The sequence below is a fragment of the Papaver somniferum genome, chromosome 4 (assembly GCF_003573695.1).
Source record: "Papaver somniferum cultivar HN1 chromosome 4, ASM357369v1, whole genome shotgun sequence".
Lineage (NCBI taxonomy): Eukaryota > Viridiplantae > Streptophyta > Magnoliopsida > Ranunculales > Papaveraceae > Papaver > Papaver somniferum.
In genome coordinates, this window is record NC_039361.1 from 37,481,866 (window position 1) to 37,553,954 (window position 72,089).

Consider the following 72,089-nt stretch of genomic DNA (forward strand, 5'->3'; position numbering starts at 1 on the left):
ACCGCCAATACTATATCAGCAACATCTCATCCCCATCTCCATCTCCATCAATTCCATTGACTGCACCCACTCCACCAACCAACAGTTCTTATCATAGCGCAATGAGTTAAACTCCACTGCACAATTCATAACTTCATAACAGACACAAGAAGGTTACCACAACAGCATCAGTACCAGCCGTGACTCAATTCCAATTCCATTACTTCAAATCTCCCATTCATCCAAACTAAGCTTAAGCTTAACCTCATCACCATTTCTACAATGACTAGCATCATCATCTCAGTTCACAACCAATTCTATTCACAACACCTCAACCATTTAGTTTCCACTAACAACTTCAGATGTATTCAAGACAACACACACCCTCAACTGATCTCAACAACCACTGCCTCCAACATCCTCTCCCTGCAATTAGCATACCCTAACATAGTTCCATATTAACACCACCAACAAGACACATTCATCCCTGCCATTCCAGATATACCTAAACATACAACTACATCTCCAGCCCATATCATTTTCAATCTCAATTCAATATTACCACAGAACATACATTTTCAGACCTCCCCCAATTATCCATGACTCCTGTAATTAAGATTACTTAAACACCAATTCAAAACTCCATTCCTGCATCACTTGATTATTTATACCAGTTCCCTGTAACTTAGCATATATCAAGACCACAACCAAAACTCCATTCCATACTCATCTTGCAAACACAATTCGATTGACAATCACATATACATAACCAATGGAAATCAAAGACTTTACTAAATCAGTTTAGGGAAAATAATTACCTCAAAATAGGTTTGCTTGGCTATTCAAACTCCAGTTCTCCCTTACTTTGTCTCAATTCAGAAACATCAACCCCACAAACCATTTTTCTCTTTGTACTCAAACCCTATTTGATTTCTCTGTTATAATCTCTCAACAACACGTATAACAATTCTGTCACTTTCTCACTAACACAACTAAATCCTAGGTTCATTAACAGTTGAAGATCAGCGATCCCAACTTCAAAAATCACTTCAATCTATCAATTCCCGAGCCTTAAAACTAATTCATAACAAACCCATCTCTAATCTGCCACTAAACCTTCAATTTCATCTTCTAATTCTTTATCTGAATTTCAAACCCAAAACCAGAAACCCTAATTCTTCTTTCCAATCCTCAATTCTTAGATTCATACTCAATACTTCCGACTAAATCTTTAAATCAAATAAAACCCAACTCTAATTCTCAATTCCTAACTCAAACAACGATTCACAGAGGAACCCTAATTTTAATTCTAACAGCACCAATACCTTCTTCACTCGAGCTAAATCAACCACAGCATCTCACCTTATTCTTCAGATTAACAACTAAAATTTTTCTATGGGCTAATCTCGAAAGACTCGAGTTCAATTCACTGAAAAAGAAAAACCGACAGAAAGAAGGAGAAGAAGAACGGAGAAGAAGGAGAAGAAGGAGAAGAAGAAAGAAAACAAGATTCATCTTCTCGATCGGTTTTGGGGATAAGGGCGACGAGAATTTCTAAAGACACCCGAGAAACGATAAGGGAAAGCCACAACGTGTCCTTGTTGCACTAAAAGCATTTTCCCGAAAATAACGATTTTACTCTTCACATTGTCTTGATGTTTTCTTCTTCATCTGATATTTGATTCACACGTTCGAGTAGTCCATTTCGCATAACTTTTCGAGCTCTATTTGATGGTACTAGTTTCGTATCCGAATCGTTGTTAGATTAATTTATAATAATTAACGTTCGAGTTACACTAATCGAATAATTAGCGGTTAAAACGTCTCTTGACTAGTCTAATAGCGTTGACGAGCTCGAGGGTCTTTACAATGTCCCCTTATATAGTCTTCCAAATCAGGGTTTCTCCTTGCTCACAAAGCAAACACTATCCACCGTTACATGAAACCTGATTTAGATTCAAGCTAATATATCTCAACCGTTAGATCAAAATCTTAACTTGTTATATACAAATGAAATGCACGCTTCTAGGTTTGTTAACCGCACCCAAACGTGTACATTGTTGGTTCAACAATAGTCAACCAAAAGGTTATCCATTTGAGCATTTCATACCAACCATTTTCTTCTTCACCATAACTAGTTCAAATAACTCATATGAACTAGTTAGAGAGTTGTTCAATTGCAAGGACATCTTGTGTACTACCCAAGACACAATTGAAGCAAAGATGATTTGATTCACATGAATCGATTCATGAAATTTATAGCCACGATTTGCAAAAGCATTCCTTGGTCTTTATATGTTTAAGTTCAGAAATCATCTTCAGATATATAACCTTCACAAGTTCGCAGACTAGGTTCGCGGACTTGAGGTACCGTACAGAGTTTATAAACCCCATCAGAAATTCTCGGGAAGAGAACTTCTCCGGTTCGCGAACAGGGTTCGCGGACTTGGCTCACGCAAGCAGTTTGTTAACTCCAACAGAAATTCTCGGGTTTGAGAACTTCGGCAGTTCGCGGACTGAGTTCGCGGACTTGGATACTAGCCATTCTTCCAGTATAGGACTTATGCACATATGTGTTTCCACAACATACTTATTTCCATCATTGGTTATGTAATCTAAACTCTCATTCCAATCATTGAAACATTCTTAGAGGACGTTATATAGTTGTTACACTATTTCTCGTCAGAGCAATTTTCAAAGTGATTGAAACATATCATGACTTGCGTCACTAGGTAAAGAAAAACATGGTCGAAGCGAAACGCTTACCAACACATATTTCGAGATATAAATAGGCGAGGTATACTCGGCTTGAAATACCAAATGTGTATAGTATAAGTCTATATATATAGCATACGACTTTTGTCACAAGAAGTAGGAGATAGAATAGATAGACTTTTGAGTGACAGATAAGTTCAAGTCTTCGCATACCTTTTTGTCGAGAAGTTCCATCGGTTCCTTGAGTAGTTCTTCCACTTATATGATGAATCGCCATGAAGTCCTTGAGCTCAACTACACTTACTATCCTAGTCCGAGACTTAGCTATAATAGACTAGAAATCAAGACTTATAGTTTTGATCACTAAAATTGACAAACATGCTTGATATAGCAACGCATGCGAGTTCGACCGAGCAGTGCTCTAACAATCTCCCCCTTTGTCAATTTTAGTGACAAAACTATCAATACATATGGAATACAAAAAAGATAATGAAACTTTAGTAGCTCCTATTCCACATGTCTAATCTTCAACATTCCTTGAAATCTTCGTCCTTCCAAGTACTCCAATGATCCCAAAGGTTGTAAGTTTAGTATCACCGTTGTTGAAGATCCGTAGCTATAACAATGAGAAAGCATTGGTCTCGATCATTGTTATAGAGTGTCATAGTATTAATACACAGTGTCAAAGTCCAATTGTATCACAACTTCAACAATAATATTATGGTGATATGTATCACTCCATCTTATTCAATACTCCATCTCGATCATGGAAACCACTCCCCCTTACACAATGATCCGAAAACCATATGTATTTGTAGTGTGAACTACATATTAATTCTCCCCCTTTTTGTCAATAAAATTGACAAAGGTACAAGAACGGGATCATAATAAAATTTCCATAAGAGACATTTCATGACTAAAAGAAGGAAACACACATCATCTTATTTAGATGCAATCATATAGCCGAAGCTAATAGAATTCATCAAGGAGTTTAAAGATACAAGATAACCCCTCTAAAATTCCACATCCGCACACCCCTCAAGATATGACCTTTAAGCACAAATTCAAAAGAACTCTCCCCTATTAGATGTCATTCCCAAGGGAACAACAAGAGCGACCTTAATTTCGAGAGAAAAGAAGGATTTTTATTGGACACCAAAACCATAAGAATGATTTTTATATCCAAAAACTCAATCAAATTGATTACAAGTAATCCCATGATTAATTTAATCGGAATACGCAATCAAATTAAACACACAAGGTGGTCAACTTAATTGATTATGCTCAACATAAGTAAACTTACGGAACGTAAGACTAACATAACCATTAGAAAACGATTAGGATAGCCGTGCATATACTCAACACAAGAAAAAATTATGAAATATATGAATACTCAACTAGACTAATTACAAGAGATCCCATAGTTAATCTAATTGGAATACACAATCAAACTAATCACAAAAGTAATCAATTTAATTGTCATTTATTTTGCTCGACAAGAGAACTTACGGAGCAATAACTAAATAACCAAACAAGATGATTAATCTAGTTCATAATGCTTAACATAAAGTATCTTACGGAACAACCAACCAAGCTAATCAAAAATTAATCAACTTAGTCGTATCGTGCTCAACATAAGACACATTACGGAGCCTCACAGTAATACATAAAATATGGATCAATGAAGATCAACACTTTGGAATACACAAGGATTCATTCTATCATCCATCATTATATGCATATCAATATTTAATAGACATAATCCTTAAACACAAAAGATTTTAACCTATCTTCCATCAAAGAATTGACAATATAGGCTTAACTTTTGTATTTTTCAAAAGTCTATTCATCCTTAAATCAATACATGAATACCGATCATTAACGACTTTACTTTTGACAAGATATGGGACAACATAGTTCATGGACGTAAAAACCAACATCCCATAACAAATTGCAATATAAGAAATCATAAGATTAAATACTACAAAACCATCATCCTCCAAATATTTTTATAATTTAAAACCAATAAACCTAATAAAAATAATACAAGAAGATGAAAATAATAGATATGTGTAGTCACAATCATCGCTATTCAAAGCACTAGTTATTCTTCCAACTAAACCAAAAAGAAGACATACTAGGCGACAATAAGAACAAGAATTACTCATCTTCTTCCTTATCAGAGATGTTCCAAGATGCTTTAATTGTGTTCAAATCTTCCTTAAGCTCGGGAAACTTTGTTGCAACCAAGGATAATTGTTCTTGAACACACTTTACTCTTAAATCAACCTTACATACACCTTCATGAATTTTTTGAAGAAAGCTTATTGTAGTAGGGTCACTAAAGTCAAGAGAAGCAATTCTTTGCCGCTTTCAAGCATTTTCCTCTATGCGCCTAAAGGTACACTGATGAACCGGTATGGGGACCCCAAGAGAGTTGCCAATAGACTCACACCCACGATCTTGTCAAATTCGACTAATCAAGCAAGGGTAGCCCAACATTTTGTCGGGTGAAGTCATCGAAATCATTTGAAATATAATGAAGCCACAAATATCAAGACTAGAAATACCCGAATAAAGGAAATAGACCAATTCCGCAAACTCGTGGCTCCACCAAGAATTTTCAATTGTGGAGGGACAAATATTGGGAATACCAAGTTTTCCAAAAGCCATCAAGGTAATACTAAGATCATTAGTGGGGAACTTTTCTTGACTCCAAACAACCTTCTTACTACAAAGCCCAGTTGAGATATCATCACATGATGGACGTTCATCACATGGTCTAGGAAGCCGTACGTTCCCTAACGAGATTTTGGTAATCCTTGAAATTAATTCTCTATCAACAAGAAAACTTTTTATACCAATCATGGATTTGAATTCCATCTTGTTTTAATCAACATCATGAATATTGGCATAGAAAATCCTTGTAAGAGAATCAAATCCTTGACCAAGACTATCAAAGATATTCCAAGCTTGAATTTTGTAAAGCATACCAAATCCTCTTCATGACCACTAGAGAAATCCAACCTCTTTTCTAAAATGAAACCTTTTGAAGCAATCTTATCAAACATTCTTTCACAAGAATCATCCACAAACCTAGTTCTAAAAGATTTTTGGTCATAAGATGGATTCAAGCTAGAGGATTTAGACCTTTTAGAACTCCTTTTTGTGCCCTTATAATTCATCATAGATCTAAGAAATTTAAAGGAGCAAGAGGATTTTACTTACTTGGAGGGAGATTTGATTCATTTGAACACCCTTTCTTTCAATTTCTTCAAGGAAGCTTTAATGGAGGAAAAAACACAAAACCCTAGGTTCACGTACGCGGACGGGTAGACAAGAAGACTAGGGTGCGCGAACTTCTTCTTTATAAAGACCACACATGGGTTTGGACCCGTTTATGAACCGCGACCCACAAGAAGGATATGGTTTTCTTATCCATTTGCACGTTAAAGGTTATGCAATCCGTGACAACACACATGTGCAAAATAACGGATGCAGTAGAAAGCTAAAATTGATACTCAAACAATGAATAACAAAACTGTACACAACTCAAACCATTTCTTGCCCCATTCCAAGATATGTAAAAATGGGGAAATGCCAGCCTTGTTACCAAGAGGCAAAATGTGCAGAGGAATTCTCATGCGATATTTCTGGTTGATAGGTGTGAACAGTCCCTGTCGTATAATCAAAATAATGATGATAGTCAGGCAGTTAGATCTTTCCATCCTTTGTTTGTTCTGGCTAGTAGAAGGATACCTCTGTTTTCTGGGTTGCACAACATTAACAGATTTAACACATACAGAACCCTTTTCGGAATGATTCTTAGACTTAACCGATTTAAGTTTTTCTAAGAATTTAAAAACGCCTTCGAACGCTTGGAATAAATCCTTATCAATTGATCCGTTGTGATAGTATTCCTCAAAGAGATCAAGAGTTAATCTAGTGAGGTTTCATATCCTTGAGCGTATTGAGCGTTTTGTCAAGTTTTCCTTCCTTTTATTTTTTCCTTCTGATTGATCCATAACATCTAAATCTCCCCTTTTAGATGAAGTAAGATTGTCATGAGAAACCAGAGGTTTTATCCATAATAATCTTTGAACAATCTTTAAGGAATTCTGGCGTGCGTTACAGATGTCAAGAGCAAGTTTTCCAAAGAAATTTCCCATAGGAAAATTTATGAGGAACGATCAAACACAAACTTTTTAGGTTTACGGTGTTTGTCTGCTCTGATACCAGTTGAAAAAGCGGGGGTCTAACAACACCACCCAATATTTCGCTTAGCAATCTGTATGGACAAACTCCAATATACTTTTTATGAGAATCAACTAGACAGTTAGACTCAATCAATAGAAAAGTATATCAAAGAATTTATATCTCAATCTCTCGATTTGATCTTTACTCAAGCAAATAGAAATCTGTGAGTCTTTATCAAAGAGAGATAAACTTGGATGGTACCAAAGACCAATATCCAAGGATCAATCAACAACCGTTAAGTCGGACTCTCCAATTGATTGATCTAACGCACAACCTGTATTATTTCTATTATATAAAAAATATAATGCGGAAAAGAAATAACACAGACACTAGAAGTTTTTTTAACGAGGAATCCGCAAATACAGAAATACCCCGGGACCTAGTCCATATTGAATACACACTGTATTAATCCGCTACAGACACTAGCCTACTCCAAGCTAACTTCGGACTGGACAGTAGTTGAACCCCAATCAGTCTCCCACTGATCCAAGGTACAGTTGCACCCCTACGCCTCTGATCCCAGCAGGATACTACGCACTTGATTCCCTTATCTGATCTCACCCGCAACTAAGAGTTTCTACGACCCAAAATCGCAGGCTTTGACAATAAACAAATCTGTCTCACACAGACAAGTCTATCAAAGGATCAATATGTCTCCCACAGAAAAACCCTAAAGTTTTTGTTTCGTCTTTTGATATAAAATCAAGGTGAACAGAAACCAATTGATAATCCGGTATTATATTCCCGAAGAACAGCCTAGATTAATCAATCACCTCACAACAATCTTAATCGTATGGTAGCGAAACAAGATGTCGTGGAATCACAAGCGATGAGACAAAGATGTTTGTGATTAATTTTTATATCTTGCCTATCGGAGAGGTTAATCTCAAGCCAATCAATCTGATTGTACTCGTACGATAGAAGATGCAAGATCAGAACACACGACTATGATAAAAGTAGTATCGGTCTGGCTTCACAATCCCAATGAAGTCTTTAAGTCGTTAACCTGGTTTTAGATGAAGAAAACGAAAGGTTAAAGGGGAACCGAATCTAGCACGCAAACTAGTATCACACATAAGGTGTGGGGATTAGTTTGTAGAGTTGCTATATGTCCCCTTATATAGTCTTTCAAATCAGGTTTTCGCCTTGATCACAAAGCAAATACTATCCACCGTTGAGATAAAAACCTGATTTAGATTCAAGCTAATATATCTCAACCGTTAGATCGAAATCTTAGCTTGTTATACACAAATGAAATGCACGCTTCTAGGTTTGTTAACCGCACCCAAACGTGTACATTGTTGGTTCAACAATAGTCAACCAAAAAAGTTAGCTATTTGAGCATTTCATACCAACCATTTTCTTCTTCACCATAACTAGTTTAAATGACTCATATGAACTAGTTATAGAGTTGTTCACTTGCAAGGAAATCTTATGTACTACACAAGACACAATTGAAGCAAAGATGATTTGATTAACATGAATCGGTTTTTATAGCCACGGTTTGTAAAAGCATTCCTTAGTCTTTATAAGTTTAAGTTCAGAAATCATCTTCAGATATATAACCTTCACAAGTTCACAGACTACGTTCGCGGGCTTGAGGTACTGGACAGAGTTTACAAACTCCAGCAGAAATTCTCGGGATGAGAACTTCGTCGGTTCGCGGATTGGATTCGCGGACTTGGCTCACGCAAGCAGTTTGTTAACTCCAGCAAAAATTCTCGATTTTGAGAACTTCGACAGTTCGCGGACTTGGTTGCTATCCATTCTTCCAGTATAGGACTTATGCACATATGTGTTTCCACAACATACTTATGTCCATTATTGGTTATGTAATCTAAACTCTCATTCCAATCACTGAAACATTCTTAGAGGACATTATACAGTTGTTACACTATTTCTTGTCAAAGAAATTTTCAAAGTGATTGATACATATCATGATTTGCGTCACTAGGTAAAGAAAAACATGGTTGAAGCGAAACGCTTACCAACACATATTTCGAGATATAAATAGGTGAGGTATACTCGGCTTGAAATACTAAATGTGTATAATATAAGTCTATATATATATAGCATACGACTTTTTTCTCAAGAATAGGAGATAGGATAGATATACTTTTGAGTGACAGATAAGTTTAAGTCTTCAAATACCTTTTTTTCTAGAAGTTCCACCGGTTCCTTGAGTAGTTCTTCCACTTGTATGATGAATCGCCATGAAGTCCTTGAGCTCAACTACACTTACTATCCTAGTCCGAGACTTAACTATAATGGACTAGAAATCAAGACTTATAGTTATGATCACTAACATTGACAAACATGCTTGATATAGCAATGCATGCGAGTTCGACCAAGTAATGCTCTAAAAATATCCCCCTTGTGTCAATTTTAGTGACAAAACTATCAACACATATGGAATACAAAAAAGATAATGAAACTTTAGTAGCTCCTATTCCACATGTCTAATCTTCAACATTCCTTGAAATCTTCGTCCTTCCAAGTACTCCAATGATCCCAAAGGTTGTAAGTTTAGTATCACCGTTGTTGAAGATCCGTAGCTATAACAATGAGAAAGCATTGGTCTCGATCATTGTTATACAATGTCATAGTATTATTACATAGTGTCAAAGTCCAATTATATCACAACTTCTACAATAATACTATGGTGATATGTATCACTCCCCCTTAGTCAATACTCCATCTCGATCATGGAAACCACTCCTCCTTACACAATGATCTGAATACCATATGTATTTGTAATGTGAAATACATATTAATTCTCCCCCTTTTTGTCAATAAAATTGACAAAGGTACAAGAACGGGATCATAATGAAATTTCCATAAGAGACATTTCATGACTAAAAGAAGGAAACACACATCATCTTATTTAGATGCAATCATATAACCGAAGCTAATAGCATTCATCAAGGAGTTTAAATATACAAGATAACCCCTCTAAAATTCCACAGCCGCACACCCCTCAAGATATGACCATTAAGCACAAGTTCAAAAGAACTCTCCCCCATTAGATGTCATTCCCAAGGGAACAACAAGAGCGACCTTAATTTCGAGAGAAAAGAAGGATTTTTATTGGACACCAAAACCATAAGAATGATTTTTATATCCAAAAACTCAATCAAATTAATTACAAGTAATCCCATGATTAATTTGATCGGAATACGCAATCAAATTAAACACACAAGGTGGTCAAATTAATTGATTATGCTCAACATAAGTAAACTTACGGAACGTATGACTAACATAACCATTAGAAAACGATTAGGATAGCTGTGCATATACTCAACACAAAAAAAACTTATGGAATATATGAATACTCAACTAGACTAATTACAAGAGATCCCATAGTTAATCTAATTGGAATACACAATCAAAATAATCACAAAAGTAATCAATTTAATTGTCATTTGTTTTGCTCGACAAGAGAACTTACGGAGCAATAACTAAATAACCAAACAAGATGATTAATTTAGTTCATAATGCTTAACATAAAGTATATTACGGAACAACCAACCAAGCTAATCAAAAATTAACCAACTTAGTCGTATCGTGCTCAACATAAGACACATTACGGAGCCTCACAGTAATACATAAAATATGGATCAATGAAGATCAATACTTTGTAATACACAAGGATTCATTCTATTTTCCATCATTATATGCATAACAATATTTAATAGACATAATCCTTAAACACAAAAGATTTTAACCTATCTTCCATCAAAGAATTGACAATATAGGCTTAACTTTTGTATTTTTCAAAAGTTTATTCATCCTTAAATCAATACATGAATACCGATCATGAACGACTTTACTTTAGACAAAATATGGGACAACATAGTTCACGGACGTAAACACCAACATCCCATAACAAATTGCAGTATAACAAATCATAAGATTAAATACTTCAAACCATCATCCTCCAAATATTTTTAGAATTTAAAACCAATAAACCTAAAAAAAAAAATACAAGAAGATGAAAATAATAGATATGTGTAGTCACAATCATCGTTATTCAAAGCACTAGTTATTCTTCCAACTAAACCAAAAAGAAGACATATAGGCGAGAATAAGAACAAGAATTACTCATCTTCTTCCTTACCAGAGATGTTCCAAGATGCTTGAATTTGTTCAAATATTCCTTAAGCTCAGGAAACTTTGTTGCAACCAAGGATAATTGTTCTTGAACACACTTTACTCTTAAATCAACCTTACATACACCTTCATGAATTTTTTGAAGAAATCTTATTGTAGTAGGGTCACTAAAGTCAAGAGAAGCAATGCTTTGTCGCTTGCAAGCATTTTCCCTTACACGCATAAAGGTATACGGATGAATCGGTTTGGGGACCCCAAGAGAGTTGCCAATAGACTCACACCCACGATCTTGGCAAATTCGACTAATCAAGCAAGGGTAGCCCAACATTTTGAAGGTGAAGTCATCGAAATAATTTGAAAGATAATAAAACAACAAATATCAAGACTAGAAATACCCGAATCAAGGAAATATACCAATTCCGCAAACTCGTGACTCCACCAAGAATTTTCAATTGTGGAGGGACAAAGATTGGGAATACCAAGTTTTCCAAAAGCCATCAAGGAAATACTAAGATCATTAGTGGGGAACTTTCCTTAACTCCAAACAACCTTCTCACCACAAAGCCCAATTGAGATATCATCACATGATGGACGTTCATCACATGGTGTAGGAAGCCATACGTTCCCCAACGGGATTTTGATAATCCTTGAAATTAATTCTCTATCAACAAGGAACCTTTTTTTACCAATCATGGATTTGAATTCCATCTTGTTGTAATCAACATCATGAATATTGGAATAGAAAATCCTTGTAAGAGAATCAAATTCTTGACCAAGACCATCAAAGATATTTCCTAGCTTGAATTTTGTAAAGCATACCAAATCCTCTTCATGCCCACTAGAGAAATCCAACCTCTTTTCTAGAATGAAACCTTTTGAAGCAATCTTATCAAAAATTCTTTCACAAGAATCATCCACAACCCTAATTCTAAGAGATTTTTAGTCACAAGATGGATTCAAGCTAGAGGATTTAGACCTTTTAGAACTCCTTTTTGTGCCTTTAGAATTCATCATAGATCTAAGAAATTGAAAGGAGCAAGAGGATTTTACTTACTTTGAGAGAAATTTGAACACCCTTTCTTTCAATTTCTTCAAGGAACCTTTAATGGAGGAAAAAACACAAAACCCTAGGTTTACATACGCGGACGGGTAGATAAGAGGTCTAGGGTGCGCGAACTTCTTCTTTATAAAGACCACACATGGGTTTGCACCCGTTTATGAACCGCGACCCACAAGAAGGATAGGGTTTTCTTAGCCATTTGCACATTAAATGTTATGCAATCCGTGACAACACACATGTGCAAAATAACGGATGCAATAGAAAGCTAAAATTGATACTCAAATAATGAATAACAAAACTATACACAACTGAAACCATTTTTTGCCCCATTCCAAGATATGTACAAATGGGGAAATGCCAGCCTTGTTACCAAGAGGCAAAATGTGTATAGGAATTCTCAAAATAATGATGATAGTCAGAGCAGTTAGAGCTTTCTATCCTTTATTTGTTCTGGGTAGCAGAAGGATACCTCCGTTTTCTGGGTGCAGCATTAACAGATTTAACACATATAGAAATCTTTTCGGAATGATTCTTAGACTTCACCGATTTAAGTTTTTATAAGAATTTAAAAACGCCTTCGAACGCTTGGAACAAATCTTTATCAATTGATCCGTTGCGATAGTATTCCTCAAAGAGATCAAGAGTTAATCTAGTGAGGTTCCATATCCTTGAGCGTATTGAGCGTTTTCTCAATCTTTCCTTCTTTTTATTTTTTCCTTCTGATTGATCCTTAACATATAAGTCTCCCCTTTTAGATGAAGTAAGATTATCATGAGAAACCAGAGGTTTTAGCCATAATAATCTTTGAACAATCTTTAAAGAATTCTGGCGCGCTTTACAGATGCCAAGAGCAATTTTTCCAAAGAAATTTCTCATAGGACAATTTATGAGGAACGAATAAGCACAAACTTATTAGGTTTACGGTGTTTGTCTGCTCTGATACCAATTGAAAAAGCGGGGGTCTAACAACACCACCCAATATTTCGCTTAGCAATCTATATGGACAAACTCCAATATACTTTTTATGAGAATCAACTAGACAGTCAGACTCATTCAATAAAAAAGTATATCAAAGAGTTTATATCTCAATCTCTCGGTTTGATCTTTACTCAAGCAAACAGAAATCTACGAGTCTTTATCAAAGAGATATAAACTTGGACGGTACCAAAGACCAATATCCAAGGATCAATGAATATCAATCAACAACCGTTAAGTCGGACTCTCCAATTGATTGATCTAACGCACAACCTGTATTGTTTCTATTATATAACAAATATAATGCGGAAAAGAAATAACACATACACTAGAAGTTTTGTTAACGAGGAAACCGCAAATGCAGAAAAGAAATACCCCGGGACCTAGTCCAGATTGAATACACATTATATTAAGCCGCTACAGACACTAGCCTACTCCAAGCTAACTTCAGACTGGACTGTAGTTGAACCCCAATCAGTCTCCCACTGATCCAAGGTACAGTTGCACCCCTACGCCTCTGATCCCAGCAGGATACTACGCACTTGATTCCTTTAGATGATCTCACCCACAACTAAGAGTTGCTACGACCCAAAATCGCAGGCCTTGACAATAAAAAAATCTGTCTCACACAGACAAGTCTATCAAAGGAACAATCTGTCTCCCACAAAAAAACCCTAAAGTTTTTGTTTCGTCTTTTGATATAAAATCAAGGTGAACAAAAACCAATTGATAATCCGGTCTTATATTCCCGAAGAACAGCCTAGATTAATCAATCACCTCACAACAATCTTAATCGTATGGTGTCGAAACAAGATGTCGTGGAATCACAAACGTTGAGACAAAGATGTTTGTGATTACTTTTTATATCTTGCCTATCGAAGAGGTTAATCTCGAGCCAATCAATCTTATTGTACTCGTACGATAGAATATGCAAGATCATAACACACAACTATGATAAAAGTAGTATCGTTCTGGCTTCACAATCCCAATGAAGTCTTTAAGTCATTAACCTGGTTTTAGATGAAGAAAACCAAAGGTTAAAGGAGAACTGACTCTAGCACGCAAACTAGTATCACACGTAAGGTGTGGGGATTAGTTTGTAGAGTTTCTAGATGTCCCCTTATATAGTCTTTCAAATCAGGGTTTCGTTTTGATCACAAAGCAAACACTATCCACCGTTAAATGAAAACCTGATTTAGATTCAAGCTAATATATCTCAACTGTTAGACCGAAATATTAGCTTTTTATACACAAATTATATGCATGCTTCTAGATTTGTTAACCGCACCCAAACGTGTACATTGTTGGTTCAACAATAGTCAACCAAAAGGTTAGCCATTTGAGCATTTCATACCAACCATTTTCTTCTTCACATAACTAGTTCAAGCGACTCATATGAACTAGTTAGAGAGTTGTTCAATTGCAAGGAAATCTTATGTACTACACAAGAAACAATTGAAGCAAAGATGATTTGATTCACATGAATCGGTTCATGAACTTTATAGCCATGGTTTGCAAAAGCATTCCTTAGTCTTTATAAGTTTAAGTTCAGAAATCATCTTCAGATATATAACCTTCACAAGTTCGCAGACTTGAGGTACTGGACAGAGTTTACAAACTCCAGAAGAAATTCTCGGGATGAGAACTTCGCCGGTTCGCGGACTGGGTTCGCGGACTGGCTCACGCAAGCAGTTTGTTAACTCCAGCAGAAATTCTCGGGTTTGAGAACTTCGGCAGTTCGCGGACTGAGTTCACGGACTTGGCTACTAGCCATTCTTCCAGTATAGGACTTATTCACATATGTGTTTCCACAACATACTTATGCCCATTATTGGTTATGTAATCTAAACTCTCATTCCAATCATTGAAACATTCTTAGAGGACGTTATATAGTTGTTACACTATTTCTCGTCAAAGCAATTTTCAAAGTGATTGAAACATATCATGACTTGCTCACTAGGTAAATAAAAACATGGTCGAAGCGAAACGCTTACCAACATATATTTCGAGATATAAATAGGCGAGGTATACTCGTCTCGAAATACCAAATGTGTATATTCTAAATCTATATATATAGCATACGACTTTTGTCACAAGAAGTAGGAGATAGAATAGATAGACTTTTGAGTGACAGATAAGTTCAAGTATTCACATACCTTTTTGTCGAGAAGTTCCACCGGTTCCTTGAGTAGTTCTTCCACTTGTATGATGAATCGAAATGAAGTCATTGAACTCAACTACACTTACTATCCTAGTCTGAGACTTAGTTATAATAGACTAGAAATCAAGACTTATAATGTTGATCACTAACATTGACAAACATGATTGATATAGCAACGCATGCGAGTTCGACTGAGCAGTGCTCTAACAGTTAGTATCGATTTGTATTTTTATTAATTAGGGTTTTTAATTGGGGTTTTTAATTTCGCAGCTCGTTTGTTAATGTAAATTATGTATAGTCAATTAGGAATTCATTGATGTGTATTATCATAGTTACTGTGTAAAATGTTATATTTTGTGTTTAATCGAATTTTGTTGAATCAAATTGTGTCGTAGTTTTGTTTTTTTAGTACGAACAACAAACACCATTTAATATAAGGATCGGGTAAACTGATAACCGACCTTGTCCAGCCGATAAACAATCGGGTGGTTTATAACCGACCCGAAGTTGAACTCATTTCTTAGTTGGGGCTCTCCCTGAAAAACCCGACTTGTATGGTATGTTGGTCGGTAGGTCTGAAACCCGACATAACCCGACCGTTGTGCACCCCTACCCGTATCTAAATGAAAGTATATTTCATTTGTGTGTAACAATCTAAGACCATCTAATGGTGGAGATTAATTTCTTTAATTCTAAGCAGACTTATATTGAATCTTAAATCAGGTTTTCATCTAACGGTGAATATTGAACGCTTTGTTACCAAGCTATCTTAGATTTGATTGAAAGCAAACCCTGATTTAAAAGACTGTATAAGGTAGAACTCTAACAACTGGAAAACCTAATCCTGGCACTTTCCTGTGTCCTAGTTGCAACTAGAGTGATTCTCCTTTAACCTAGTTTTTTCGAAAACCATATTAGCTAGGTTAACGACTTGAAGACTTCATTTGGGATTCGTGAAGCCAGATCCAACTATTTTCTATGTAGTTGCGTATTCTGATATTACTTGTTCTATCGTATTGAGTATTATCATCTCTAAGATTTGCTCGAGATTTATCTCCGATAGGTAAGATATAAAAGTAATCATAAAGTTCTTCGTCTCAGACTTTGTGGTTCCGCGGTAACTTCTTCTACTACCATATAGCTAAGTTATTGTGATTTGACTAATATTTCCAGGCTGCTCTTCGGGAGTATAAGACTGGATTATTAGTTGGTTCATGTTCACCTTGATTTATTATAAGACGGCACAAAACTTCGTATATATTTCTGTGGGAGACAGATTTATATATCAGAATACACTTATTTTTGGGAGACAGATTTGTTTATAAGTCTTCGACTTTGGGTCGTAGCAACTCTTAGTTGTGGGTGAGATCAGCTAAGGGAATCAAGTGCGCATAATCCGGCATGGTTCTAGAGGCATAAGGAACACGACTGTACCTTAATCGGTGTGAGACTTGGTTAGGGCTCAACTACATTGCAGTCCGAAGTTAACTTGTAGTAGGCTAGTGTTGTAGCGGCTTAATACACTATGGTGTTCAAATATGGACTAGGTCCCGAGGTTTTTCAGCATTTTCGGTTCCTCGTTAACAAAATTTCTGGTGTCTGTGTTATTTCTTTTTCGCATTATATTTTTCTATATAATTGAAATATCACAGGTTGCGTGTAGTTCAATCAATTGGTAAATCCGACCTTTGGTTTTTGGATATACATTTGTTGACTCTTTGACATTGGTATTTGGTACCGTCCAAGTATTTCTAATATTAATCAAGCTCATACATTTCAATCTGTTTGATTTGTTGGTTGATTTGAGAAAAAGAAATATAACTCTTTGATATCTTTCTTGATAGAGCTCGTTTTATAACCTGGTGCTCTCGGAATAATATATGAGTTAGTCTATACAGATTGCCGAATGACTTATTGAGTGTGGTTGTTATACCCCCACCTTTTCAGATTTAATCTGATACTAGTATCGAGTTAGGATATAAGTAATCGTCGAATAACTTTTACACAAGTAGGGAACACAATACCTTGCAACGATTGTGTGTATAAACAACCCTAGAAAGTGGACCTTGAGCTAAGAGTATAACTACTAGGATTAATCTATAAACTCACAAAAGATAAAACATTCGGCCAAATTACACATTGAGTGAGCTAATACTAGGTGGTTTATAAAAATAAAATATAATATTGGAGAGCTTTCGTACTCAATGATATAATAAATTTAGGGAATAACACTGCGCTTGTTGTTATTACCCGGTTCGTAATAATCTATGATTAATTGTATTAATTGATAAATATAATAACTTGATGACAGTTTAATAATGAAGAATGATTCCTCTATCACCTCTCTCTATTGCTTACAACTCATCTTTATTTTCTTTGTTTTTTACTTCGTTTTAGTCTGAAACAAAAAACCCCATTGTGAAATTTTGACAACTAAATTTCCATGCTCTTCGTGAGAACGAACTTGACTTCTATTATATTATTCATTAATTGAGTGAATTTTATGATCACTAATTTTTTGCACCTACGAAACGCATCAATCCGTGTTGGGTATCTCCATTAGAACAAATCCCTAGCCTAACGATCGGTTTTGGGATAAATCTCTAAGTTCATACGAAGGAGTGTAAAACTGTTTTACCCATAACTTATCCGTCCGAACTCGGCATGACCTCATTATTTTTTTGCGTTATCTTTGTCTTCTAATTTTATGCAAGAATGAGGTAATTGCATTACTTGATTCTATTGAATATTTGATGATGTATTGCATTTGAGTTCAAGGGATAAATCGTAGTGTTTCAATCCTATATAGAGATACACTTTCTTATGGTTAGTAATTGTTTAGTATAAACGATATTCGAATCTTATCCTCGTGATTGCTATATCAAACACATAAGAAAATTTTAATGGTTTAGCTCATATGAAAGTAACATATATTAATATTTGTTTATATTCTATAAATAAAATATTTGGTATGTGTATGAGTGCTTTCGGTTTTTACTAGCTCTAATGTTTCGATCTCATAATTTTGTTTATCTCTTATGATTTTGTGACTTTTTTATTTAGCAGATTTCGGGATCTAACCTATTGAGTTGCTTTACCAAATAAACATAAAGTAGATATTGTGTAAACTCATGCGTGAAGTCACGATTATATTATTATTTATTTATGTTTCATAAGTTGTGTGTGTATATATATATATATATATATATATATATACATTCTATATGAAAAGAAGTGGTGTGTCTATGCAATCGGTAGTTGCTGGGACGGACGAAAGAATGGAGTTGGCTTAAGAGATTTGGACATACTGAAAATCTTGAAGAGTTGTTGTTTCCAATGAACAAATGCAAAGAAGATGGTGTTGGTTGTCGTCGAGTTTTGTGTGAAGTGGTTGCATTTAGTTAGCACACGAGAAGAGGAGAATGCACTTCGAATACCAGGGAAGTTAGGAGGAGTAAGTGTTTATGCCGGTGGTGGTGGCTTGAAGTTCAGGGAGTGTTAAAATGGGCAGTGACCGGAGCTGGTATGGTGATTAGTTTTCGAAGTGCGCAGAGAAGGTCATAGAACAAGAGCGGCACTGTGGGTGTTGTACGTTTATGAATGGGTCTGAACTGGGATTGGTTCATAGTGCAGCAACGAAGATGAAGAGTCTTTATATGTCAGCCGGAGTTGGGAGAAACGGATGGAAAGAACTGTTAGAAGAGGAGTCACCATCATGTTATGGTATTTGCTCGATTCTGGCAAGGAGTTGGGAGATGGATTTTGTGTATTTTGAATCAGACGGTGGCGTTGATGGATGGAACAAGGAAGCAGTAATATTTGGTCTTGCCGGTTGTGATGTCTGGGATTTGGGAAGATAATTGAAGTGCTTCTGTTGAGAGATGTGTGTTTAATGGTAGTTGAAAAATATATTAGATCATGACGGTAGGCTAATGGGTTTATTAAATCCGTCGGATCTAATGTAAATATTAGCAAAGTGAAGGGTATTATGGTAAACTCATCTAATATTTACATTTTTTACCATTTTTTTTAAATTATTTATTAATTACTTTAATAGAATTCAATATATAACAGAGTCAATGCGGGTCAACGTGTTTTCCAGGTACCAAACACCAAGCTGGACAAATGTTAGACCAAACTCAAAATTGGACAAAACCTGAGTACCAAAAACAAAATAACCCTCAAAAGTAATTAAAACTAAGCATGCGGCATCAAACAAAACAACAAATGATTAATAGAAATCAGAGAACGATTAAATTCTATGCAAATAGTTATAAAATAATTATTTTAATTACCACATGAACGAAAAGCATCCTCCTCCGTCGTCCCAGTGATGGGTTCTATCTTAGCATATTGTAGACACTCTCAAAATATATTTTTATTGCTCAAATGGTGCTTACAATGGTGAAATTGGAGAAAAAAAATAAAACCAGGTTCTGTAACACTTATAATTGTTACAAATAACTGTTACCGTGAACGATAGAAACAAACTGTCACAGTCACTGTAGCACAACGACTGTCTTTAAGGGTCTTTTGTTCTTCGTTCTCTCATTCAATGGCAGCAGCAGAGACAAGCTCTGCAAGTCTGATTTCTCACCTCTATTTCGTCCCCTAGCTCCCCATCCCTCTAAGACATTCCAGGACTCTTTTTATACCTCAGCGGCAACAAATCTTCCGCAATAACTTCATATCATCCTCATTTCAATTCAATATTCTCCGCGGGAATATTTTCCATTATTATTTCTTTCACGCTCTCTGTAGTTGTTAAGTTTCCCTTTTTTATCTCTTCACGTGGTTGCTTTCTTCCTAAACGCTGCAATATATTGACTTCATGCTTTATCCTTGCCTTGGACTGAGTTAAACCCGTGTCTATCTAAACTCCAACTTCACCTATATTCGGGGAGAACAAATGAGTACACAAGATATTTCTTCTCTATTCTGAACTTCCGCACGACTTGGGGTTGTTAACAATCTTCTCAATAAATGATACAATGGAGAATATCTTCTTTTAGAGCTCACGTATCTCCAAATACACACAACAGCTGAAACTTAAAAATACTTGCCATGTTTTTATCCAATCGGTGAAATATCCTTCCTCTTTTGATTTCAACGCAATTACCACCCCTGTTTAGTAGAAACAGGTCAATCCTGATCTAGTTCCGTGAACAAATCCGAGAAAATCTCGGTCAAATCTCTCTGCCAGAGAATTTCGCAGACGACCAACTCTTTTTCCCGCCAAAAATATCTTCAAACCGTTAAGAAGAAGGGTGCCCATAGCAGGTGGCGCTCTGGGGTGTAAAAAGTGAAGAAGGAGCCCCTTATCCAAAGTAGGGATCCGTTTAGCAAATGTCCTCCGGGGGTGCAAATAGCACTTTTTGAGCAATTTTTTCCACACAAGTGTATTTCTGCTAAAACACCTACACAAACATAAAAACACCATAATAAGTACAAAACCAAGCACTTACAATAGAGACATTGAGGACAATTCAGACACAAAAATGTGTCTATCAAATACCCCCAAACTTATTATTTGCTAGTCCTCGAGCAATTCTAATCTAGAAATAAAATCCTAACTCACTAGGTGGCCCTAGTAACCGAGTTAATATCGGGAGGGTTTACTAGAGGTGTACCCACAAAACCTTTACTCCAAACCCTAGCTACGCAGAACCTTGGAAGGCACTAAAGAATCTCCTTGGTTGGATACAATCTTTTACTATAGGAGGAAGTACCCTGATGCGAAATTCCAATTGATGTACACGATTTTGCACTCAGCATACTAAAATTCATATATAAGTGACAGAGCTCTACTCAGATATTTTCTGTACATCATAACCGGAGTCAACCAATCACATGGAAAGATTAAGAAGATGGATAAAGAGAAAAACGTAGATGGTTTTGATGTTGACTAAGGTGAGCGGTGTTTGCCATATCTGTCTGAAGGCCACTACTAGGATGAACCTATCCTAATGGACTGAGATACCGGTCTGACTAATATCAACACAGCTGGCATATACAATGGGACCAGCGAGTGATAATCCTAACTCTAGGTCAACACAACTGGCATATACAAGGGGACCAGCGGTCGATTTTATTGAATTTATTCTGGTTGGTCTGATGGTCTGGTCTCAATTTCTTTATCTTTTTTTTTTGTGGTATCTCAATCACTCTATTTCACCCTAGCAATGGTAACAACTTGAATCGTGTGCCCCACCAAATCACTTAGAAACATATTTAAAATAAAATAAAAACAGAAGTGAAAAGGATTCAACGAGATATGGTGAAACTACCATTTTTTTTTATTCTAACACCTGAGCTCTGTGCTTTTATGAATAGACTCTTTAGATGTTTCAATCTAATCAGATTGGTTCCTCAACTCCTACAGCCAAGATGTTCCCATCCACTTAGATTGGTTAGTGTCACCCTTAACAAACATAAATTCTAGGCTTTGGAGTTTATTTATTGCAACTAAAAAGTTTCTCCCATATCCCAAAACTTAAATCTAACATTGTCCTCAATGTTCTAAAGATAAAATTGAAAGCATGAACAAGGAGAAATTGTTACCACTTGAAGCAAAAGAGTTAAGGAAAGATATTATCGTGTTGCATGAGCATGGGTTACCTCCCAAGAAGTGCTAAGTTTAAAGTCTTCAGCCAGACATCGGAAGGAATTAGTCACCTCATAGAATCATAAAGAAGTAACTTGAACAACTGCGGGTCATCTGAAGCAAAAAGTGATACCCAAAGGAAAAAGAAATTACAACAGACCATGAAGATACCGAACATACCCTTATCTAAATTTTTAATCAAGACAACTATATCTAGTTGTGGTTCAGGTTCAGGTTCTATAAAAGGGTCTAGATAAAATGTTTTCAAGGGACGAATTTCCTCAAAGGTAATATCCTGAAGGTCGGGTTGAAGAGTCTGGAAATACTTAAATAAGAACTTAGAAGCACATAACAACAACCTGAATAACTGGGGATCCTCTAAGTCAATCAGATTTGACTCACACAGTTGACCACGGTAGTGGTCATTCTTAAGCAAATGTGTCGACCCTAATCTCCTAAAGTAATTAGGTTTAGTCTCATAACTTAATAAGTGACACATCTGAAACTTATACGTTCCCACAATTGGTTGAAAAATATTTGGTGGGAAAACAAAGTCAATTTGGGTATTATCGCCTGGGTAAACCACATCAACCAGAGGATGAGTTTCTAACAACTGAGCTTCTTTATGGACATCATTAGGTTCAGGAAAGCATGTATGAAGATAATCTTGTAAAATGGTTGAGGCACATATGTCAAGTCCCAAATGAGGGATCTCTATAAGAGCTAAAGGTAAGGCACATGGAGAATGATAATCACCCCCAAACTTAGAGGTTTTAGTGTCTCTAGATAGACTAGTCACAATCTCCCTGATTTCTAGGTCATCAAATTCCTGAAAATGGTCAATTGATTCTTCTAAGTTATAATTGGAAGGTGCATCCTCACTCATCATATTTGCAAGCTCTACGAGTTCATGTTCTTTGTCTAAGACTAATGTTTCTAAATCGCTATACTCTAAAAAAAATATTCTCAGAATAAACTCGTTCCTCATAACTATCATCGGCTTCGTAAAAATGAAATTCTACATCGTCTAAAATATTATCTCTAGTCAAATCCTCGTCCTTTTGAATAGGTGAATAATTGTTAAAATTATTAGGATCTGAACCAGAAATAACCTTACTATTATAAATCTCAATTGGAGTAGCAAATTCCTGATCACTATGCCTATTTATTTCAAATTCTTCATCAACACTATCCTCATCATAATCATTATTATAATAACATGAAAATGGTTGAACCTCATCTAAAGTAGTGTTACCAATTTTAACCTCGTCATCATGATTATGCAAATAACTATCCTCATTTTCAAGGGTATTATTGGAAACACTATATTGGAAATTAAGACTATCTTGAGCAAGTTTTTCCACAATCCTGTTTGTATTCTCAGTAAATTGCTTGAGAGACTCTTCTAGAGACATCCTAGTTGACTGCTCTGGGGACTCGTCCGGAATATTAAAGGTTTCCTTCATCAATAAAGAATGATTCTTGAAAGCCTCTTCTAGAGAAATAGACGAATTGTTTTACTCATATGATTGATGGGTGTGCGAATAGTAATTGGGCTCACCATGGTATGAACCATAACCTTGAAAAGGGGGATGCTCCCAACCACTATTCATATTATGGTCAAAGTTGTAATGTCCATTTTGAAAGTCAGTCGGATATTCGTTGTATTGGCTATTGTAATACCAGTTCGACATCCTAACAGCAAGGGTGTGAGTTGTCACACAAAATAAAACTCACTGACAGGGGATTCGTGGGTGGATAGAGTCTTCCTTCCCTGCAGCAGTTTTATTTAAATTAACCCTTCCTTAGGGTTTTAAAAATAAATAATGTCCAAAATAATGTTCCAAAAATAAAGTCCAAAAAGTCCAAAAATAAAAAGAAAAAATTACAAAAACAAAATCCTATTTACAGTTTTTAAAAATAAAATAAAAGAAAAAATAAATAAATTAACTATATACAAAATCTTCTCCTTTACTCCTTTTAGATTCATTCTTTGTTTACTTATTTAGCTTCGCTTTTCTTTTCAGCACTTTCTCTCTTTTTCTTTAGCTCAGTTCCAAATCTGAAAGCAAACAAGAAATACCAAAACGCATAAAAAAGAACAAAAATAATAAAAATAAAATATAAAGACAAAACTATGCACAAGTCCGCATCGGCGGCGCCAAAAATTGATCGAATTTTGAATAGTGGTAAATAGAGTTGTCGTTCACTCGGACTGGTTGAAATTGATTTTAGGCTTAAACAATGGAAAATACTAAAAATAAGAAAATATATACAAAATATTTTCACAGGACGAAGAATTTACTGGGACTCGGGGTTTTACTGTTTTTCATGTTCATGGGTTCATAAATTAATCCTACACATTTATAGCTCAAAACAAAAGAAACAATAACTCTATTTTTTTTGCCAAAGTAGATTTCATAAAACATTAGTTGTAAGTTGTGAGCATGACGCATCAAAAGTAATTAAAACTAAGCATGCGGCATCAAACAAAATAACAAATAATTAATAGAAATCAGAGAACGATTAAATTCTATGAAAATAGTTATAAAAGAATTATTTTAATTACCACATGAACGAAAAGCATCCTCCTCCGTCGTCCCAGTGATGGGTTCTAGCTTAGCATATTGTAGACACTCTCAAAATATATTTTTATTGCTCAAATGGTGCTTACAATGGTGAAATTGGAGAAAAACAATAAAACCAGGTTCTGTAACACTTATAATTGTTACAAATAACTGTTACCGTGAACGATAGAAACGAACTGTCACAGTCACTGTAGCACAACGACTGTCTTTAAGGGTCTTTTGTTCTTCGTTCTCTCATTCAATGGCAGCAGCAGAGACAAGCTCTGCAAGTCTGATTTCTCACCTCTATTTCGTCCCCTAACTCCCCATCCCTCTAAGACATTCCAGGACTCTTTTTATACCTCAGCGGCAACAAATCTTCCCCAATAACTTCATATCATCCTCATTTCAATTCAATATTCTCCGCGGGAATATTTTCCATTATTATTTCTTTCACGTTCTCTGCAGTTGTTAAGTTTCCCTTTTTTATCTCTTCACGTGGTTGCTTTCTTCCTAAACGCTGCAATATATTGACTTCATGCTTTATCCTTGCCTTGGACTGAGTTAAACCCGTGTCTATCTAAACTCCAACTTCAGCTATATTCGGGGAGAACAAATGAGTACACAAGATATTTCTTCTCTATTTTGAACTTCCGCATGACTTGGGGTTGTTAACAATCTTCTCAATAAATGATACAATGGAGAATATCTTCTTTTAGAGATCACGTATCTCCAAATACACACAACAGCTGAAACTTAAAAATACTTGCCCTGTTTTTATCCAATCGGTGAAATATCCTTCCTCTTTTGATTTCAACGCAATTACCACCTCTGTTTAGTAGAAACAGGTCAATCCTGATCTAGTTCTGTGAACAAATCCGAGAAAATCTCGGTCAAATCTCTCTTCCAGAGAATTTCGCAGACGACCAACTCTTTTTCCCGCCAAAAATATCTTCAAACCGTGAAGAAGAAGGGCGCCCCCTATCCGGTCCTGGGGTGCCCATAGCAGGTGGCGCTCTGGGGTGTAAAAAGTGAAGAATGTGCCCCTTAGTAATTAAGGTGCCCCTTATCTAAAGTAGGGATTTGTTTAGCAAATGTCCTCCGGGGGTGCAAATAACACTTTTTGAGCAACTTTTTCCACACAAGTGTATTTCTCTGAAAATACCTACACAAACATAAAAACACCATAATAAGTACAAAATCAAGCACTAACAATAGAGACATTGAGGACAATTCAGACACAAAAATGTGTTTATCAAAGACCGGAGTCACGTTGTTGTATTGCAAGAAAATAATGTTGAAGTGTGATTGTACTTGGAGTGCTTGTATTTTTATTGTAATTAATCAATAATATAATATCTTTACAAAATTAGTCGATACTTTACTTACAATATACATTATATTCAACCTCTAAACTAGGAATTATTTTTCAAAATAATAATGTATTATTTAACCAAAGCTTGGAGCCCAGCTTTTTACTAGGTTACCAACCAAAGCTTTGTATTATTTGTTATTTAACTATAAATAATAATTTATTATATTATTGATAATGTAATATCTCTTTAAAATAATACACTTTCTAAGTTCCAAGCCTATTATTTTATAAAAGTTATATTGTACTTGTTATAGTATTGAGAAAAAACATCCAATCAATTTAAGACGCCAACTCCGCGCAACACATACGTAATGTCCACTTAAGTTTAATGACTTAGATATTATACAAATAATTTTGCTTTATGTTTGGTGATTATGATATTACATTTTGGTTTAAAGCCAGAGTTTCAATTTACTTTTACATAAGAGTTGGTGGAGTTCTCAACATGGTGACGCAGGCCTTGGCTAACCCTAAAACTAATCTTCTAATCATAAACAGAGTTCATAACAAATTAAACTAACAATCCTTCTAGGTGGATGACCACAAAATTGTTAACCCTAGATAACCCTGAAATGCTATACGAAGTTAAATTTCGGATCTTAATTTAACATTGATCCGCGTTGGGAGCGTAATCCCCGACTAATCCTAAAGGACGTTTAACCCAAAAAGAGGTTAATCTCCGGCCATAGGACGGGGTGATACCTAATTTAGTATAAAAAGAACTTATGTTTATCTATGAGACAGATCCAACCCTTAAAAATAGGTCGTGGATGGCGGAGATCCACCAATTAGTGAGTTTGTCTTTAGGACGGATCCCAAGCATTTATTAAATCTCTTAAAATAGAGGGACGACTAGCCGATATTATAGAACCGTGTTAGACAACCAAATATTAAGGTTCTGAATTTCTAAAATACACACAACATGGATATTACAATATACCTAATATGGATATTACAATAGTCCGTCTACACTACACATATAAATATACAATATACACAATTTAGTTAATTAATTTCTTATACACAGTTCTCTTCCATGTTACATCAAATTATGAGGTACGTATGGATCTTACCTATATCTGTTGCTGCCCTACCTAACAACATAACACTATCATAAGTTCTAAGCACCAAGATCCCATTTGCTTACCTTGCATGAATTGTGAACTAACAATACAATGCCGATATTATTATGACATCGAGAATTCGTGATTGGAGTCAAAAGAAGTCTCAAACCGGAATAACATATGTCTCTGTAGATTAGATTTTTAATCAGACAACAAAACAAGTAATATTACAGTGTTAACTAATACAACAATTATCCTAAAAAAAATTTGGACGCATATTTAATTGCAGGTTATGGTCAATTCAATTTTAAAATACTTGCACAATTTGAAGTCACGAAAATCACCATTTTCAACTTGATTTCTTATTGTTTTTACTACATAATTGTTTCAAACATCATTTTACTACATAATTGTTTCTCTATTCTCCTTTCTACTAGAATGTTGAATCACCTTAGATCTTAGGTCATGAGAAAGATTTTGGTTATTAGAATATGTTTGGTTGTGGGGATAATGCTGCTCAAAAGGACCTTAAGAGTCTTCAGGCGGGGTCAACACTAGATTGGGTTACTTGGTGGTTTAACACTATAGTGAATACTATTTTAAGTTGTAATGGAGATTTTAGATCGCTGGGCATGTTTTAGATTGCAAGTTAGGACCAATTTACCTTATTTTGTTTATTAAGTGGGTATTGTAAATGTTAAAAGAAGAAAAAAGATATGTCAAAATTCAGATTTTCCGTTCATGACGATGTAAATCAAATGCTTCGAAAAGGAAGGTTATGTAAATCCTTTATTATCAGGCATGACAATAATGAACCAAGAAAGATGACATAATTGAAAATCAACAATCATGATGCATGTTGGTTGTGAGTTCTGATGTTTCGAACATAATCATTAAACAAAAATATTACATAGAGGCTTCATTAGCTATTTTTTTGAATCCACAGAATCGATTTTACCCTTTAGTCAATATCCAATATAATTTATTTAAAGTAGTACTAGATAATAAAATATTCTCGTTAAAATAATAAAATTTCCTGGTCCCGATTTGGGCCCTTGTGCTATAATAATAAATTCGATAAAAGCATAAAATAATACGTTTTAAAAGTTCCCCTTAAGCATTAACAAAAATAAATTTCATACATATTATATTCTTTTCTCAAAAATATGATCAAATATTGGTTTGTTTTTCTTTATAATTCAAATCAAGTTGTATTCCAATCATAATCGTTTGTAGCCCACTCAAAAAACTCGGAGTCACGTTGTTGTATTGCAACAGAAAATGTTGATGTGTGATTGTACCTGGAGTGTTTGTATTTGTATTTATATTGTAATTAATCAATAATACAATATCTCTACAAAATTAGTCGATACTCTACTTACCACCTACATTGTTTTCAACCTCCAAACTATGAATTATTATTCAAAATAATAATTTATTATTTAACTATAAATAATAATTTATTATATTATCGATAATATTATATCTCGTTAAAATAATACATTTTTTTAGTCCCAAGCCTATTATTTTATAGAATTTATATTGTACTTGTTATTCTATTGAGAAAAAACATACACCCAATTTACGACGCCAACTCTGCGTAACGCATGCCAAATGTCCACTTAAGATTAATGGCTTAGATATTGTATAAATATTTTTGCTTTATGTTTGGTGATTATGATATTAAATTTTGGTTTAAAGTTTGAGTTTCATTTTCCTTTTACGTAACAGTTTGGTGGAGTTTTCAACATGGTGACACAGGCCTTGGCTAACCCTAAAGTTAATCTTCTAATCATAAAAAAAAGAAATCATAACAAACTAAACTAACAAGCCTTTTACGTGGATGGCCACAAAATTATTAAACCCTAGCTAACCCTAGAATCCTATAAGAAGTTAAATTTATGAGCTTAATTTAGCCTTGATCCGCATCGAGACGTAGGCCTCGGCTAATCCTAAAAACCGGTTAACTCCAAAAGGGGTTGAGCCCCAGCCATAGGACGGGGTGATACCTAATTTATACATATAAGTTTTGGTTAATTCAGAAGGGGATGAAAGTGAAAATTTTGATATGAAGATTTTGGAAGCAGGTTCAGAATCAATAACCGATAAATTGATAACTAATAGTTTAAACCATATTTAGGAGAATAAATAGGTGAATTAGGGATTCATGCGTAGTCAAAACCCTTGTTAAAAGCGGCTAATTAGTTAAAGGAAAACATTCTATCAAGTGTTTCCATAGTCACTGATTGCAAAGTCTTGGACGATACAATAAAGAAGGTCTATACAGAAATTAACTAGACATCAGAAAATACTCTTCAAGAAGCCAAGAGTTTTAAAAAATCTCCCCCAAGCTTAGGTGAAGTATATAAGTAGAAGATATAACTCAACAATGGACAATTTAACAAAGAAAGGTAGGATAAAAAATCTACAACACATGTCTTTACAGTTGCAACAAAGAGTTCAAAAATTTAGCATTATTACCGATGTTTATAAACCTCATGTACTATATTTGCTAGTTAATATATATACATATTGAGGAAGGATTCCTTCACACTTTTATTACAACACTATCTCACACGTTGAACGTTATTTTTGTGAATAAAAACCAAACCGTAACGGATTTGAAGCCAATATTTTGAGGATATATTCCTCTTACCAAGTTCTACATGCCTACCAAAAATGAGTTCATTCTGAAATATAAAATCTTACAATCTACAGGTCTTAATTTCGACGGCCAAAAATCCGTAGATTTTCAACGGCTCATTTTCAAAATAGTAGTCTCGGAAAATAGAGCTATGTAATAATAACATATCTCCAATTTAGCTTCAAATCCGTTACGGTTTGATTTTAATTTATAAAAATGACGTTCACAGTGTGAAATAGTGTGATAATAAAAGTGTGAGAGCTCATGCGTATTTCCACAAAAATAAGAGAATTTTAATAAAGTACCACACTTTGGTTTTCTAGTTTTACAAAGTGCCATTATTTTTTTCAAAATATAAAAAATGCCATCTCTGTTAACATTTCCGTCCGGGCCCACGTTTTTGATAAATTCTCGTTGACATAGTCCGTTCATCACGTGATTAAGAACAATTTTGGAGACGCAATTACTAACCTATCCTCCCTTTCCTTTCATCATTTCTAACAGTACCTTCTTCTTCATCCATAGGTTCATGAAAATTCATCTTATTAATGTTTATTTGAACTTCAACCGGTCAATTATAAATTAGAGGATTCCCCTAAATATGGGTCAAGACTTGGCAGGGAAGGGATCTGATGTTGCCATTGTTTGGTGGCTGATTTTAAAATGGCTAAGATGGGCTTTCAGCAGTTGATTATGATACAAGACAAGGGTGTGAACTCGTTTCAGATTTGGTTAGATTTTAAGCTCGAAAGATCACTTGAACCTGTTCCTACAACAGAGGGAATAGAGAGGTCAATGGCAGAAATTGAGAGATGCAGTTGACGAGATGAAGAAGAGGAATCAGAAGTTGGAGGTGATCTTTTGAGTTGCCGAGAAGTGGGATTTAATCTCGGGTTGATTGAAGAAATAAATCTAGGGTTTCTGAAGTGATGCAAATATAGGGTTTGCTGCCATGAACACAGTCGACATGAAATGTTATTGTCGCTAATTTTATAAGATGCATAGCTTAAATCGGTGACGTTATAGAAAATGTGAATGTTTTGATTGTTGGGTCTCATCCTATTCTTATTTGCAGGGAAGATTGCCAGATTGGTAGTAAAGGAGTCTTAAAACATCAGCAGAGATGTATCCATAGTTCACCATCAGTACGCACATCACCTGTTGGATAGAAGTTCCCTTTGAGTTCCCTAACCAATTCTAATAGCAGTTCCACTCGGTAGTGACTCACGCCACTAAGTCGATTCGGAACCAGTCCTAATTAGATGATTTGGGGGCTTAAATGTATTTTACTAAGACTGATTTACTGTCACATAGGCACAAACGGAAATTAACGGTTTCTTGAAAAAAAAATGAGGGAAAAGGTCAAGAATATGGCATTCAATTTTTTTTTTTAAAAACAGTGGCACTTTCTTAAATATGAAATAGAAAATGCGGCACTTTATTAAAATCCCAAAAAATAATAAGTAAATAAATCCGGATTAGAAATATCCTCAAGTAGACCGGTGACAAAGGAACAGTTTAGGCTCGCTGGTTCTGGTCCTTCCCAAGTTGGTTCTGGCCCACTTTTCTCCCGCGATTTAGCGTCTTTTTTCATCTCCCCGTCTCCCCAAGTTTTCCAAGGACCAGTGCGAGATTAAGTCATGGCGAAACCTGCAAAATCACATCACGTTCTTCCAAAAGCACTTCTTCCTCATGTGCTAGTTCCCTAACTCCTCCACCTTACCGAAAAAGGTTGTTCAATTACTGTTTTTTTCATCTAATTTCTCTGTGTAGAATTGGTTGTTAATGTGTTCTTGAATTTTGTTTTTAAGTCAAAAATTATATTTTGTGTCGTTGCATTTAAATTTCTTTGATTAATTACCCTGTTAGGTGTTAAATTAAGAACATAATCTGTGATTATTATAACAAAACTGTGAAAGGGTTTTAGTTCTGAAATTACCTTGCTTTCTTCTCTTGCAGTCGTTTGGGAGCAGGTAGGAGAAGTCGCTCCCCAGCACTGGCAACTAAACGACGATCACCGCCCCCCAGAAAGAAGTTATTGTTACTCCTAATTTACTTTAAAATAAGTTGTAAATTAGGATTTGTGTTGACATAAAGATGAGTATGCTGGGCTAATCATACAATGTTTTTAGGGAAGTTCCTCAGGTTCTCGAAACGTCTATGATTCATATTTGTCCTCTCCCTGGGAATATGAATGAGGGACGACTTAAGCAGATTTTCGGTAAGTCACTTTCCTACAAGTATTTTATGTGTTCTTTGGCTTGGCTCAGCATTTAAGCCAAGTTGTAAAGTTCAATTTTAATGTTAGATTTTTCTATGCGGGTGTGGATAGGAAACATGTAAAAGCTAGTTTGATTAAAAGACGTTGTGCTAGCTGAGTATTTGGTGCACATTTTACAGATCTAGTATATCAATGTTTTCTACTGGTTTTTCATCTGTTTTTAGGTCCTCTGGGACGTCATAGCATTGTTTCTTGAATTTGTTATTGATAAAATGTTGCCATCCACCTATCCTTGTTGTCATCAAATGCGTGTACTTTTATTGCTGCCAATATCCACCTAGTAGTGAGGTTATGTTTTATGGCACCTACTAAATTTTGGAAATGCATCCGAGCTTTAACCTATAGATTGAAGTTTATCAGTTCTTACTTTCCTTTACCATGTAGATACGTTTGGTGAAGTTGTAAGTGTGGAACTACCACTTCATCTACTTGTAAGTTCAAAGATTTATGTTGTGATTTCCTTTACCATTTAGCCTTGGACTGCTGAACTGAACTTTTATGTTTACAGGACCATATTCCCCGCTGTGCTTTTGTTGAATTCAAGAATAGAGATGATGCTGTAAAAGCACGTTTGCGGATGGATGGTGTACGTGACTGAACATACATCTTGAAGTATGCTTTTGTTAAATAAAATTGACATTCTTATTATGCTAAAGGCTCCTAATATTCAGGAGAAAGTTGATGGGATTGTTGTGCGAGTAAGGCGCGTCTTGCTTCCATCGCCTCCTACAAAGGTTGAATCTGGTTCCCGAAAGAGGGTTGCTGATGCTCCACGGGGACAAAACAATTGTAGGTTATTCCATTTGGTTACACATATTACTTAGAAAAGGTCTTCTAATATACTATTATATAAGATGGATAGATATACACATTTGTATTCACTTTCTTTGTTCTCTCTAGTGGATTCAGCCTCTTCGTCCCAAAATCCCTTTTCACCACCACGTAGGCGATCCCGACTAACTCTTCAAAGAGGTGACTTTTCTCGACCCCGAACGGATACTCCTTGGCGATGGGTGGATTCTTCTCCTCGGCGTAGAATGGATTCTACTGTTGGTCATCCTGGATCCCCTCCCAGGAGGATACCTGCGTCTTTTATCAGAAGGCGATCTCCATCCTCTCCTCCAAGGCTGTATAGATCACCTGCACGGTTAGCTATCCACTTCACTTCGATTTATTATCAGGTTACATCTTTACTGTTACCAATATTATTTGTACATGAGAAATCCATCCACCCTTTTTGATTTTTGTTGTTTTACGGTAGTGCTTCGCTGCGAAGGGGTCGTCGTAGTCCTGTTCGTAGATTGTCTCCCATCATAGTTAGGCGATAATAAGATTTTTCATGGCTTCGAATTCAAAGTTCTTAGTTTTACCTATGTACTTGTGACATGTTATTTCTGCAACTAATTGTTTTTTCTGGTTCATCAGTTCCCCTGGTAGAAGACGACGTAGTCCTCGTACAAGATCACCTGCTGGTCGTCGGTGCAGCCGTTCTCTTATTAGTAGGCCTCCTCATTCACGTCCGCACTCTCTCTTTTTCTCGCTGCATAGGTAAACATTGAATACACAAGCTTCATGGAAAATGCACATGCGAACAACAGATGTTTAACTAGATCGTGTGTAGCATTAAATAATATATATTCTTTGGTTTACGTTTCCCCGATCAGTTTATTCTATTTTTATTGAATGCTTGTTAAAAAATGTACTAGCTTTCCATCAAATCTTGAAGAAGACTTCTAATAACAATAATTTATCGTGAGATGCTAGAGAATCGGGTTTCCCTCCAACCGTTTGATTTTTGTTGTTTACAATAGTGCGTCTCCTCGAACGGGTCGTGGTGGGCCTGTTCGTAGACGCTCTCCTATCTCATTCAGGCAGCGGTAAGTTTTTCATATTTTTGATTTTGAAGTTCTAAAATTTGGCATATATATTGGGACATGTAGTTGTTTCAGTACAACTAACTTTTTTATTCCTTTCATCAGATCCCCTCCTAGAGAACTACTTAGTCCTCTTAGAAGATCACCTGTTGGTCGTCGACCTAGCTACTCATCTGTTCGCGGGCCTCTTAGTACACAGTCACGGTCTTGCTCATTCTCGCCACACGGGTAAAATTTTGAATATGCAAGCTCCACAAAGAAAATGCAAATGCGAAAAACAGCTGTTTCAATCACTAGATTATTTAGTATAACTAGACAATGTGTATCTTTAAGAAAATTATATTCCTAAGTTCCCATTTCCTGAATCAGTTTATTCTAGTGTTCTTCAATGCATGTTAACACATGTTTCTATCAAAACCTGAAAGAGACTTCTCGCAACAATCATTACTGCGTTGAAGTTCTGGAACCTAATGGAATGTTCACAGTTTTGAGTCCTTACTATTTTCCTTTTTTCAACAGTGGCCGACTTCCTCCAAGACGTTCGAGATCTTCGTCGTCTTCTTCTTCATTGTGCCCTCGAAAGGTTTGATTCATGGTCTTTTATTCTGAATTACAGTTATTGTTACAGTAATGCTTTTATGGGGGTTAGGGCTTTCTGTAACGCAATAGCGTATACGTATTCGAGGTTGAGCATATAACGAAAATCTAACTTTGGAAATGCACCCGTGCAGGGAGGCAAACGAATTTCTAGAAGGCGTGATTCAAGAAGGTATGCTTTAGTTCACTTCTTTTTATTTCTTCTCAATTATCATATGATGTTTGTTTAGTTGTGTTTCCTGTTTATGATCATCTCGTGGATTATAGACCTGAGAGAGGAAGTAGCCACAGCAGCAGCAGCTGACCATCTCCAAAAGCGTGAGAAGTTCTTAGATTGAGACCTGTACATCCTTCTCTCTCTGTCCATCCACACTTCTGTTTTGCTGTCTTGTTGCTGGGTTTTACTTGAATTTGTAAGTACATAGAAGTAATACCGGTTCTACACAATGCTACATCTGGAAGTGTTCTATCCTGTATGTTTTTCAGTTTTTTTTCTTTTTCTTTTTAAAAAAGAACTTGTTAACCTCATACTCTTTTGTCTGTTTCATTTTTATTTTTTTTGTTAACCTCATAACTTGGTACATATTAGAAAATCTGTTATGAAAATTTCATGGAGTGGCTGACGTATTTAGCATCTCACTGTCGTGCTGATTTGTCTGCCCATTCTTTCCTGATTCCTGTTTTTTCTAATAATATTATTTCAATTTGTCAACGTTCTTAGTCGTCTGGTTCCTTTAGCAAGGGTCCGTGATTTGTTGGGACTGTGGTAGAGCACTGTCTTGAGCCCTAGGCTGCCAGCCGTTACCCCTATCGGATATGTTATATAATTCTTGTCTTTTCTACAGGTTCTTCTCTTTTGCTATAAGGTCATTCAAGAATTATTGATTAAAATAGAAGATCGACAAAACTTCAATTCACTTGCCAATAACACTTATCTATCAAAAACCAAATGTGAAGATACCATAAAATTTATTTAGACTTGTTCTAAGATTGATATTCGTGTGAGCCAGATTGATTTAGATTCTCTACACAATTAAATAAGTAGATAACCTAATCTTTTGATTTAAATTCTTATATGTCTAAAGAAAGGTTTTTGGCACTTTGATTTATAACCTGAAAAGATATCAATATCGTCTGATTTGAGGCAGGGTAGAGCTAGACTTAACAATTATGGAGCAATTCCTAGGCCTGTAAAGAACATCACCAAGAGAACCAAATGTTAGGGGGAAAACTGCATTTTAGTATCCTGGGCAGATCATAGTAGGCTTGTTCTTGTAGCGGTTTAATACAATATGTGTTTAAATTGGCTTATCTCCTCGGGTTTTTCTACCATTGCAGTTTTTCTCGTTCACAAAAATAATTTTAGTGTCTTGCTTTTATTTGTTTTCTGCATTATATTCGTTTATTTTTTACAGTTCAAGTACAAAAGAGTTGTAGGTTAATCATCCTTGTGATTCAAGAATTTCAATTAGAAATTATCTAAGGATATTTTGCTTTTTGAATAAAGTTAATGCAAGGAATTGTCTATTAGGTTTTAAAACGAAAAAGTTGGTGGTGTACTTGGTACTCTTCCAACTTAAAGGTTAAGTGACGATGAAAGATGTACCGTTATTTAAAAATTTGCTCAAATTTGTATCGTTATTTGTACCGTTAATAACGGTACAAATTTGTACAGTTATTTAAAGATTTGTTCAAGGTTAAGTGACGATGAAAGATGCATTAGTAGTAAGTTTGTTCGCATTGTTTATATTTATGTTATTTTATTTTATGAAAATTTAATTAGGCAGGCACCAAACTTCTACCTGAATCAATGTTGGTACCAAGGGCAAGTTCTTGACCAAATCTAGGTACCAAACTACAAAATATCCAATTTTCTTTTTATAATTTCAAAGTTGGATTCATAAAAGAGAGTAAACGGTGTTGATGCGTGGAAACTTGCCAGGTCCAGACATGGTACGGATCGACAGACTGAGCTCTTTCTTGATTCCATACTCATCATTGTTAGTGCAAGAAAAATGAGAAATAAAAGAAAGCCGAAGTTTAAACCAAGATCAATTCATATTTTTTATATTGAATTAATTTTTTCGGCCATACCAGTTATGACATGAATAGTGGCCTATGCCTAAAACTATAAACATCAGTACAGACAAATATGGAACAACATGTTTGTTTCTTCGACTATATAGTAAATATATTCATTATCTACCGCTATATAGTGATGCGTGGGATGCACATTATAAGGAGAATTAGAGGGTTTTCGTAAAGGACAAGAAGCAAGGAAATATTATTCTGTAAAAGAATAGAAATTGTATATTTGTGAAAAAAAAAAAAAAAAACCTTTTCTGCTTTTAATATTTACAACAAAAAAAAATAGAAAACCGGAAAGAGGTATTTTTTGCTTTCACTCTCTAAATAGTGATTATCCACTATCTAGATTAAGGAAGCGCTGAAAACAAACATCTTCTAGGTCTGTCTTCTTCATCAAATACAAACAAGCCCTGAATCTCAATTAAAATAATTTGATAGAATGATATCTTATTTACTAAAGACTTTGTAATAACATTTGATTTATCTCTGACCATGAAAATCAAATCAGATAAACACAAAAGGTATACTTTTCTATTCCATGTTTTGTAATCTTTGTTCTGTTATGACCACGATAATAACAACGTCACAACCTATGAAAATAACCACCATTAGTGGGGAAACATGGGGCATGTTTATGCGGTCAGATAACAACTAGTATATAGCAGACGAAATGCTAACTCACAGAACCAAGTCAATTTCATCATCAGACTGACCAAGTCAATTTCATCATCAGACGGATCGAGACACTATGGTGTATGGGACACGATCTAATTGAGTAACCTCCTGCAATCCACTACATCTATAAAGAGGTCAACTAGGCGGAGAATGCACTAACAAATCGGGCGGTAGAAAGAAGTCTAACAATTTTTCTCTAGAACCAGTACATCTATCCAACTAGGCGTCGAATGCACTAGTAAATCGGACACTAAAATCTTAACAAATTTTCTCTAGAACCGGATATAAATTAACAAGGATTTTTTGAACCACCTTTTCATACATTTTAAGACAATATGATGATGGGATTTTATTATTTAATCTTCATTTTAAATGAACTTATTAGAAAGGAGGTATTTAAATTGGATTAAAGAGAGGATTGTGCAATGCCATGAATTCTAGTATTCTTACATAAACTTACATAAAAATTACAGGAACAAAATAAATGGCTTTCCAATAACATAACAGCTAAAATGTATGACTGTCAACAAGGATAGTGGTCCACAGTATGTCAGAGCAGTAGAGCACTACCTATATGTTCAAAAGAAAGGAACGATTTTTTGGGGACCATGGTTTTATTTTGGGTAAAAACATTAGAAGTAAATCTAGGTCACCCCTTATCTGGATATTTATATTAATACCTAAATTACTCTCCTGATTAATTTTGGGTGATGATTAGTTAGTGTTAATAATAGTTAGTGTAATGATTAGTGAGATGATTAAGTTAAAGATAATTTGTGAAATTAAAAAATCAGATGGTTTTTTTTTTAAAGAAGTAGAATTATTGAGAGAGTAAAGTTAGAGAAGATGAAGAAGGAAAACATGAAAAACGATGGATTTTACCAACCACAACCGGAGGAAGGGTATTTGGGTACCTAGGTGTGCTTCAAATTTAGATAATGTTGGTTGAATTGCTCCAAACTTTCAAAAAAAATGAAAATTTTTATGTAGATTTGGGTCAGTTCGGTTACCATATGTGAAGAACATGTAACCGAACACACCTGAAAGTGTAGTTCGGTTACGTTTTCCGAACACGGAGGTTCCGAACTTGCTCGTTAATGGAGGTTTTGGTCGTACAGTGTAATGTTCGGTTGCCAAGGATAAAATGGTAGGTAACCGAACTTTGAACTTAACAATTTATTTGGGTACATCTTGTGTGTTCGTTTAGTTCGCAAACTTCAACGTAACCAAGTTCCCAACCGAACTGCAGGTTAAAAGTAACCTAGTGTTAGAAGTTCGGTTGGTTCGCAAACTTCAACATATTTTCCGAATCAACCGAACTGGGCTTATATATGCATATATGCAATTAGGCAAACGTTCAGTTACTACGAAATTTATTTCTTGGCGAACTAGGTAGAGTTCGGTTACGAAGTTTCAAAGCTAGAGCTCGGTTACAAAGAAAACTTGACATTTTTGCGAACGAACCGAACTTGTGGACTTCTCATTATTTTCGTAAACTAAAGTTCGGTGATATCCTTATTTTGCGAAGGAACCGAACTTATGGACTTGTGTTGTTCTAATACAAGGAGTTCGGTTAAAAGTATTTTTTTGCGAATTAACCGAACTCTGAGTTCGGTTAAGAAATTCGGTTAAGAAAAAATTAATTCTTGATAACCGAATTTTTCTCTGAAAAAAAAACCTCCATTAAACCTCTCTGCAACTTCCATTTTCAACTCATTTTAATAATTACTTCTCATTTATTCAACCAAAAACGAATGACAAGTAATGGGTTTGTGAGAATATCTTTGTTAATGTTTTAAATTAAGCTATATATATATATATTGGTGGTAATCGGAGGTGGTGGTGGTGATAATCGGAGGTGGTAGTGGTGGTAATCGGCGGTGGTGGGCGGTGATGGTGGTGGTAATCGGTGGTTGGTGGTGGTAATCGGCGATGGTGGGAGGTGGTGGTGGTGGTTATATATATATATATATATATATATATATATATATATATAGGTGGTTATTGGGTTGGTTTTAAATTAAATTAGGTTAAGGGTAGGTTAGTCATTTCAATTTCGATACTTTAAGACACCCCTTATAACTTTAATAGGACCATGGTCCCCAAAAAATCGTTCAAAGAAAAATGCTGTAAGAAAAATCAAAGGCCCCAACAATTCGAGCCTCTAGGCAACAGCCCAGCTGGCCTAGTCCATATGACAGCTCTGCCATTTGAAACACTGTGTATACAAAATCAGGCAGGAGCCATCCAAAACTTCACTTTCTTGTCAGCACTGCTAAAAGCCTAAAACCATTCCTCGATCAGGTCCTACAGCAACAAAAAATCGTTATGTTATGTAAACTCGAACAACTAGTAGTAGTAGTAAATAGAACCATCATAAGACCAAAACAAAAGAGAGGAAATTTTACTTACCCATAGGAATTTTCTTCGGCGCCCAAGCAATGCCTGTGATAGTGCCTGCATCATAATACAAGATTAACCCCGGAATAGAGTTAAAGAGTAAAGCGACAAAAAGTCATCTTAAATACAGGGAATCCTTCTCTGACAAGTCAAGTAACAATGGAGGAGTATCAACGGGATGGGTACAAGCGCACATTGAGAAAATTTATCATAGAAGAAGCTGAAAGAGCTATAAGAAAGGATTGAAGGTACCATCGTGAGCCTTATCAGCTGTGTCCAAAACCTTCCCAGTTTCAGCATATAGCCATTGCAGCATTAAATCATGGGTGGCAGCCAATACTTTTCCATCAGGTGAAATACTGAGACTATCATAGTGCAAAGTTTCCCCCTTCGAGTCATGAAGTGGTACTGGGAACACCTTTAGAGTCTTTGGGTCCTCGGAAAGATGATACCGAACTTCAAAGACAGATAGAAATATCAGTGCCACTAATCAGAAAAATATTGAAGAAAAGAAAAGAAAATTACAACGGAAGTAGAAAGACCGCTGTGGATATCTAACAGGAAATTAGTTTGTGACTTTGTTGTGTAGTTTCCGGTAATCAAGATACTGCATTACCCAACCATACTACTTCCATCATCACATTTTAAACAAAATTCAACATGTCTCCAACTATAATTGTTGCTTGCTTGAATAGTCAAGTAAATAGACACCAGCAATAAACTAAACATAAATTGATTAAACTAGATAGAAAGAATCCAGGCACCAACTCAACCTCAAACTTATTCAGCAATAACATAGGACTCAATTTTAAACCAGCAAACAAGATAGACAACTCCATTCCCCAACCATTAAACTTGAAGAATAAAAACACAGGTTAACTCCATCATGAATGCACTTAATATTATCTGCATCAAGGCAATTCTATCAAGTCAAAATGCTCAAGTTGTCCCTTGTTTCTTGGACTTGCTCCTTGTTTGACTGGGTAAGGGATTTCTTAGGTATGCCTTCTGCTATCAGGTGGTAAAATAAGTAACATAAAATCTGAAAATATGCAGGTTCGATAACTTTTTAGAAGTTTAATGGTTGCTTTTTCCTTTCTCTAAAGCATGCATTGGTAGTTAAACTGCATGTATAATTGAAACGTTAAACTGCATGTATAATGGAAACAAAGGTTAACTCCATCATGCATGCGCTTAATATTATCCGCATCAAATCATTTCCATAAAGACAAACTGCTCAAAGAGTTCCTTGTGTTTGGCCTTGTTCTTTGTTTGACCGAGTAAAAGGGATTCGTAAGGTACATCTTCTGCTATTAGTGCCAAAGGTATGTCCCAGTGGTGAAATAACTACGATAAAATCTGGAAGTGAAGGCTTGATAACTTTTTGGAAGGTTATTGGGGATCTTGCCTTTCTCTAAGGCATGCATTGATAGTTAAACTGCATGTATAATGAAAAAAGAAAGAAAACGAAGAAGACAATTCTCATATGATGTTAATCCAGCACAAATGAGCACACCAAAACCAAAAATTAAAGCAGATGGAGACTAATACTGTCTCACATTGTATGATCAAAAGTAATCAGATCAGACTTACCGTTAATGTTCCATATTATGATGGTACCATCCTTGGATGCTGTTATAATTTGTTCTGAATTTGGTGAAAAGCATAACCAGGTCACGGCACTCTGAGGGTCACAACAGGACACGACAATCAGTTAATACAACGTTAGAGGGTTACAGCATCATGACATTTCAATGAAATATTTTAGCAGTATGTATAGAACGTTTGGAAAATGTTTGAAGAAGATTATCATACGTTAAAAATCATGTTGGAGCGCAATTTTTTAGGGTTTTAGGGGAAGTAGGTCACATCTTCGAGGGATACAGGGACTACATATATGAAGAGTAATGTCCTCCACATGCAAGCCACATATATGCCAACCCGATTTCGAAACTGCCAACGCTACTTATCGAATTCATATGTCCAACTTTCCTTTGTGTGTGTGGGTGGAGATGGAGTGGAGCCTTGGAGGGGGTCAATCAAGTCAATTTTCTAGGTCAATCGTTGCATGGGTAGCTTAAAAGCTTCAATCAACACTCAACACACTTCCAGTGTCAGTACAGAGCGATTTTGATCAACCTGGAGTAGTCACTCTCAAACAGAGTTTCGTGGCTTATCTCCTTGTGTACCGTGCATTACTAATTCTGCTATGTCTATTGTCTTTATCAATGGGAGGAAGGGACTATGGAGTTGATATATAGATAAATCTAATTTGTCTGATTATTGGTGAAGATGATTCACTGGCTTAAAGACCATTCTTATTAGAGAAAATGGTAATCCAGTTAAAATATGTGCAAGTTATTTTAGTCTCTGCCAACGCTAGGAAGTTAACCAATTTAAAAATGGATTAATTTTCATGATGATTGAAGAACTATTGTATCAGGCTAGGTACTAGTAAACCCATATTAGCAGTTTGCGGCTAACCTTATGACCCTTAAGCTGCATAACTGCTGCAACCTCCTTTACTGAACCATCCTTGGAATATATAATTTCCTATACCTACAAGAAGCAGAAACGATATGAATTGTTAAATGCAAAAACCAAAAGGCAGAAACCATCCGAAATGTTACATGCAAAATGTAGAGTTTTACTATTTACAGACTATTTAACTGAAATAGAAATCTCTGTGGCCCATAGCAACTCGATATCCTACGACTAATTACTGTATAACAGTAAGACTAGAAAGATTTATATATATATATATATATAATGAAATGAAAAAGGCCTGACCGTTAAAAATGCAGAAGTTGGTTTTAAGCTAGGCTTTGCATGTTCAGCAGTAGTTGTTGGTAACTAACTATCATGATGCAGGGGTATTAGGCTAACAAAAGACCAATTAAAGTAAAGTTAATTGGAAAATGAAATGAAACGACAGTCCAAAAGTTATGGATCAATCACTTATTATTTATCAGATATGAACCTAAAACTAAAGACAACTTTGCTAGATGAGAAAGAACCATCACAGTGTCAGGATTACTGTATAAAAATGAGTCCATGAGATCTTGAAGAAAAGTCCAAGTAACTGTAAGCATGTTTCTGTTATATGCTTGGATACCAAGGAGAGAGAAACATTTGTAGAGGTTGAATAAGTGTCTTGCGAAAAGCAGGTACTAAGCAACTACACCATCTGTTGTTTCCAAGCACTAACCAAATCTATGAAATGCCAAATGGCAGGTCACTTCTCCCTGTTGCACTTTGTTCCACCACCAAACTACAGATAAGCATTTCTCCTTTTAGAGTTCCCATTCTAGTTAGTAACTGAACAACCTTGTTAGCCGGTATAGACGACTGTGATCTCAAAAAAAACAAAGGACAATGATGATCCACAATGATTGTACATATCGATGTCAACATCTTGGCACACACACAAAAAGTTGTGTAAGACTCATTTTCCTCCTAAAACTTGAACTCCTAGATTTTTACCCAAGTCAATTTTCCTTAAGAAACCAAAATCTTTATATTCACACCCAGTGTTTCAAAAAAACGTTTTGAAGCACTGCAAACCTAGGTCAAATATTTTAGGGAAAAAAGGGGATTTAAAGCCCAAAAACAAGTCCCAAAGTTTCTTTTTTCTGTTTTTATGTAAAAAAAACCTAAAAACTATTATCAACTCTCAACAAGCCAACTATTTAGAGACTCCAAATATTTCACCTTCTATTCTACATCTTCTTCTTCCGTTATATATTGTACACTTCTATTCTTCTGATCTGCAATGGCTAGCCAGCCTGCGCAGGCTAAGAAATCTGCACTTCTGTTCTTCTGATCTTACTTTCATATGGTTTTGTGCAAGGAAGTTTATATATGTTATATATTTTCTTGGAAGCTACGCTTCAACAACGTTTTAAAGCTGCATTTTATGCTTTACTAGAATAGCGTACTTTCGCTTTTCGAAACCTTTTTTACACCCCTAAGTAATCACAGTCCTGTGTAACAGCAAGATCTCTATGGGCCATGTAAAGGAGTTCAAAAAAGAAGCCTTGTCTGGAACTGAAATGCCAGATCAAGAAACGGCAACAAGCCACTGACATGATTCGTTCAAATGAGAGCAGTCGTGACTGATAAGATTGTTTGATACGCATTGATGGATCTATCATGATGCAGACTAGATGTAAAAACAAACAGACGATTGATAGTAAAGAAGCCACCTTCACATCCGCAGTGCAGCAGCAGCAATAAACCTCCCATTGGGAGATACTGTGGCCATATTGTTTTTGAGCTGGTTAGTGTCAGTGTTCCCCAAAATCTTCCCATTCCATGCCTAAGGATGAGGTCGGTACCTAAAAGATGTAGTTTCAAATACATATAAGTGGAATGCAGCATGGAAAAACTTCATCTACAATCACAAGATTGACAACTCGTCCTCAGAGCCACCAAGTATTGGTGTAATGAACCAAGAGTAGATTGCAAGCAAAATATTTATAATACAACATATGAGTACATAGTATCACTAAGTTCTTAGAAAACATGAGCGGAAGCCAAATAATCAGGAGGCAAACGTTCCTGTAACATATAAAGCACTTTTAATCCTATCCCGAACCAAATTAACTACCACCAAAATGTTTAAATTTGATTTGACCCATTACACATAAGCGACAGTCTGTCTGGTACTTGACAAATGCATTAAAACAATTTCAATGCGATAACAAATCACTTACTAATCTTAAAATTCAAAGAAGAACACTTTGCCATGAGTACTGATGAAGAACTTCAGCAAATTAGTAACTTCAGAAGTTTACCTTCTGAACACGAAACAATTAGTGTACTTCCATCAGCAGTGTCATAACTGGCGGCAGTTCCAGCAAGGGTAACAACAGCCCTCGACTGATGAACTTTGCGGTGTTCCCATTTAATTTCTGGAATGGGAAGCTTGGGTTGCTACTTACCGCTGTCATTAGCAGAATTTGCACTTCCTTCTGGAATGGGAAGCTTGGGTTGCTGCTTACCGCCGTCATTAGCAGAATTTGCACTTCCTTCACCATACTATATAAGGAAGAACCAGAAAGATTTTGAGATGACACAACCACAGATGACGCTCCATCAGAGAAGGCAACTGCTGTTGGCTGTCCTCCAGCTGTAAATTGATTATCAGAAATCTGCAATCAAGTAACAAGACCATGAAACAAGAATCTGATTTGATCAAAGTGATGATATATTAAGGTGGGAATCTAAAAATGCAGAATATCTACAGCAATTCATACTTGAGACTTTTACTCAGAGCATCGTCCAATTTGAATATCCTGACAATCCCGTCAGCACAAGCTGTAAAACAAAATGAGGTACAAATAATAGTTTAAAAAATAGGAACCATTAACGAGATAGATATATTTTCATTCTTAATTTTTGAAGGAAATCCAGATCTAGGATAGATAACTAAACTTCACTGGTGAAGGAATTGTTAAAACATCTTAGTTCTCTACACTGATGAAAGAAAACATGAAGGTAATCAGTTTTCCTGGGGTGATCATGTATGCAATTCAAGTAACAACGGCAAGGTAGGTTTGATTTGAGGAACCTACTCGCAATTGAAAGACCACATTTACTAATATAAAGTAAACAGTGAACTCGTGAATATCCAAAGGGCTTCACCCCCATCAATTTTATCTCCAGTAACACAAGCATGGAAAATTCCGTGTTGGTTATGTCAAAGGCCAGTTAATCAGTAGAAAACAAACTCCTCTTAATTGTTCTTTACCAGTAACTAAAGAGAAAAGATCATTTATGGGGCCTTAATTAAAACGACATAGAAGCTAAGGTAGTTGAAATTGAAATCCTATGAACTTGAACTCCTATATATCTAGTTCAACAAGTAAACCACAACATGCATTAACAGTAAGGCTAGCATTTTCAGCTAGCATTGCAGATATCAGTAGACCAGTGTTTTGATTGTCATAAATTGATAACATCATCACTAAATAAACACTAAAAGTAAATCAAACTTAGAATCAATTACAAACCTGTAGCCAAATTTCTGCCATCCTGAAAGTATTCACAACCAATGGATGATGTCGTTTCGCTTGATCCTGAAACAATCAAACATTATAATTCACCAAACCATTAATTCATACAAACCCTAGAAAAATCTCAAGAAATTCTCCAAGAACTAACATCATCATACCTTGTCTGAGGCGTGTAACTGAGATCTAGAACGTGGTTTTCTAGAATTATTATTATGAGAAGATTTCTTTGATTTGATTCACAATATCATCTGGTTTTGAAATGGTTTCAACTTCAGATCTTTTCTGACTAAAGTAATCAGAGAAGAAAACGAGAGCAATGAGAGCTCCTAGTGAAACTGAGATTATAAGAACTGGAACAACTCCTAACCCTAGAAACAGTGATTATATTTGTTCTTCCATTTTTGAGAAGAAAAAGAAGAGTTAGAAAATGAGTTTTTGATACGATAATGACATGGAACACTATTTGTTTTGCTCCGTATGGAAGTTTAGTCATTTTTATCACTGCGGCTGCTGGTCGCTACTGCGCGTGAATTGCACTGTCGAACTGCAAAAGTGATGCTTTGTATAGACCCCGAATAATAAAACCTTTTTGATCCCGTATTGCCATTGGGTTTAAGGTATGTTCGGGCGGGGTTTTAATCCGCCCAGGTGGTGAGCATGCCACCTAGAACGACCGCGAGTGCTGCGGCTATCATAACCCGCCGGCGTGACCTGACCGCCTCAGTGTCCTTGGTGGGACCAAGGAGAATACTCTTCGGCTCAACCTGTCTCGACGCTGATTGATTAGTTCGGCTTTCCCGTCTCGTTACTCCGCATATCATGAGGTCCGTTTATTATCAGCAATAATCCGTCTCGTTTTTAAGACCGATTGCAATTGTTAGGTCTATTCCACTTCCCCGATGACGCCCCTACCAAATACATCCCGCCTAACCGATGATGTCCAATCCGGAATAGCAGGCTCGGGCATGGCCAGCGGGCGGCTGTTCGATGGGACCGGTCATCATCAGTTGTCGGCTAATCGTTTTCATTATCGGGGACAAGCTGATCCACCAACAAGGAATTGAATGCCCTTGCTTGCAAAATCTATCCGCATATCATTATCTAGACCCCGTCATATGGTTTGCATTGCTAGTCTGTTTTGAATGCAGATGGAGTGATGGACATTTCGGGATGCATGAAGCATGCTGTTTTTTTTGCACCATAGTGGTACTCTTTTGGCTAGGCTATAATGTCAATTCTGAATGATATGGAAGCTTTTGAGTCTTCTTTTGCTACGAAACACACCATTCAATTAACAAACCAGAAAATTACAAACATTGTGCAGGTTTTCGTTCCTAACAAGAGAGTTCAGAAAAGAAGGAACAACAAATCAAAGACTCTTAAGACTATGTTTCCTAGCCCGACGTGCAAGCCGGTCAGCTAGAAGATTATTCAGACGCTTAATGTACACCACTTTAAAAGAAACTGAACATGAAACTAAACTCCGACATTGCTCTAAGAGATCACCGGTTCTCCAAGCAACGTTTCAACTGACACCATTAACAAATTGCACGAGCTGAAGGCAATCACTAACGAAAACGGCTTTGGAGAGATTCATCTCTTGTGCCCAAGAGATGGCCAAAATTAGAGCAGCAGCTTCAGCACCTACTGCATCAGAAATCAATCCATAGTCCGAATGAGAACTTGTTACATTTCCTGCAATGTCACACCAAATAACACCCATACCCATGTTAAAACTTTTGAAAGAACCATCAACAAACATAAAGTGATCCACCTGAACTCTAGGGATCTTTACATTACTAAGAGAAACATGATTATGATGTTGTGGAGATATATAAGTATTGATCATCCTTTTTGTATCCAAGGTGGCCTTACTCAGATCAGTAGAAGCATTATGGAAGATTACATCACACCTTAACTTCCAGATACACCAAAGAACAATGGCACCAACACTAGGCCAAGAGACATTATAAGGAGAAACACCCATAGCAGAGTTATGCCAAATCAGAAAGTAATCATCGATCCAATCCAAATCAAAGGAAATCATATGCTGTAGGGAAACTCCAAACCATATTCGCTTCGCAATTGGACAGTTTATAAAAAGATGCATAACAGTTTCTTCTAGATTTCGACAAAGAGGGAAAATGACATCAACAACAGGATTATAACTCTGAAGTAAAGAATTAACTGGCAGCATATAAGCAAAAAATTTCCACAAAAAGAACTTAATTTTAGGCAAACAGTCAACTCCCCAAACTTTCCTCCAAAAAGCAACATCAGCAGGAGAGGAGACATCGTTCTTATAAACAGGATAGGCGGATTTAATTGTAAACTTACCATTCCTAGTATGCATCCACATTAAGGCATCATTCTGGTTCAGATTTAGTCTAATTGTCTTAATCCTAGTTACTTCATCAGGTGTGAACAAATCCGATAAAAGTATGACATTCCAACCACCATTCTGAGAATCAATAAGTTCATTTATAAACACGTAATTAACATTAGAAGGATGACCAGACACCGGAGGTATCGAATACCCTGGAATACAATTATCATTCCAAATCCTAGTAGAAGCCCCATTATTTATGTTCACCACAGAGTTAGATTTGATAAATTTTAACCCATTCACTATACCTTTCCAAATCCAAGAGGAAGTATTAGTCGCCTTATCAATTTCAAGAAAATTCTGATTAGGGAAGTACTTGTCTTTCAAAAAAAGGGAAAGTAAGCTGTTAGGATTATTTATAATTCTCCAACCAAGTTTACATATGAAGACTCTATTAGTAACATGAGTGTTTCTAATACCCAATCCCCCATTAAGTTTAGACTTACCTAAATCATCCCAGGATCTAAAGTAAGCAGCCCTCTTTGGATTCTTTTTAGACCACCAAAAAATTCTCTGAATAGAATCTAACTTAGAAGTTACAGTTTTCGGAAGAGGGAAGCAAGACATATGATAGACTGCTAAGCTAGACAAAACATGCTTAGTAACCACTGTTCTCCCAGCAACATTAAAATTGTTTTTTTTTGAAGAGCCCAACCTAGCATGCAAGTTGTCAATAAGAAATTTAAAAGATTATAGTTTTGTACTTTCCTATAAAGAGGGGGGGTTCCTAAGTATTTCTCAGCATTACTCAGAAACTTCATTTTAAGAGTCCTAGCTAAAAATTTTATATGTTTATGATGCATCTTCCCACTAGTAATAAAACCATATTTTTCTAAGTTAATCGCCTGGCCTGAAGCCTTCGCAAACACATTAATGATGTTGAGTAGATTCCTAGCATAAGAGACAGAAGCCTTAGCAAAGAGCATACAATCGTCAGCGAAAAAAGATGAGAAATAGAAGGACTATTCTTCTTAAACTTGAAACCTTGTATCAACTTATCATCTTCGGCTTTTAAGAGCAATTGAGACAAAACATCCATACAAAGAATAAAAATATAAGGCGACAGACAATCCCCTTGCCTGATGCCACGAGAAGGGTAAAATGTTTCCCCAGGAGAACCATTCACAAGTACCGAATACGAGACAGTACTAATACACTGCAAAATCATTTGACACCACTCTTCAGAGAATCCTAGTTTTTTAAAGACAACAATTATAAAAGACCACTCCAGACTATCAAAGGCTTTAGAAAGATCAATTTTAATAGCAAGGTGGCCATTTTTTGAGTTCTTATTTTTCTTTTTAAAAGAGTGCAGAATTTCATGAGTGATGACCACATTGTCATGTATCTGTCGATTAGCTACAAAAGCGGACTGAAATGGCAAAACCAAAGAGTCCATAAGAGGCTTCAAGCGATTCGTCAAAATTTTCGAAATTATTTTATAGACAGAGTTTGATAAAATAATGGGCATAAAGTCATGAGGAGATGAAGTATTCTTGATTTTAGGGATTAAAGAAATAAAAGAGAAATTAATCTGCTTCAAGAGAAATCTATTAGTGAGAAAACTCTGAACATGAGAAACCACTTCAGATTGAACTATATCCCAATTGTCCTGAAAAAATCCGCCTGAAACCCATCAGGCCCCGGAGAACTCCAAGAAGCTAAATTATTAACTGTATCTCTAATTTCCTGAGCAGTGGGAATGGCAATCAAGATAAAGTTATCTTCATCAGATATTTTGGGGCTAACAAACCTTAAGGCTTTCTCGATGTCTATATTACCAGGGGGAAAAGAAGAGTAAATCTTCTTAAAATGTTTAGAAAGCAACTGAACAACTTGTTCTCTGTTTTCTAACTAATTACCTTGCTCATCCCTAATAGTATGAATGGTATTTTACATATTTCTAAGTTTAACTGTATTATGGAAAAAACTAGTATTCATATCATATTGAGTAAAATAATTTATTCTAGACTTTTGCTTATAGAAACTATGTTCAATTTCATACCAATAGTCAAGTTGCTTTGAATAGTTCAAGATATACTCTCCAATCTGAGGCGAGTAAGGCATCACTTGAAGTTTTTCTAGTTCAGTATTAAGCCTGCCAATAGTAGTTTTAATATGCCCAAAGGAGTTTATGTTCCATTTAATCAGATCACATTTCATATTCTTAAGCTTATTAACAACTACAAAATTAGGAGAACCATTAACCCTCTTAGACCAAGAATTATTCAAAATGTATTTGAAATCAGGGTTAAGCTTCCGACATTTGAAAAACTTATAAGGAATATTAACGTTCCGTTCCCAGTGGAAACATTTAACCAAAACAGGACTGTGATCAGAGAAAATTCTTCCTAGATTAGTAACTCTAGTTTGAGGAAGGACAGCGACCCAATTATCATTCATAAAAGCCCTATCTAACTTTTCAAAAATCAACTCACTCGGATTTTTGAATCTTCTGTTGCACCAAGTAAACGGAATACCGTAAGAGAAAACTTCATTCATATTCATCTTTAAAAGCTTTTCTCTAACAAAATTGGGAGCAAAGGAACTATTAGGGTTACCACCTTGTTTTTCCGAGTTATGCAAAATGAAGTTAAAATATCATAATAAAATCCAAGGATTGTTGTTGTTGTCATTCATATCACTAAGAAAATTTCACTGATTTCTGATGCCAGTCAAATTTAAAGAGCCATAAATAAGGAGATCACACAATTTTTGATAACAGGCGAGACATCACACAAGATATGAATCATGTTCAACGAATAACCTAACACTTCAGTATTCGATTTTTCAAAGTACCCAAAGGCCAAACCCCCAGACTTACCAACAACAGGATTGATAATCCATGAGTCAAAAGGTAGATGATGCGTATATTTTCTAACAGTGTCAGTATTAACCATTGTTTCTAGTAAGCAAATACTATCTAATTTAAACTTCCTAAAAAGGCTAAATAAATGCCTTCATTTCTTATCTGAACAACACCCATTAATGTTCCAACTTTAAAACTTCATGTTGTAAAGCGAAAGCAGGAAATAATAGGGACAAATTAAAAACCAGAAAAAATAGCAGGGAAAAGAAATGAAATCAAAGATCAATAGTAATATGACAAACTAACAAAGATAACTTACTGCAGTTCTACTATATATAAGAAGAGGAGAAAAAAGACTTACATGGTCATGAGCATTAGAGGTGTCTGCAGCCATAGGGTCTGAGTCCAACATCATAAGATCGATTTCCTTCTCAAATTCTTCATCGGAGACCACTGGTTCAGGCGGAAGAGCAGCTAAAGGCATCGGCTCAAGGATAACAGCATCATTAAAACCAATATTAAGGTCATTCTCACACATATTGTCATTGTCAGGTAAGAAGGATCCAAAGGAAGCAGAGGCGAAACTTAATTCAGAAGAAGAACTAAAAGAGAAACCCGAAGACGACACCATAGTCTGAGAAAAGTATGAGCAAGAAGAGGACCAAAATACATTCCCATTTGAAGCACCCATGGAGGAAGATTCTCCAACATACCCCACATTGAACGATACATCAGAAGGAGGTGTAAAAGGAGGCACAAAAGACACAGGGGGCTAATGGGGTGTAGGCATGAAAGAAAAAGGATAAGTTTCAAATTCAGTCCTTGGTCTCTTACCTTTTCTATCAAAAGGAGACAAGATGGGAAAATCAGGTAAAAGAGAAGGATGAGGAGAAGAGAGACCAGTGCTAGACGGTTCTCTAATGGTTAAAGACGAGACAGAAGGCCTGACAGAAGCAAAGGAGAGGGAGGAGAGATCCGAGCTTCTATTACCTAATTCCCCCGAAGGTTGAATACTTACAGAGAAAGCAGAAGGTTTTGAATCTGTACTAGTAGCAGCAGCAGCAGATGCATGAGTAACTTTTACATTTGCAGCACCCGAAACATCAGAACGATTCATTCTCGGATTAGTGATTGCAACATGAGTAACTCTAGCATTAGGGGACGACAGAGCTCTGACAAGGATCCGATATTGAATCTCTCGACATCTACTTTCATCATGGATAAGCACAAAACAACGCTTGCAAGAACGAAACGGAAGCCTAGGGTAAAATGCAGATATATAAAAGGTCTTACTAGTAGTATTTATAACTACTTTCCTAGTTAAAGGAGAGTTGAGGGAACCATCAACTTGACTTCAAACCTGTTACCAACAGCAGATTCGACATTAATAAAGTCACCAATCTGATCCATAACTTCTCGCGCCCTAACTCTATTGACCAGATCAGAAGGAATTGTAACTTGAACAAGCATAAGAGTTTTTTCCCACACCAGATCAAAGATATTCTCCATATTGTTTAAGGGTTGCACTGAAAAAATCTGACCAAACAATAAAGTAGGACGAGCATAAAAAGCAATATCTCTATCCTTACTACTTTTAAACATGACTGCAAACAGATTCTGATAAGGCATGCCTTGCATATATGGTTTAGCAAGTTTAAAATCAGCCGAGTTAATAGGCCAAATTCTATTCAGATGATGCTTCACAGAGGTTTTGTAGTAACTTCGAGTGTTATTACATAGAAGCGCAGCAAAAATATGAGGGAACTCTTCAACATCTTCATTTAGGTCTAAAAATTTAACTTATCGAGTAGCAAAAGCCATTTCAGAGAAAATAAGTTAAGAGTATGAAGGTTTTCAAAAATTTAAGAGTTGCATAATGAAAAACTTGAGAAACCAAAGCATATATAGATGAAATCCTAAAGACAGTGCATTAAGACACTTCTTGGAATTGAAAGATGAAAGGCCTGCCATAATGACAACCATCACGCTCAACATGAATTAACCACAGATATCAGGAAGTGAAGAGACATCAGTGAATAATCTCAAAGCACGGAGAATCAAAGAGTAACTGAACTGGTTAACCAAAATTGCCAAGTGTAAAAATTCATCTGAGGCAGCCACCCAAACCCAGTGAGAATTAATGCACAGATTAGAAAATAACTAATTTCTCTTAATATAAAATTATCTCTAAATAAGGGAATAAGAACTTCACAGCTTTTGATGAAGAGTTGCAGAACTTTTGATAATCACAAGTAATTACAGGGAATAACTGTAGAGACAACCACTTCAAAACCATCCAACATCTCTCTAATACCAGTGAGACTAAACCATGCTAAAGCAGATGTAAAATAACAGTAAGGGAGAGAGACTAATTAACTTCAGTTGAGTAAATAGAAAACACTTTATTATTCATTATTCTTTCATAGATATAATCTAATCCCTACTTAGAGCAGGATCTCAAAACCCCCAATACTTTAAATGGCAGAACTTCAATATATAAACCCCCAATACTTTGAATGACAGAACTTCAAAATATACAGAAAAAATTCCTAAAACAAGATACATCGGACTATACCCAAATTACCAGACCCATCTCTACCCATATCTCTCAAATAATCGAATCTTATGATGTTTTCCAGAGAACCCTATGGCTGCGCCTCCATTAGCTCATGACCTAATAAGAAAAAGGAAGAAAAAACTCGTGAAAAGCAACAATATTACAGATATAAGAATAACAAAGGAGAGTCAATCAATTAATTTTATGCATCAAGGATTAAAAGAGAGATTACAAAAAGGATTGAAATTTGCTTATTGAAAAATTAGGGCAAAAAAACGAGAAAAGAAACCTAAAACATAAGGAGATGAATAACAAATAACAGAGGAAAAGGAGAGTCAATGACCAGTAGAACATGAAATCAGAAGCATATCAGGAATTAAGGTTCCATAATTGATCAAGAGATTGAAGACAGGATCGAAGTTGACTAGGTCAACGTCGCAAGAAAAATCGCCTTGACTTTCCGCTCTCGGCCAACACGATATCTAGTAAAAAAAATATTTGTCATGGCAGCTTTTGAGTCACAAATTAAATTTTGGGTCACGGGCACCTATAGATATTGGAGCGCTTAGGCTTAGTCTTAAAGTGTGGTAATCTAGCAGTTAGATTAGCAGTCCACGACAGCTAGGACAACCTCCTAAATCCTATGAAAGTCTTAATCTAGCATGCTAGTCGCAGAATAAAACAGTGTCATGCGCTGAGTGTTACCGCGCAAAAACCTAGCACTGAACCAAACAACGCGAATTTTTTTTATTATGTTCATTTCCATCTTTTCTCTCTTCCCTCGTAATCCTATCACACACTTTCATGTTTTCCTCTCTCCGTCACACTCTTCCACCTTTTTTTTTTCTCTTCCGCTATATAAAAATCCAAAAAAACAAAAACTATCCCATCACGTTCCTCTCACTCTCCATCGCACTCTTCCACGTGCTCTCTCTCTCCATCAGAATCTTGTATGATGTACGCCATCTATTTGATTGCCATCTTTTGATTGGAGTATAAGATTATAACTAAAAGATGGAAACATCCAACGTTAAATGGTTTAGCGAAAAGGTGATTGTTGTGGCGCTGAACTATTCAGCGCAACTATCTCGTTGCCAATTCAAGTATGAGCAAATGCTAGGAGAGAGAACTAGTGTTAACAAACCTGGCTAATTTGGGGCCTAGGGTGTTTATTTGGGGGCCTATGACTAAAAAACAAAAAGGGTCGTTAAGAAGTAATCTCTAGAAACCCCTTATCCAATTATTTTAGTTAATGGCTAATTTTCCCTTGATTACTTAGCGTTAGTTTAGTTAATTAATAGTAAAAATATCGTGTTAGTTGCTCAATTAACTTGTGTTAATGCATCATCATATGAAAAAAATTTGAAATTTTGAATTTTCTTTAAGAACATCAACCAAGAATCGGTTTATGTTGACATTGGTATCAACCGATTGTAACTTCGACAACATACAAAAGTATTTTGAAATTTTCTTTTACCCAAAATCGGTTTATATGGACATGAAAATAAACCTATTATCCAGAATCGGTTTAGATGGACATGAACATAAACCGATTCTGGTAATTTTTTTCTTTTTGATCAGGAAATTATGTGTTGTTAAACATCAATAACAACTAACATTTATTCTACTCCATTTATATACTCGAGTTAAGATTTAAAGAATGAGTATAAATTCACTTGAGAAGTCATTTTCAAATCGTTTGAGAAGTCATACTCGTTTTTATTTGAGTATAAAATTATACTTGTTTTCAAATTGGGTGTGAAAAATCATACGCATTTTCAATTCGGGTATAAAACTATCTTCACTTGTACTCGAACTGAAATCGAGTATGATTTCATACTCATTTTGTGATGGAGTATTAACTAGAAGAGTAAAATAGGTTAACCAGAATCGGGTTATGTGGTCTTTCACATAATCAGATTCTAGCAAAAAAAACATACACAAAACTTGGTTTTCTCATAATCGGTTTATATGTGAGGCACATAAAAACCGATTCTTGATTTCTCTACAAATCCAAACTTGGACTTAGAATCGTTTTATGTGAGCATTAGCATAAACCAATGTAGTACGCCTCGGCCGAGTCAGCCGAGTTACTCGCGAGTAACCCGGATATCGGTCTTTGGCCGATACGATCCTCAAAAACTCGGCCGAGCAGGGTATTCTCTATATACTCGCCGAGTTATTCGTGACTCGGACCGAGTTATTCGTGACTCAGACAGAGTTATTCAACAGACTTCCATTCTTCTTCTGCATATCTTTTTCACCACAAATATGTTGAACACGGTGAAGGAGGACTTAATCATAGGGAAAAATATTTATGATGGTAGATAAACCTAATTTAGGAAAGGAAGTTACTACCGTAATTAATTTACGCATTTATAACTATTAAATTATGATTTTACATAGAATAACTGACAGCATTTTAGGATTGAGAATTAAGGAAAGAAACCAACTAAAACTAGAATTTAGGAACGAGAAATAAGGAAGGTATATCAATTATGTGAACATTATGAGATAAATTAGGAAGCATAAATAAAATGCATATTAATTCGGAAGGAAACTAAAAAAGTGATATTAATTGACCCAGCGAGTAACTCGGCTGACTCGGCGAGTAACTCGGCTGGGATCGGGGATCGCTCCCCCACCGAGCTGGGACAGATCCCCGAGTCGTACTACATTGGCATAAACCGATTGTGGTTGATGTTATGTGTACAACAAAAACCGATTCCTGGTAACATCAACCACAATCGGTTTATCCTAGTGCACACATAAACCGATTCTGGGTTGATTTTTCAAAAAAATTGGTGAAAAAGTTTCAGAGATTCATGGTTAAATCATTGTTGAGTTTCTCTTAAAAGGAACGGATTAAAGGGATTTAACTCAATTACTTGAATTGTTTGTTTTCGAATTTTCTTTCAAAACCCCAAAAAAAATGAAAATTCAATTGTTGTTTGTGATTATAAGATTTTAGTTTTCGATTTTGATGGAAATTGGAAAAAAAGTTGAGTTTGATTAATGATTTTTGTATTTGAGTGATTATGATTTTGTATTTGTATTTGGTTTAGAATGATTAAGGTTTTGTTAGAGGGTAATTTTGTATTTTACCATATTTTAGACACCCCATATCCCTTTCTCTTGGTTGGTTGAAGAAATTCATTGGCCCCAAATTAGCCAGGTTAACAAATAGATAACACTTTTTGGCTAATCTATAGCAGCTCAATCTGACCCATATGACTCAGCCTTAGCAAATTATAAGTCCCTATAGGATAATTAGGGGACAAATTTTGGGTTGCGAGGCAGATTTTAGGTTTTGGGACAAATTTTTGGTCGAGTAGGAAAGTTTGGGGTCGCGTTGGCAACTCTCAAATTAACGGTACAAATTTTTTGTTACAGGACTTGGCCGGACATCTTGACCATGGGTCATGCGGCATATTGATCTTGACAAATTTTGTGTTACACTCTTATATAAATACAAAATCTGCTCGATTTATATAATGAACAATTTAAGGTAAAGATAAAATATTCTCAATAGATCAGAAAATGCAATGGCCATGGAAGACTTCCTACGCACTATGCACCATCAGCTGATTTTATTCAACTAAATACAAACACTTATACTAAATTTTTCTTTTACTAACAGAGATAAATACTCGTACACACATTGTTTATGTATTAGTCTGTTGTTTGTAGAATAATTGTCCAAAGATATATATACATCTTTGGCCTTAAAATCATTAGGGCCCTTAGAAGTGATTCTAAGCCTCTTTGCTATCGAAAAATCACCAGTATTCACACCATCACCAATAATTGAACGTGTATGTCGTTGCACAAAACCATAAATCCATCTGATTCCAAGAAAAATCGTGGAACCCAATTTATAATATCAATCAGATTGCCATTAATTTTAAAGTACCTGGCCCTCAAAAATCTTGTCCAAATCTCTCCAAAGTCACGGACAGTAACCCACAACTTCATAAGCATGGCCTTGTTAACCTACGCCAATCTTTCAATTCCTAGGCCACCTTCACGCCTTAAACAACACAGGATATTATAAAGAACCGTAAAATACTTACGTTTCTCAGCATCGCCAGACCATAGGAAATTCCTAATGGCCCTCTCAACCTGCTCAATAATCTTCCTTGGCCATTTATAAAAAACCATTGAGTGAACAACATAACTAAAAGTCACCGATCGAATCGAAACAAGTCTAGCCTGAAAAGAAAGAAGTTTTCCTTTCCAGTCGGCCAACTTATCCATAATCTTCTCCACCACTTTTCGAACATGAATGTGGCGCACAATTCCTGGCTTCAACTGAATTCCCAAAAACCTATCAGTAAATAAAGCTCTTCCCATGTCCAAATAATTAGAAATAGCAATGGCCCGAGATCCAGTGCCACCTCCATAATAAAATTTGCTCTTGGTACAGTTTACATTTTGGACAGAGGCCCTTTGATACATGCCGAGCATGTTCATTAAATTTTGCAAACTATGTAAATTTCCATTACAGAAAATAAGAATATCTCCGCGGAGAGAAGATGTGTAGGCGACACACCTTTCTTACTAACCATAGTATGCATGCTTCGTCTTGCAAACAATTTAGAAAGATTACGACTCAAAATATCTTCAATAAGCACAAAAATAAAAGGCGAAAGAGGATCACCTTGTCGCAAACCTCTGTAAATACTAAAGAAACCTTCAGGGCGACCATTAATCATAACAGAAATCCGAGCCGAGTGAAGAATGTTAAAAATCCATGAACACCAATTCTCGGAAAAACCATATGACGAAATACCTCAGCTATAAAATTCCAGCTAATCGTATCAAAATCCTGGAAAATATCCAATTTAAGGCCAACATTACCATGTTTCCTTGTCACATTAATCTCATTGATTAACTCAGAAGCCAAGGCAATATTCTCGTGAATGTTCCTTCCCTTCATAAAAGCCACTTTCTCTTCAGAAATCAACTTATTCAGCACCGTACCAAGTCTGGTTTCCAAAATCTTGGTAATGATTTTGAAGAAAAAATTACTCAAACCAATAGGCATATAGTCCTTAATAGCATCAGATTTATTATTTTTTGAAATAAGCACAATAAAACTGGAATTTATGCCATTAGGAATTTTCCGCATTGCCCTACAATTTGTAATGGCACTAAAAAGATCACCAACAACAATATTCCAGTATTGTCTAAATGATTGTATATGGTCGGTATAGGATTCTAAATGAGTCGATGACGTTGCTACGATATGGATAACTACTGGATTATAGGGAAAGTGATAATTTTTCCAAGTTGCATTTCGTATCATCTTCAGTTCACCTTCAATCTTTTGTTTCTCGTCAATTCAAAGACTTTACATGTCTGCAGACACTTTGAATCAATCAATGTTGATTTTTCTCATTGTCATTTGCCATAATTCTAAAGAGGCTTTTTGGTAACCATTATTTTAATGGATTATCAGCCCATAATCCATTATGCAGATTATAATAGATTCTATATATTTTGGTAACCATTATAATAATTGACTATTTTAATCATAATTAAAATAATCTATTATTTCCATAAACAAAAAAAAGTTGTTTTAAAAATTTATTATAATCAATTATTTTTTCTAATAAATTCAAATTGAATTTTTTTCTTCTTATTTTCTTTAAACTATCAAGAGAGAGACACAAAAACAACATAGGACTGAAAAAAATAATCCTACATCATTGTTCCTTCCTCTCCTTTTTCAGATCATCCTTCTAAGATAATCAATTATTTAAAAAAAGTGTTTGGAAATTTTTTTATTAAAATTGATTATATCAAAATTATATATCAAATTGTGATTATCTATAATCATAAATAGATAATCATAATTTTACTAAACAAAGCGTTCATGTACTATTCTCCACTCATCCATAGAAATACACAACTACTTTTACATGTGTCTCACTCCCAATGATGAGCGGGCCATCCTCTTGTGCCAGTGCCTTACCATCTTTTATGTCATTATCTTAAACTTATAACCTGCACTTTTAAAGAAAGAAAAAATTGAAAATAAATAAATAAGTAAAACTACTCATTATAAGCAATCATCAAGATGCAACGCCCAAAGATTTTAGGGGATTTTAACGAAGTACCACACTTCCAATTTCATGTTCAAGAAAGTGCCATCATTTTTTTCAGAATTTATTTCATGCCACATATTTGACCCTTTTCATCCCGTTTTTTTCAAAAAACAGTTAACTTCCGTTAGTGCATAGATGGCAGTTATTCAGCTTAGTAAAAGACATCTATGCCCTGGAATCATCTCACTATACTGAGTTAGATCAAGTTATCATAGCGAGTCATTACCGAGTTAAGTCGTGAGTCACTGCAACAACAGAACACAACCCCCGACTCAATACCACCTCAATCCATAGCCTGCACTTTAGCTGCAATACTTGTATCTTCTCAGCTTCAAGCTCCATTATTCTCTTGCTAAAATCATTTGATCCAGCACCACCCACTGCTCAAAATAGCATCCACCTGCAACTGTCCCCTAGCTACCAGTGTTTCATTCTCATTGAAGTATAATTATAACCCATAATAACATCATATACACTGCAATAACCAGCACCATTTTAAAAATCTCTGCACCTGTAGTTTGTACCTTCCCTAGGCATTCATCTAAACAGTTCAATACATCCTGTAATAGCATCATTCAATTGCAACACCACCAACATCAGAATTGCATCTCAACTTTAGTTCAAAGCACAACAACAACACAAGCTAACTGCAGGAGTTCCTGTACCTCCAATTCCATCTTAGACTCACCAATAGTTCAATTTGTAAATCAATTTCAAACAAAATCAAAATAAGATAGCAGGAAAAATCTCACAATAAGAATATAGATGAACCAAATGGTATTATTACCGAAGAATTGAACCAAAATTCTTGAAATTTTTCATTCGATTCAACCACTGGACTAGATATCTGCACCTTGCCATTAACATGAGCCCCATTCATCTGTATTTTTCCTTTTTTCAATTAATTTTAACAGATTTCCACCTCTTCAGTAGCTTCTGCGTCACCTATACCTCAAACCAGTCCAAACCCTAACTCAATCATATCACACAAACCCTAATTTCAGAATCCCCAACTTCCTTGTTCGAAACTGAATCCACCCTAGATTTCTTCTCGATCTGCTCTCAGCCACCAGCAACAATCCCTAACCTAACTTAGAAGCAAACCCATTGAGTAATTCTTCATAAACTCTCGTTTTCTCCTTAGAACGGCTTCATCTTCTCAATTTTTCCCCTAAGTTCTTCACGAATTGATCCCCTAAACCTAACTCTGAAATAAAAAGCATAACTTTATCTCTGTATGGAGAAGAAGAAGATTAGAAGAAGAAGAAGGAAAAAGAGGTGGTGATTATGGTGGTTCTGATGGAGATGAGATCATGGATTCATGGCTTCCGCTGTGAGTGAAGTGAATGAAGAATAAACAAGAAACCAAATATGAAGGGTAAATGGGTGAAGATGGACATTTGCTAGACTTGTTCAATGATTATAGACCAGTTTGGTGGACCTTGACGGAATATCTAACGGTTGTGGCACTTTATAAATTCTAAAAAAAACAATGACACTTTCTTAAACAGGAAATTGGAAGTGTGGCATTTTTTTAAAATTCCCAAGATTTTATCGTTTTGAAGTCCAGAGTAGAAACCGAGAGACAGTTGAGGCATGCAAATATTAACTGGTTTCTAAAACTTCAAATTCTTTTGATAGCCAGCGTAAGCCACTAGTTAACATTAGGTTAACTACGATGATTACATATAGGTTCGTGTTACATTTTACAGAAACCTTTAGGAAAATTTGAAATATCAGTATCCTTTTTTGCTTCGATCTATACACAAATTAATACAATCTTCATTTTATAAAAAATTTAAACTTGCGAATTCAAACGTGTTTTTTATAATTCAGAGGGCTTTTAAGTGACCTGCCAAACCAGGTTTGAATTCCACCACATTGAGTGTACGTAACTCCTAGGTCAACTGCAACCAGACCTTATTTATAATCCATGGACTGATTCTGCCAGTTGAATTTGTTTTTCTTCCCGGGGATACACCAAACTACCATTGATTAGGTCTGTTTTTCCTCAAGTTGAGTAGTTGTGGTTTAATTTCTAGGATGCCGTTGATGAATTATTACATGATTTTAGATAAGTAAATTTCCATTAGCCCACTGCCCACCCGATAATAGTTGAATTACGGAAAAAAAAATATGAATTAGTATAAAACTTGGGTTCTCTTAAATATAGCTCACACATTTATTAACCAAAATCCAAAAAATTTAAGTTAAAATGAAAAGCCAAAAATTAAAATGGAAAACCAAACAAGTTTTAATTTTTTACTAACAATTGAACTTAAATCTCCTTTTTACTCGAAATCAAAATAAATCCTAATTTTTTTTGTTAATCATACTTAAAATTAATTATTATGTTCTTTAGTGTTCTCACAATTGACAATTATTATAAACTCTAATTCTTACTTTTTCCCCAAAACACAATAAAATCTAATTCTTAATTTTTCCTAATTTTTTTTCTTAATCATGATTACATTAAAATTGATGGGGGTGTATATTCTAATTGTTCTCTTAAAATAACTCCACATCAACATCAATCGAAATGGATTAAACTAACATTTTGTTTTTTTTTTCTATGATCATTCTCCTAGAACTCCATAAACATAATCCATAAAACAAAAAAAAATCTCTAAGATATATTTTTTTCTTCTCAATCATGATTATATTAAGATTGATTGAGGGTATTGATTATTCTTCAAATATCTTACATAAATTTAATTAGATAATTAGCTTCTTTTTGTTGTTGTTGTTGATGTTGATTTGAGAATTTAATAATTATCTTATTATTTTGGGCTATATATAATTTTGTGGGCTATGTTAAATGATTATAAAGGCATGTTTGGTTCGCTTAAACACTTATCTGAATGGGCTGTGGTCAATAAATGTGTGAGCTATATTTAAGAGAAGCCTAAAACTTTACGACTATTGTTAGAAAAGGTGAAGATTTTGATATGATCTCAGTTTCCCATGTGAGGGTTGTATTTACCCAATCCCCCTGAGTTAAAAATAAAAATATTGTCTCCAGAATCACTTTAAAGCGTCTCTAGAGTCTAGACTCCCACTCCTCTGAAATCATATTGCTATGGTTTGTCACATTAGTTAGAGAGTTGTAACTAGCGGTGAGACTTGGGTTGGTTGGTCGGGTTGGAAGGATTGGCCGAGGCAGATCCGAGGTAAAAATCCTTTGCCCAGATTGTCCATGGACCCGTGGAACCCATGGAGGCGCTGCCCAAGTCCCGCCCAAGTTATATTCCTCGGGTTCCCCGGATTTCTCGGATTTCCCGGGTTCCTCGGGTTGACCCATGCTAATACTTTACAACACAAAAATTGTGGACAATTGCAGGGGTTCAGTTAACTATGCACCAACGATGTTTTCATTTTCATTTTTTGTGTACAGTAGCACTCAACTCAGTATATTCTATGTTAGTTGTTTAAAGAAATATTTATAATTGAAGTCTTAATTTTTTTTTATTAATGTGATGATAATAACAAATTTTAGTAATTATAAGATTTAATTACTGTATTTAGCTTAAATTTCCAAATAATTTATGATTATTGCCAATAATATATAATTTTTTCATATTGAATTAATAATGAGATAGATATAGTATGATTTATATTTTCATTATTAGATTTGAAGATAATGGCTAAATTTGCTCTTAACAGATATTACTACCAATTATAAAAATAGTTTATATAATTATATTATAATTTCTCGGGTTGGGTGGGTTGTTCGTGTTAGAAATATGTGTGTTCATGCTTGTCCAAGTTTAACTCGGGTTTATTAAAATTGTATCCGAATTTTTCCAAACTTTTAAAATACATTGCCCATGTCTGCCCAACATTCGGGTTGGGCATGGGTTGGGTGGGTTGACCCAACCCAAGTCCCACCCCTAGTTGTAACGCGCAAATCTCTGGGATAAAACGCCAAGCTATGGCAACTTGACAAGCAAACCTGTTAAATTGACTAGCCAAAAACCAAGAGAGAAGAAAAAAACGAAATAAATGATCAAAGCCTAACGAAGAGTTAAATGCAAAACACCATAGATATTCCCAGCAAAGACACTAGCACAGGAAAAAAGATGAGTTATTTAACAATAAAATATTGGAACTGTAAATTCATCAAGAGACCTATATGTCTAATCCGCTAGACTAAAAATACAGTTGTGAAGGTCTTGGTCTCAGTCATACCATGACAGGGGTATTCCAACATGCATATCACCGGTAGGCCGGGTCCTATGAGAGTGGCTAACTCACTCATATGCCATGCCAAATGGCCCGGCAAACTTTTTTTTTTCTTTGATTGGTCAAATAGAAATTTCATTGAAAAAAGGAATTTAAGGGGGTACCTTAACCCAATGATTATAACCGAACAAAAAAAAAAGGGAACTGAAAGGGAATTCGGGTATCCAATGAATAGTAATTCAGCTTAATCAGGATGTTCAATTACCTTCATTTTGCTTGGTAAGTTTTGACAATGCCAAATCGATGCCAATACTTCTATAATTGGGGATTGGGTGAAATCGACTTCAAAGAGGCTGTTAACTTTTCCAAACACATGATGGTGAATGGTTAAGCTGAAAGCGATTTGCAAAGTCAACAATTTTATTCCAGCGGCATCAATATCTGCCTATATCTTATGAAATGACTGGTTCGCAGAGACAATCGTGTATACGATCCCAAACAGCTACTAATTATATTAGTCCAAATACTAGTACTTCAAGTATAATACTGTATAGTATACATAAAGCATACGGGTTAGGGCTGCACAAGAACCGGTTGGGAGGATCTGGACCGGAGTGGAACCGGAAATACCGAACCGGTACCGGACCGGAACCGGTCTAGCCGGTACAGACACCGGTACTGGAAGTTGAGAACCGGTCTAGACCGGTACAGACACCGGTTCTAGGGGAAGTACCGGTAGGAACCGGCCCATATGTACCGTTTAATTTCAGCCGTTAAGATCCTAACTAGTTTTAATCCTATCCGTCCAATATAGATAACCCTAATACTAATCGCTAACTCTGGTAACTCTCTCACTCTCAGTTTCTTTCTTCTTCGTTTTTTTTCTCTCTGAAGCAGTGAACCTATGAAGAGCAGCCTCTTCATCTCTGAGTAACTACGGCTACCCTCACCAATCAATCAGGAAATCACCAATTCACGATCATCATCAAGTGATTCAAGTCTTACTAGTTAGTAGCTATCAATCAATCAGGTAATCTTTTCGATTTCCTTTCTGTTTCAACAAAAGGAAACCCTAGGAATTGTAAACGATTTTAAGTAGCTATCGCTTGACTAATCAACTAACCCTAGTGTTTATACTCACGCAGGTTAAGTGGTGACTGCCAAGGATACCAATTTTTTCTTCGTCTATCAGATTCAATCTAAACCTTTTTGTTTCCAAGGTACTTTACAGTCTTTACTTATTCTTGTTCTTCTGATTGAGCAATCTATCTTATGAGATTAACCTTGTTGATGTAAATGATTTAGGGTTTGACATTGATTGAGAGTTTGAGATCAATTTAGGGTTTGAGAATTCAGATTGATTGAGCAATACATGTTAATATGTTATAATGAATACATAGATTGATTGTACTCTGTACTACTGTGTGATAAGTGATAACTGATTAACTGTGATTCTATGAATGGTTTTGCAATTAGTTGTATCTTTCTTGTATGAGTATGTATGACAGTATCACTATGTGTATGTCTCACTGGAGGTATTTCCTAACTTGGATTTGTTGATAATATTGAGTTTGTATGTCAGTATGTCTGTATACTGTATGTTTCCCAAGTACAATAAGTATTGGGGTGTGTATGAGAATATGTAATGTATGGAAATGAATGGACTGAAAATATTCAATCTGCACAAATTCAACTGTAGTTATGAACTTCTTATGTATTTGCTTGCTATTTGTTTTGAACTGGTTGTAAACTTGTAATACACACAGGTTGAGGTTGTTCTATCCAATCAATGGCCTTATTGGAGGGGAAAGTGCAGATTTGTGGCCTAGGATTGCAACTTGCAAGTGCAGGCTGTGCAGCCATCCATTTTCGTTTGCAATGATCGCATTTCATTTCTTGTCGGCTTGTCGTAGACAGACTTATATGGTAGTGGAAATGTTGTTTTTACTTTTTAGCAAACTGAACTTATGAACTTATTTTGGATTGTTGTTTTGAAGTTATGCGAAATGTTGAACTTAAATATGTATGCAACCTGAACTTATTTTGGATTGTTGAACATTGAACTTATGGAAATGTTGTATTATATTTTGTAATATTTTTCAGGTAAAAAACCCGGTACCGGTCTTGTACCGGACCGGTACCGGAGGACCGGTACAACTCCAGGTACAAGTACAGGGACCGGTCCTCAAAATGAGGTACCGGTCAACACCAAGTACAGGGACCGGTTCCATAAGAGAACCGGACCGTACCGGAGTATGTGCAGCCCTAATACGGGTATAGAGAAAAAGGAATGGAATTAATTACGGTACATTTCTTCTATCCATATCCAATTACACAGGTGCTCAAGGCTATTTATAGCCCAAACTCACCGCCTATGCATGTACACAGTGGCTGTAGTATTTGCCACGAGTCCACAAACGTGGCTCTTAATTAAAACACTAATGCATTTTATGTTAATCTAAAAAGGGACTAATCATATCCCTTAACAAAAGTAGGACCCACAAAATGTGGTCAGTCACACTCAGGAAGTCCGTAATGTAGAGGAGGTGAAAGTATTTCCAGAATTATCTGGAGCAATAAATGGTGGGCCATCCAATACACAACACTCCCCCTTGGACCACCATTTCTAAGAACGTTGCCTCATTAAAACCTTGCCGGTAAAACCCAGTGGGACAAAACCCGGACGAAGGAAAAAAAAGTGCAACAAAAATCTTAGAATGGTGTAGGACACGCGTATGCTGCCTCGTTAAAACCTTGACAAGGAAAACCCAGTGGGACAAAACCTTGGCGAAGGAAAAAGAGTACAGCGCGTTATAGTCCAAAACTCCCCCTGAACAAAACCTCCGTTAATTTTTCTGCTTGTACATGTGGCGCATTCCGATTCCATATACCAACTTCCGAGAAACTTTAGTCGGCAGAGACTTGGTGAATAGATCAGCATAATTCTCACAAGATTGTATCTTCTGGATATCAATCTCCTTATTTTTCTGGAGGTGGTGAGAATAAAATAACTTCGGTGAAATGTGCTTTACTCTATCACCCTTGATGTAGCCTTCTTTCATTTGTGCTATGCACGCCGAGTTGTCTTCACAAATTGTCGTTGGCACAGTAGTTATGGAAGTCAGACCGCAAGAGCTTCTGATGTGTTCGATTAATGACCGCAACCATACACATTCTCTACTTGTTTCATGGAGAGAAATTATCTTGGAGTGATTCGAGGAAGTAGCTGGAATGCTTTGCTTACACGAACGCCATGAGATTGCAGTACCGCCAACGGTAAAAACGTACCCTGTCTGAGAGATTCCTTTGTGCGGATCTGATAGATATCCAGCATCTGTATATCCTGTTATCTGTGGATAGTCTAAAGAATCTTTCGAGTAGAACAAACCCATGTCAGTAGTACCACGAAGGTAACGAAAAATCTGTTTTACCCCTGTCCAATGTCTTTTTGTTGGCGCAGAACTATACCTGGCTAGTAAATTTACTGCAAAAGAAATATCGGGCCTGGTACATTGAGCTAAATATAATAAAGCCCCAATTGCACTTAAGTATGGTACTTCCGGATCAAGAAGTGCTTCATCCTCCTCTTTATGACGAAATGGATCTCTTTTGGGATCAAGGGATCATACAACCATTGGGGTGCTAAGCGGATATGTTTCGTTCATTTTAAAACGTTTCAAGATTTTCTCTGTGTAAGTGGATTGATGGACAAGAATTCCGCTTTCATAATGCTCAAGTGGTAGGCCAAGACAAAATTTTGTTTTACCGAGATCTTTCATCTCGAAATCCTTCTTTAAGCATTCAATTGCTTTGGAGAGTTCACCAGGAGTTCCAATTAAATTGATGTCATCTACATATACAGCTATTATTGCAATTCCAGATTCTGTCTTTTTAATAAATACACATGGGCAAATAGGATTGTTTACATATCCCTCTTTTATTAGGTATTCACTGAGGCGATTATACCACATTCGCCCGGATTGTTTCAATCCATATAGAGCTCTATTTAATTTTAGTGAATACATATGACGTGGTTTCCCTTCAGGTAATTTGAATCCTTCCGGAAGTTTCAAATAAATATTTGTATCTAGCTTGCCATATAGATACGCAGTGACCACGTCCATTAGATGCATGTCAAACCTTCCAGAGACTGCAGACTAATTAAATATCGAAAGGTAATTGCATCCATAACAGGGGAGTATGTCTCTTCATAGTCAATCCCAGGTTTCTGTAGGAAACCCTTTGCCACTAGTCGTGCTTTATAGCGAACGACTTTATTGCTCTCATTACGCTTTCTTACAAACACCCATTTGTAATCTACAGGATTCACATTTTCTGGTGTCTGTATTGGGCGCCCAAAAACGTTGCGTTTAGAGAGAGATTCCAATTCATCTTGGATTGCCACTTTCCATTTAGGCCAGTCGTCTCTTTGTCGACATTCCTCTATAGAGTGTGGTTCAATATCATCATTATCTGTGGCGATTTCAGTAGCTACTGAGAATGAAAATATATCATCGACAATTATTGTATTACGATCCCACACTTCTCTGTCGCATGCATAATTTATGGAAATTTCCTCATTCACAGGTACCTGTGTCTCAGCGGAGACTTTATTCTCTTCAGGAGGTTCATCAGAGAAAGTGGATCGTTCTTTGATTGTCTCTTCAGGAGCACTATCTGTAGCCTCTTCAGGAGCACTACCTTTGATTGAGACAGATTGGCTCTTCCTTTTTCGAGGGACAGAATCTTTTGAACCAATTGGTCGTCCACGCTTCAGGCGTGGCTTTGATGACTCGTTTGCCGCTGGGCTCCCAATTTGTCCCGTCGGTACATCAATCCGAGCTGGAGCATTTCTAGCAGGCACATAGGATTTTGTAATTTGACCATTATCAGTAAATGCATCAGGCGTTTGGTTTGCAATATTTTGCAGATGTATAATCTTTTGCACCTCAATTTCAGATTGATTAGTGCAAGGGTCAAGATGAGACAGACTTGGTGTATACCAAGATATTTCACGTCGTTCCTTTGATGGTTTATCTTCTCCCCCTAACGGCGGGAAAAGTGTCTCATCAAAATGACAATCTACAAATCTAGCTGTAAAGACATCACCTGTTAAAGGCTCTAAATACCTTAAAATAGACGGTGAATCAAAACCAACATAGATACCAAGGCGACATTGTTGACCGAATTTAGTGCGTTGTGGTGGTGCAATAGGCACATAAACAGCACAACCAAAGACACGTAAGTGCGAAATATCTGGTTGCTTCCCCAAGACAAGTTGTAGATGGGAGTATTGATGGCTAGCAGTTGGTCGAAGTCGGACTAAAGCCGTTGCGTGCAAAATAGCATGTCTCCATGCAGAAACTGGTAATTTAGTCCTCATAAGCATGGGTCGAGCAACCAACTGAAGATGCTTTATAAAAGACTCAGCTAATCCATTCTGAGTGTGCACATGTGCTACAAAATGCTCGACATCAATACCAACTGAAAGGCAATAAGCATCAAAAGCCTTAGATGTAAATTCGCTAGCGCCATCAAGCCGAATGGACTTAATAGGAAAGTCCGGAAAATGGGCTCGCAACCGAATAATTTGGGAAAGCAGTCTGGCAAATGCAACATTACGTGTTGATAATAAGAAGACATGAAACCATCTAGCAGATGCGTCTATCAATACCATAAAGTATTGAAATGGTCCACAGTGTGGGTGGATAGGCCCACAAATGTCACCATGTATCCTTTGTAGGAATGTTGGTGACTCAATAATAACTTTGGTTAAGGATGGTTTTATAACCAATTTTCCTAGGGAACAAGCAACACAATTCATATCCTTACTTAAAAAAAGCTTCTGGTTTTGTAACGGATGTCCATGAGCATTTTGTATTATTCTACTCATCATGGTAGAGCCTGGGTGTCCAAGCCGGTCATGCCAAAGCTTGAATAATTCAGGGTCATTAAACTTCTGGTTAATGACAATATGAGATTCGACTATTCGAATTCTCGTAATATATAACCCAGAAGAGATGGCCTTAAGCCTCTCCACAACGTGCTTCTGGCACGAGGCAGATGAAGTAATATACATGTACTCCATATTATGCTCATCCGCTGTTTCAAGGTGGTAACCATTACGCCGAATATCTTTAAAACTCAACAGATTTCTTTGGGATCCGGTAGAATATAAGGCGTCTTCAATAATTAATTTTGTACCACCTGGTAGAATAATACACGCTCTTCCGGAGCCGTCTATCATGTTACTCGAACCCGAAATGGTATTCACATTACCCTTAAACCTCTTCAAGGTTATAAAATATTTATGGGTTCGAAAAATTGTGTTTTTTGTTCCACTGTCAACCAAACAAACATCCCCATCGTCCATTTTGGATATATTACTTCTGGAATCCATATCTTTCAACACAAATAGACGGGAGAAAATTAAACATTTTGTAGTCAAAATGTCCACTTATATTACACCAAAAAATGTGGTATACATCACCAAAAAGAACACACCCAAAATTACAACAAGAAAAAAGAGAGAAAAAAAAAGAAACATACAGAAAACACAAGGAAATATACTACAGGGCATAAGGAAGAAACAGTTCTACAGCTCATCAAAAGAAAACTGACTAGGCTCGCCACTTTCAAGGTCGACGAGATAATCAGATACATCCAAGTGGGTATCACTGGTACTGGGGGCATTGGCTTCAATTAAATTTGTTTCTATGTCTTCGGCAGGTCGCTTCAGGGACGCCTGATAGAGCCTAACAAAATGTTCTGGGGTACGACAGGTACGCTTCCAGTGATCAGTTAAGCCACACCGATAGCAAACACTTTTCTGAGAAGGTTGATTAGAAGAACCCTTCCCCTTTTCTTGCTTCGGTTCCTTTGGTTCCGCAGTTTTTAGCGGCCGTTGGTACGGATGGTAACGGACACCCTTTCCTCGTTCATTTTTGTGGCCCCCACGTTGGTTTCCTTTACCATTTCCATGTTTGACTTTGTTACCATGATTATTTCCTCGTCTAAAATGCGTAGCAGCGTGTGTTTCAGGCACCGCTGCGGAACCAACAGGACGAGCTTCATGGTTTCTTAACAAAAGCTCATTATTCTGCTCTGCAATCAACAAACAGGAAATTAACTCGGAATATTCTGTAAATTTACGCTCTCGATATTGCTGCTGCAGGAGCACATTCGAGGCATGAAAAGTTGTAAATGTTTTCTCTAACATTTGTTCGTCAGTGACATTTTCCCCGCACAATTTTAATATCGAGGTAATTTTAAATAGAGCAGAATTATAAGCTGCCACTGATCGAAAATCTTGCAGCCGCAAGTTCAACCAATCATTCCGAGATTTTGGAAGTATGACCAACTTCAGGTGGTCAAACCGTTTTTTCAGACAGTTCCATAAAGTAAATGGATCTTTAACTGTCAAATATTCCCTTTTTAAATCATCATGGAGATGATGGCGAAGGAAAATTAGAACCGTAGCGCGGTCCTGATTGGACGCGTTGTTTCCTTCCGTAATAGTTTTCCCGAGGCCTTTAGCTTCCAAATGAAGCTCGGCATCAAGTGTCCAAGAAATATAATTATTTCCTGAGATGTCAAGACCTGCGAATTCGAGTTTCGTTAGATTTGCCATTTAAGAAAAGTATTCAAAGGAACAACAACTACCTATACTCCCTGTATTTTAGTTGTTGAACAGCAGTAGTTTGGCCGTCGAGCGTCGGGAGCGATTCGTGATGATAACGTCTTATGAAATGACTGGTTCGCAGAGACAATCGTGTATACGATCCCAAACAGCTACTAATTATATTAGTCCAAATACTAGTACTTCAAGTATAATACTGTATAGTATAATAAAGCATACGGGTATAGAGAAAAAGGAATGAAATTAATTACTGTACATTTCTTCTATCCATATCCAATTACACAGGTGCTCAAGGCTATTTATAGCCCAAACTCACCGCCTATGCATGTACACAGTGGCTGTAGTATTTGCCACGAGTCCACAAACGTGGCTCTTAAATAAAACACTAATGCATTTTATGTTAATCTAAAAAGGGACTAATCTTATCCCTTAACAAAAGTAGGACCCACAAAATGTGATCAGTCACACTCAGAAAGTCCGTAATGTAGAGGAGGTGAGTATCTCCAGAATTATCTGGAGCAATAAATGGTGGGCCATCCAATACACAACACTATATATTTTCATCTTGATAATTTTCTACAGGTTGTATCTTTGTACATCAATATCGTAGTTATTATATATGGTTCAATCAATTTTAAAAAGGTGTTTACATTATGTTACTTAATGGTGCCTGCTCATACATACTTTTAAAATTTTAGTTAACTTGTCGAGTGATGCTTAAATTTGTGAAAAAAATTAGTGTTTATATAATGTAACAATCACGTTGTTGGACGTTGTGCTTTTCAGTTAAGAGCCAATTGTTTTTCTATTGCAGGATCAAGTAGTTTGTGGAAGTCAAGTGATCGTTGTAGTGAAAGAAACTGGTTCGGGAGAAGCGACTCCACGACACAACATGTTTGTTCTTATCCTTTTTTGTTTTACTTTTTACGATGGTATCATGGCACTGAAGTTTGTAAATGTATA

At 36.0% G+C, this 72,089-nt stretch overlaps 3 protein-coding genes, 1 long non-coding RNA gene and 1 pseudogene across 4 annotated transcripts; 2 read left to right on the plus strand and 3 right to left on the minus strand.

Moving 5' to 3' along the window:
- Nucleotides 1-30,174: 30,174 nt before the first annotated feature.
- On the plus strand, nt 30,175-33,120 carry LOC113272358 (serine/arginine-rich splicing factor SR45-like). Its single transcript, XM_026522205.1, has 9 exons — nt 30,175-30,302; nt 30,587-30,656; nt 31,471-31,484; nt 31,644-31,732; nt 32,177-32,223; nt 32,337-32,378; nt 32,464-32,581; nt 32,693-32,939; nt 33,054-33,120. The coding sequence occupies exons 1-9, from the start codon at nt 30,175-30,177 to the stop codon at nt 33,118-33,120; spliced, it is 822 nt and encodes a 273-aa protein (XP_026377990.1).
- Nucleotides 33,121-34,188: 1,068 nt separating this feature from the next.
- LOC113273740 lies at nt 34,189-34,782 on the plus strand. The gene is made up of 3 exons (XR_003322583.1): nt 34,189-34,249; nt 34,398-34,435; nt 34,531-34,782. It is a non-coding gene; the product is annotated as an uncharacterized LOC113273740 (long non-coding RNA).
- A 4,519-nt stretch (nt 34,783-39,301) lies between these two features.
- On the minus strand, nt 39,302-42,518 carry LOC113272359 (transducin beta-like protein 2). The gene is made up of 6 exons (XM_026522206.1): nt 42,444-42,518; nt 41,911-41,979; nt 41,020-41,110; nt 39,679-39,912; nt 39,439-39,483; nt 39,302-39,333 (listed from the first exon to the last, which is right to left on the minus strand). Exons 1-6 carry the CDS (start codon nt 42,516-42,518, stop codon nt 39,302-39,304), a joined length of 546 nt encoding a protein of 181 aa, XP_026377991.1.
- On the minus strand, nt 41,040-45,842 carry LOC113273741 (annotated as a pseudogene).
- A 24,240-nt stretch (nt 45,843-70,082) lies between these two features.
- LOC113272360 lies at nt 70,083-71,117 on the minus strand. Its single transcript, XM_026522207.1, has one exon. The coding sequence runs from the start codon at nt 71,115-71,117 to the stop codon at nt 70,083-70,085; it is 1,035 nt and encodes a 344-aa protein (XP_026377992.1).
- Between the last annotated feature and the right edge of the window lie 972 nt (nt 71,118-72,089).

Bases quoted from the DNA above. Each gene is read 5' to 3' on its own strand.
- LOC113272358 (XM_026522205.1), top strand. From the start codon at position 30,175: ATGGCTAAGATGGGCTTTCAGCAGTTGATTATGATACAAGACAAGGGT. The intron at 32,379-32,463 runs GTACGTGACTGA...CCTAATATTCAG, and splicing joins CACGTTTGCGGATGGATGGT to GAGAAAGTTGATGGGATTGT. The intron at 32,940-33,053 runs GTTAGCTATCCA...GTTTTACGGTAG, and splicing joins CTGTATAGATCACCTGCACG to TGCTTCGCTGCGAAGGGGTC.
- LOC113272359 (XM_026522206.1), bottom strand. From the start codon at position 42,518: ATGCTTACAGTTACTTGGACTTTTCTTCAAGATCTCATGGACTCATTT. The intron at 41,111-41,910 runs GTTAGCCGCAAA...TGTGACCCTCAG, and splicing joins TGCAGCTTAAGGGTCATAAG to AGTGCCGTGACCTGGTTATG. The intron at 39,334-39,438 runs GTAAGTAAAATT...TTGTTGCTGTAG, and splicing joins GCCGAAGAAAATTCCTATGG to GACCTGATCGAGGAATGGTT.
- LOC113272360 (XM_026522207.1), bottom strand. From the start codon at position 71,117: ATGGCAAATCTAACGAAACTCGAATTCGCAGGTCTTGACATCTCAGGA.